We start from the raw sequence: 72,089 nt of genomic DNA, 5'->3' as shown, positions 1-72,089 counted from the left end.
CGGCGCGGCGAGATGCCATCGCTTCCTCACCATGTGCGCGGTCGCGGCGGCGAGGAACGCGGCGCGGTGGGATGCCATCGCTTCCTGACCAGTTACTGTGCGCCGCGGTGCCATGGTCGACGCCTGGAGAGAGCTCTGGGACGGAGGGGCCGGGCAGCCGTACAGTGCGGTGGTATTCAAGAGCTCAACCACAAACGACAACAGAAATTTGGCTTCCCTTACAATTTTGCTCGTTTATTATCGCACACGGTTCACCTCCGTCGCTTCCGGAAACAGTGTGCGCTGAGCCTATTGTGTGTTGCGTTATGATTGGTCGGAACCCCGGCCACGCGGATCCCGCATCTGCACTGTTGGATGTGCCGCGGTCGAACGGCAATCCACGTCCCTCACATCACACCCGTGCACCTGTAGCTGGATTGGATTTATATGCGCTAAATGCCTAGAAAATGCACATAATCCCCTAAATATGGTAAATGAGCCCAGAAAAATGCCAAATTTGAACACGGTGATTTGCAGGGTGTATGTTCGTCGTAGAAAAAAACTCCAGGTCAAAGAACGAAGAAAATTTGGATTCCCCTTCAATCTTGAGGATTTCCCTTTCGAAAGCATGGAACTTCCTCGGTGATGGTTTGATTTATGAAGGGCGTGCATGACAACATAAGCCAAACCTTCTCAATTTTTTACCAAGGCATGGTGAGGTCATACCATGGCACCATGCCAGGCGTCATGTTTTTTAAGCATTTATTTCATTTTTTATAGTTGAAAACCCAACAAACAGACATTTGTGGTTGACTATTGCCACACATTTCATCGAAATATCTGTCCATTCCTTGTAAAAGGCATGAAAATTTACTAAATGGCACGAGCATGGTTTTCTAGGCCTTTCTTGTGGACCCTTTCATGCATCGATTGTTTGAATTTGAATTATGCCCATTAATGCCTAGGAAATGTACATAATCCCCTAAATATGGCAAATGAACCCGGAAAAGTGCCAAATTTGAACACGGTGATTTTCAGGTTGTATGTTCATCGCAGAAAAAACTCGTGGACAAAGGACAAAGGAAATTTGGACCCCCTTCAATCTTGGTGATTTCCCCTTTCAAACCATGAAACTTCCTCGGTGATGGTTCGATTTATGAAAGGCGCGCATCACGACATAAGGAAAACATTCTCTAATTTTTACCAGGGCCTGGTGAGGCCATACCATGGCACTAAGCCAGGCATCATATTTTCCAACCATGTGTTTCATTTTTTGTATAGTTGTTAACCGAGTAAACGACGCGTTTATGGTTGACTATTACCACACATTTCCTTGAAATATATGCCCATTCCTTGTAAAAGGCATGAGAATGTGCTAAATAACACGAGCATGGTTTTCCAGACCGTTCTTGTGCACCTTTTCATGCACCGATTGTTTGAATTTGAATTATGTCCATTAATGCCTAGAAAATGCACATAATCCCCTAAATATTGTAAATGAGCCCGGGAAAATGTCAAATTTGAACACGTTGCATTTGAGGCGGTATGTTGATCGTTGGAAAAAAACTGAATGACAAACTAGGACGGAAATTAGGATTCCCCTTCAATCTTGGGGATTTTCCCTCTCGAAAGCATGGAACTTCCTCGGTGATGGTTCGATTTATGAAGGGCGTGCATGACGACATAAGCCAAACCTTCTCAAACTTTTACCAGGGCATGGTGAGGTCATACCATGGCACCATGCCAGGCGTCATGTATTTAAGCATTTATTTCATTTTTTCTATAGTTGAAAACCCAACAAACAAACATTTGTGGTTGACTATTGCCACACATTTCATCGAAATATCTGTCCATTCCTTGTAAAAGGCATGACAATTTACTAAATGGCACGAGCATGGTTTTCTAGGCCGTTCTTGTGGACCCTTTCATGCATAGATTGTTTGAATTTGAATTATGCGCATTAATGCCTAGGAAATGCACATAATCCCCTAAATATGGCAAATGAACTCGGAAAAGTGCCAAATTTGAACATGGTGATTTGCAGGTTGTATGCTCACCATAGAAAAAAAAACTCGTGGACAAAGGACAAAGGAAATTTGGATCCCCCTTCAATCTTGGTGATTTCCCCCTCGAAAACACGAAACTTCCTCGGTGATGGTTCGATTTATGAAAGGCGTGCATCACGACATAAGGAAAACATTCTCCAATTTTTACCAGGGCATAGTGAGGCCATACCATGGCACCAAGCCAGGCGTCATGTTTTCCAACCATGTGTTTCATTTTTTTGTATAGTTGTTAACCGAGTAAACGACGCGTTTATGGTTGACTATTGCCACACATTTCCTTGAAATATCTGCCCATTCCTTGTAAAAGGCATGAGAATGTGCTAAATAACATGAGCATGGTTTTCCAGACCGTTCTTGTGCACCTTTTCATGCACCGATTGTTCAAATTTGAATTATGTCCATTAATGCCTAGAAAATGCACATAATCCCCTAAATATTGTAAATGAGCTCGGGAAAATGTCAAATTTGAACACTTTGCATTTGAGGCGGTATGTTGATCGTTAGAAAAAAACTGAATGACAAACTAGGACGGAAATTAGGATTCCCCTTCAATCTTGGGGATTTTCCCTCTCGAAAGCATGGAACTTCCTCGGTGATGGTTCGATTTGTGAAGGGCGTGCATGACGACATAAGCCAAACCTTCTCAAATTTTTACCAGGGCATGGTGAGGTCATACCATGGCACCATGCCAGGCGTCATGTTTTTTAAGCATTTATTTCATTTTTTTCAATAGTTGAAAACCCAACAAAAAAACATTTGTGGTTGACTATTGCCACACATTTCATCGAAATATCTGTCCATTCCTTGTAAAAGGCATGACAATTTACTAAATGGCACGAGCATGGTTTTCTAGGCCGTTCTTGTGGACCTTTTCATGCATAGATTGTTTGAACTTGAATTATGCGCATTAATGCCTAGGAAATGCACATAATCCCCTAAATATGGCAAGTGAACCCCGAAAAGTGCCAAATTTGAACACGGTGATTTGCAGGTTGTATGCTCATCATAGAAAAAATCGTGGACAAAGGACAAAGGAAATTTGGATCCCCCTTCAATATTGGTGATTTCCCCCTCGATACCATGAAACTTCCTCGGATGATGGTTCATTTTATGAAAGGCGTGCATCACGACATAAGGAAAACATTCTCCAATTTTTACCAGGGGCATGGTGAGGCCATACCATGGCACCACATCAGGCGTCATGTTTTCCAACCATGTGTTTTATTTTTTGTATAGCACGAGCATGGTTTTCCAGACCGTTCTTGTGCACCTTTTCATGCACCGATTGTTCGAATTTGAATTATGTGCATAATTAATGCCTAGAAAATACACACAATCCCCTAAATATGGTAAATGAGTTCGGAAAAATGTCAAATTTGAACGCGTTTCATTTGAGGCGGTATGTTGAACGTTGGAAAAAACTGAAAGACAAACTAGGACGGAAATTTGGATTCCCCTTCAATCTTGGTGATTTCCCTCTCGAAAGCATTGAACTTCCTCGGTGATGGTTCGATTTATGAAGGGCGTGCATGACGACATAAATCAAACCTTCTCAGCTTTTAACCAGGGCACGGTGAGGCCATACCATGGCACCATGCCAGCCGTCATGTTTTTCAAGCACATATTTCATTGTTCTATAGTTGATAACCCAGTAAATGTCGCATTTGTGGTTGACTCCATTGAAATCTCTACCCATTCCTTGTAAAAGGCTGGAGAAATTACCAAATACCACGAGTATGGTTTTTCCAGACCGTTCTTGTGCACCCTTTCATGCACCAATTGTTTGAATTTGAATTACATGCATTAATGCCTACAAAATGCACATAATCCCCTAAATATTGTAAATGAACCCGGAAAAGTGTCAAATTTGAACATGGTGATTAGCAGGGTTTATGTTCATCGTAGAAAAAAAACTCATGGATGAAAGACAAAGGAAATTTGGATTCCCATTCAATCTCGGTGATTTACTATCGCACACGGTTCATCTCCGTCGCCTCTGCGAACCGTGTGTGTTCACTCACACATGCAAAAGGAAAAGAAAACCCTCGCCCACTTCATCCCCACTCACTCGCCACGGACTCCTCCGCAACTCTGCACCCTAAGCTCGACGGCTATTGGCGGCGGCCGTAGGTCGCGCTCCAAACGGCACCGGATTTCGCCTCCACCACTTTTCGTCGCCTATCTGCACCGACATTCTAGACTCTGGTCGACTGGGGTTTTCTGCGGGATTGGGCCGGGGATTTTTCTCATGGAGAAGGTAATCAACTTAATTAGCAAAATATTCACTCATCTCTTATCGCGGTCCGTCCGTCGCTGTTAATCAACCGGCGGAAATCACCGTGGAATCATTTTTGTTCTAGCTGATTCGTGGGTGTTCATTCATGTCTGCACAGTGCGAGCACAAATCGGGCAACTGTGGTCGTGGCCAGTCGGAAACGAAGTTCTATCTCACCATTCCGGATGACTTCAGGGAGCGCTCGGTATGTTCAATCTCAACCTACCACGGTCGGCATGGCCTAAATTTGTGAACATATACCGTCTGTTGCTACATTATCTATATATTTGCATCAAATCTTTGTTACATTATCTATTTTTAATTCTATATTTTTGTACTTTGCTTGCATCTATATATGGATATGTTCTATCAGTTACTCCCATATTTGCATCTTGCTCGGTTATTTCAATATATCTAATTTATGATCTTAATTTTCATTTCAAGCAGTACATCCCTTGCTTTGCAAGAATAGAGTAGAAGGAAATCTTGGGCTTTACTTTGCTGATGACTCCCAGGATGTCATATTGACAACGCAACATGGGTTTACAATGACGGTTAGTGTAATACTTGACAAAGATGGTCACTCCTATTTTAATGCGGACCTTTGGAGAAAAATGTCTAAGTGTTATGAACTGAAAGCTGGCAATAAAATTCTAGTGCGTGCACCACAGCCTGGTCTAATTAACATGGATGTTTAACGTCATCAGCCGATCAAAGTCTGATCGAGGTTAGTGTACTTTCAACTTTCTCCATGCTGTCATATTACTATTTAAGCAACCAATTGATCACTATTTAGGCAACCAATTGTGATATCATATTCTGACTCCGTTCCTAGGCAGTAACAAATTCTGTTTACCAATTTATGCGCATTATATATTCTTCTGCCATGTTCTGAATAAATAATATCTTTCCACCTTTTAAGCAGGATATGTTGGATGCATAGTGAACGATCTATATGTTACTAAGCGTACCAAATTTCACTGGAAGGACTTGAAGCATTAAACTTTGTTGATAATCTGACAAAGATAGCACAGCGTATGAACGCTGGATTTTGGATGGGATTAATTAGACCTATCGTGCACACACTGAACACGACCACTTGTGTGCACAAAGCGCTGGTAAAAGGTCTTATTTCAACGATATGTTACAATTGTTTTTTATTCTACATGTCAACAGAAATTGCCCCCTGTAGCCGTTCCTGGATCGATTTCCTGGCGTGGTCGAATTACACTTGTGCCTGCTAATAACGCCAAAGTGATTGCAAGGTACTGCATTTCCCGCAAAACTGGAACCATTCAAATTAACAAGTTCTCGCTTCTCGTGGCAATGCATCCATATTGGAAAATTGGAGACACTGTTCTACTCATACTCTACCAAGGCACAGGAGGGCTCTTCCTTTTCATTGACGAGATGCCGAGTCACCGTGATCAAGCTGCTTCGAGTGGATAGTTGTGGTTGTTGGCCCTCAGCCTCTTAAAATGTGCTAGCTGTTACTATATATGTTAAGTATGTAGATATGGACCATATGGTTGTTGGCCCTTAGCCTCTTAAAATGTGATAGTTGTTACTATGTCCTGCATCGCACACACATTGATATGGCTACCCGTTTCTGTTGTTCTACCTCATCGCAAACAGTTTGAATGGATTAACCATGTGTCCTGCATCGCACACACATTGTTATGGCTGCCCGTTTCTGTTGTTCTGCCTCATCGCAGATAGTTTGAATGGATTAACCGTATGCCCTTCATCGCACACGCAACTAAAACCTGAACCGTGTTTGATGCATACATCATCGCAAATGTTTTGCACCTTTTTTGACGGGTTTTTACACCACCGTTTGCGATTATTGCATCGCACACAGTTTTGGCAAAGGGTCTCTGATCGTAGTGTCGCGTTAGCAGTCTCCTGCAGTAGTGAAAAGACGAGAACGTGCATCAACCCCTATGCATAGATTACCCCAATGTCACCTTGGGAATCCGCAAGTTGAGTTCCAAAACACATATCAAGTGAATCAATATGATACCCATTGTCACCATGAGTATTCATATGCAAGACATATATCAAGTGTTCTCAAATCCATAAAAGTATTCAATCTGATAAAACGAAATCTCAAAGGGAAAACTCAATTCATCACAAGATAGAGAGGGGAAAACACCATATGATCTGACTATATTAACAAAGCCCGTGATACATCAAGATCGTGACATCTCAAGAACACGAGAGAGAGAGAGAGAGAGAGAGAGAGAGAGAGATTAAACACATAGCTACTGGTACAAACCCTCAGCCCCAAGGGTGGACTACTCCCTCCTCATCATGGTGGCCGCCGGGATGATGAAGATGGCCACCGAACATGCCCCCCCCCCCACCGGCAGGGTGCCAGAACGGGGTCTAGATTGGTTTTCGGTGGCTACAGAGGCCTGCGGTGGCGGAACTTCTGATCTAGGGTAACCCCGAGGGTTTTTGGAATATTTGGGAATTTATAGGGTAAAGAGGGGGTGCGGGGGGCCACCGAGGTGGGCACAGCCCACCTGGGCGCGCCTTGGTGGGTTGTGCCCCCCTCGGGGCACCCCCCCCCCTCAGGTGCTTCTCTGGCCCACTGGATGTCTTCTGGTCCATAAAAAATCCACAAAAAATTCGTGATGTTTGGACTCCGTTTGATATTGATTTCCTACGATGTAAAAAACAAGCAAAAAACAGCAACTGGCACTGGGCACTGGGTCAATAGGTTAGTCCCAAAAATGGTATAAAATGACTATAAAATGATTATAAAACATCCAAGAATGATAATAAAACAGCATGGAACAATCAAAAAGTATAGATACGTTGGAGACGTATCATGCCTCTTATGGTCTTATCATTCATCAAATGGATGTAAAGACAGCTTTCCTTAATGGAGAGTTGGAAGTGGAAATCTATATGGATGAGCCTGACGGGTTTGACGTAAAAGATGAAGAGAGAAAAGTGTACAAGTTGTTAAAATATTTGTATGGCCTGAAACAGGCACCTAAGCAATGGCATGAGAAGTTTGAAAGAACTCTCACTTCTGCGGGATTTGTCATTAACGAGGCTGATAGGTGTGTTTAATATCGCCATGGTGCGGGCTATAGTGTCATATTATGTCTATACATGGATGACATACTGATCTTTGGTACTAACATTAATGCGATCAACGAGGTAAAGTCTTTTCTATCAAAAAGTTTTGACATGAAAGATCTGGGAGAAGCTGATGTAATTCTAAACATCAAACTTATCAAGGATGATAGTGGGATTACTCTAACGCAATCTCACTACGTTGAGAAGGTCTTGAGCCTGTTCAGCTTTATGGATAGAAAGCCTTCTCCAACACCTTATGATCCCAGTGTGACACTCGGAAAGAACAAGAAAGAAACGAGAGATCAATTAAGATACTCTCAAATTATCGGTTCACTCATGTACTTAGCTAGCGCTACAAGGCCAGATATCTCTTTTACTGTGAGCAAACTAAGTAGGTTCATGTCCAACCTGGGTGATGATCATTGGCATGCACTAGAAAGGGCCTTGCACTATCTGAGAGGTATTATGAGTTATGGAATTCACTATTCTGGGCATCCTCCTGTGCGAGAAGGATATAGTGATTCGAATTGAATCTCCGATGTTGATGTACTCTACGCCACAAGTGGGTATGTATTTATTCATGGAGGTGGCGTGGTGTCATGTAGGTCTTGCAAACAAACCATATTGACGAGGTCAACTATGGAAGCAAAACTAACTGCTTTAGACACAGCCATTGTTGAGGCAGAATGGCTGCATGAGCTCTTGATAGACTTGCATGTGGTTGAAAAACCTGTACCGGCTATTCTTATGAATTGTGACAACCAAACGGTTATCGATAAAGTGAACAATTCTAAGGATAATGCAAAGTCATCAAGACACATGAAGAGACATTTAAAGTCTGTCAGGAAGTTGAGAAACTCCGGAGTAATAACTGTTACGTATGTTCAAACAAATAAAAATCTGGCAGATCCCTTTACAAAGGTGCTATCACGAAATGTGATAGATATTGCGTCAAGGGAGATGGGTTTGAGACCCATAGATGTTACACCATAGTAGTAACCCAACCTTTGTGATCGAAGATCCCGTGAATTAGGATCTGGGAAGAACAAGATGTTGGTTAACTAAGGAGAGTAATAAGTGACCGTCTCTAGGTGAAGATGCAAAACTCTCATAGTTGTAAGGCTCAAAGCTGTAAGGCAGGTTGCCAACATGCCTTAATGTGGTTCTATTGGCTATTATAGCAAAGATGTTCTCCTACATAGCAGACTTGAAAGAACGCACCTATATGAGCTTCGATTGTAAACTTCGGAGTCTGTGAAACTTGGTGATCTCTAGTAAGCTCACGGAGAGACCAGGGAGTATGACGTATAAGCTCCAAACCGTGGGGTAGCCTACTGGCAGCCAGGTACTGGTTAATACTTTGAGTGAAACCTGTTCACATAAAACTAGCAATTCAAGGCATAGTCCATTGTCAAGTTGTGAATCGATGTAGCTTAAAGTTCTAGGCGGAAGTTCAACTTAACAGTCTCTGATGAAACATTGGTATATTAAACAACTGGTGAGAAAAGATAAAACTCTAAATGGGTATTTAAGATCTGGTGGGGGATTGTTAGAATTAATGGGCCTGGCCCATTAACAAAATCGGAAATCTCAAATGAGCCCATTGTAAAATGGCAAGTGGTGCTGCTAAAGTTTAGTCCCACTACAGAAGTTGAAGAAGAGTTGAACCTCTTTATATAGTGGGTTCTCTCCACCACTCTAAGTGGTGTGTTGAGAAGAGAAATGGAAGACCACACGCGCTCGCTCGCCTCGCCTGGCCGTGGCGTGGCGAGGCGAGGCAAGGCGGCGCGTATGTGTGACATGCACGTGAATGGTCCACCGAAATCCGGCCCGTTGCCTTGTAGGGGCGCGACTTCCTTTTACTGTATTATTTTTATGTCTTGGCAGACAAGTTAATGATTTCTTGTCCGGTAAGTATACGACTTAGAAACCAAGTCGGTTTGGGATTGTGATTGTGACACAATATCGTCTCGGGTCCTAATATATATACTGCTACCGCCTCGGCCATATACACACCGAAAACATCTAGGGTTTTGCCTCGTCTCACAACTTGTGTCGCCATCATAGTCTACTCTATTCCAAACGCTGACGTGCATCGGCATACGAGAGAGCAGGTCTCTGGAACCGTTCGTCTTTGCGATTCTGCACCAGGAGAGGACGAATTAGGTTTTTGAGAAGCGCTCTGCGCGACTGCTCAAGTTCATCATCACAGGTCGTCTTCCGTCCAAGTCGGGCGGTGCTACTCATCGTTGTCTTCATCGTTGTCAACAACAGATCGTCGCCAACATCATCATCAACACCGTCGCTCCTGCTGCAACTACCGAACAGTACGTCAATCATGATGTGTTCATGTCTCTCCATGAAATTGCTATTTTGTGGGTGATGCTGATGTACATGATCTGCTGCTCTTCTAGTTTGCTCGATTGTTGCATGCTAGTTTCTATCTTAGTCATGAATGATTTACTGTAATTGATCATGAACTTGCCGAATATTCCAACAGAAGTGAGGGTGCACGTACCATTTCGATCTGAAGCGACCGCAGAGGCACCACTCGATCCCGATCGAGCGGTCATCGAAGACCCACTAGCTCGTTCCTCTCTGTTGCCAACCCTAGCAGTTGTCCATCCCGCCGTCGGCTGGCTGGCCGACGCGTCGCCGCCAGTCTTCGCCCGCCGGCCCCTCGCATCTCGGCCGAGCTATCCTCCCTCCCTCCCCCTCAGCTCAACATAAGTTCCCCCGGAGCCTACCTTTCTCCATTCAGATTTGTGGTGTGCTGCCGAACGCTCCTGGCTCCCGTGGGAAGCTGGCTAGCGCTGGCTCCCTCGGGAAACTGGCTGCGCAGGAAGCCATCGAACTTCCGAACGGGCCCTTGGTGGGAGAGAAGACTTACATGCATGGTTTAGTGGGGATACTGAGGTAGACGCTTGGCTGAGAGAATTGAGATAATTTTCTTAAGAATATTGGATGGCCGGGGTTGCCTTTGTTCAGTGGGGCCGGCTGAGGCCATTGCATTTCCAACCTTTGGAAGACAACATATGGCCACCAAGCTCGTCCTCTAGCACAGGGTACGCACATCACGGTGCAAACAGGCGACTTCGGTCAAGTTGGCGCTCCCATATCAAGCGATCTACCAACTCACCTCCCTACTGCTGCCGGTGGGAGTCATCATGGACAGCTTGAGCAGTTTTGGTCGCTCCTTTGGGTAGGGTGTGACTAGTGCCCTGTTCGGAATCGCGCCGCTCCACAACTCCGCTCCTGGAACGGGCGGAGCTGCAGTTTCCTTGCTCTGTGGATTCCGGGAGTGGGTGGGTTGCCGAACAGGGCCTAGATATTCTGCGGCATGTGCAAGATTAATTGGGAGCCAATATTTATAGGCCGAAGACCCTCCGTGGACTAGGCATCTTAGAGCATCTCCACTCGTTCTGCGCCTCAGGGATGAAAATAGTGCCTCCTGGGGGCAAGCCGGCGTTATTTTCGCTGTGGGGGCGGTCGGGTTCCCACTCGCCGCCCTAAGTTGGCCCCCAGACGCCCTCTTTTGAAAAAGTTCGGCTAAATTTAAAGAATTTGAACGAAATTCATTCATATTTGTACATAATTTAGAAAACCTAAACTACGCCGCCGCCTGCCGCCGTCCCGAGCCATCTACAAGCTGAAGAGCTTGTAGAAGGCCGTGTTGTCGCCCCCGTCGCCGCCGTCGTCGTCACCCTGCACGCCCCCGTCCTTGCTGCAGCCCTGCCCTGGGTCGCCTTGGCGGACGGGGTTGGTGGGCGGCGGTGCCTCATCGTCGTTGTCCTCGAGGACTATGACGCCGCCCTCGTCGCGGCCGCAGCGCCAAGCAGTGACCTCTTCGAGGGCGCGCGCTGGCGCTCCAGCTCTAGCTGGATGTAGTCGTCCCGCGCCCATTTGAGGGCGGCCTCCTCGTTGGCGGCCATGTCATTGTGTTCCATCTTGACGGCGACGAGCCCCTGCTCGGGCTTCACGACGACGAGCCCCGGTTCAGGGTTTGGCTTGACAAGGCGGGAGGAGGGAGGAGAGGGGCCGCCGTGGGTGCGCCGCCCGAGTGGGGTCTCCACGGGCTCGGCCTTGACCGGGGCGAGTGGGGCAAGTGCCGGCGACCCGGAGGAGCGGGAGGAGGAGGAGGAGCCGCCCGCCATGCGCCTCGGCAGCCAAGAACTGCCGCTCCGGCGGGGAACCGAGGCCGGGGCCGCCGGGTACTCGAACGGCGGCTCGTTGTCGCCCTCGAGGTGCTCGAGGACGGCGTGGAGGGTGCGCTCAGGGACGCCCCACCACAGGCGATGCCCGTCGGTGTTGTAACGGCCCCTCACCGGCGCGTTGTTGGTGGAGGCGAGCTGCTCCTCGTGGCGGCGCCGAAAGTATTCCGTCCACCAAGCGTGGTTGTCGGCGGCGTACTCCAGTAGGCCCCGCACCTACTCCGGAAGGGACGCCCGAACGCGCGCGATCTCGGCGACATGGCGATCGGCTCGGTCGGTGGCGGGGGGACGGGGACGCCTCCGGCGTTGAGCCTCCACGAGCCTGGCACGCGCATGTCAGGCGGCGCCGGGTAGTTCGCCTTGTGGAGGAGGTACACCTCCCACTCGTGAAGGTGGTGGCGGCCAAAGCGGTTGGTCGTCGCTCCGTTGCCGGGGAATCGGTGGGCCATCGGCGGTGGCTGCAGACGGGGAGAGAGATGGGGCGTCGGCGGCGAGAGAGATGGGGCGTCGGCAGCGAGAGAGGGGCTGCGGCGAGGGAGTGTGCGGCCAGCGGCGAGGAAGAGTGGTACTTATAGCGGTGTGTGGGAGGCGAGTGGGCGGCAACCTTGTGGACGCATGGCGGCGCGCCTTCACTGCACCCCCCGTGAGGAATTAATGAAAGGCTGGCCGGCGACAGCCTTGACATTGATTCCCCACGGGAAACCGAGGCGATGAGGACTACAAGCGCGCCTGCTCGATGACTTGGCGGGCCCGCCAGGCTTTCGCACCAAAACTGTTTTCCTCGGCACCCCCGGGCGACCCCAGCGCGCCGGGTTCGATCTGGGTCCACCAGCGCCAAATTCGGCCCTAACCAATGAAAACTGGGCTTCTGAGGACATGATTGGGCCTTTTTTAACGCCGGCGATTAAAAAGAGCCTTGGGGGGCCTATTGGAGACGTGGCTCGAGATGCTCTTACACCCCGGGAATGTTCTAGAGCCCTTTGGTTGTTGTTCGAGTGGGTGATCCTCAACAAGCTAATAGGTGGGCAATTCTCAAAAAAAAACTAATAGGTGGGCATGGGCACGCCCTGTGAGATAGCCGTGGTTAGTATTTGGGACAGTGCAAAGGGTGCACTTCTGATATGCCCCATGGATCAGTCGGCAAGGACAATTAGAACATGTGTCTCAATAAGCTGAATTCAAATTTAAACTATTTTATTTCATAAGTTTAAGTTTGAATGTACTCCCTCTATAAAGAAATATAAGTGTTTAGAACGCTCTTATATTTCTTTACGAAAGGAGTAATATTTTTATTTGAATTATTGTTGCACTGAAATATTTATCTTTGTGTTCTTGATGCACCATGGTACTTATCTTTGATTATTTCAAATATTCGGAGTGTAAACAGAAAGAACGGAGGGCAGACATGTCCGCTGACACGTTCAAACGTGCCCACGGACATTTGCGAGTGGAAGCTTGATGATCCGTGGTGATGCCCTAACAACCTCTAACTCATAAAGTCATAATGCGACCATTTGCATTAACAAATTCATGATGTCGTGGCCAGATTATGTCTTTAAGCAGGCACTTCTGTCTCTAAGAAACGACAAGGGTAAACAAGTTAATCCACCCAATACAATGAACATATATAAACTACAAGAGCTTAATCCTAAAACTTGGGCCACATATAAAAACACAGCCCATAAGTTAGTTCTACAAAAATGGACACATTCTGCAAAATCTATATAAAGTCAGATCAATTCACATATATTTTCGCGAGGTTAATTGCCAAGACGAGACTTCGATATCTTTTGTGTATATATTTGTGAGTGCAAAAAGCAGCAACACGAAGACTACTTGCGCACTCACAATTCCGAAATGACTAATGCTGTTGCCAATCTCCATCCAGCTCCCTGTGTTTTGGACCTGTGGTCGAAATGAACAAGAATATTCACCATATTATTTACTGCGGAAGTAGGAATTGCCATTTGAACAGAGATAATTATGTAGACAAAAACCTAGTCTCTATTTGAAACACAAAAAATATTCTAAATTATGTGGGAACTGAACCATGCATTATGTATTCCATGTGACTCTCCTGCATGGGAAATGTGCCTTGAACATAGTTATCAGCATAGGAAAATCAACATGTATTTAGCATTTCATCAACAAGTTTGAACAAAGAACATCTAGGTTCAGCGGCACTTCTGAAGAGAAGAATTTTGGACTCCGGTGCAGTTTAAAATAAAATTATCAAAGGGCATATAACCCTTGAGGCCATGAACTCTACCTACAACTTCAGTCTAAAAGCAACGGTTACAAGACCATTACTTGACACAAAACTATCCCTCTGTAAAGTAATATAAGACGTTTACCTGGCAGAGCTCTAACATGACAAACCAAACACCATTCAAATGTTAAGGGAATGAGAAATGACAAAAATTGTATATAAATTAACCATGGTCAATGAAAGAAAATAGCTAAAAGTGCTGAAAGTGCTGAAAGAAAATTTCAGGTACATAAGGGCAGAACACACATACCAGAAAAAAGAAATGAATTGTCATCACATCTGAAAACAGTATTACAAGAAAATAACAACCAATACGTGGAACCCGTACAATCTTGGTTATGGCACTAAATGTACATCTGCAGGAAGTCAGAACATACTGTATAAGCTTACTGACAAATAACATCCAGTTGAACTTGAATAAAAATGACTAAATCATCTAGGTGTCATATGGAAGGCCCAAAGCCCTGTCTTCTGCAGACTGAACATGTTCTGTTTTCTATTATATGCTAGACAGCAGACGCTAAATAGGCACTCCACAAAACGAAAGGTTCCATACGGAAGATGCCCCATATGTATGTTTTTCCCTTCAAATATGCTAGAGGCAGACTGAACATGTTGAACAGGAACCGAAATTATTCCCAAAACCACCCAAGTGTACTAAGTTGAACATTACACATTTAACCCGACTGCATATGTAAAATGAAGATGAAAACTCTATAGTCTATTATTTTGTCAGATACAAAAAGTAACTGGTGTTTCAGTAATTATCATTACCCATTAAGGACCAAGAGATATATACTCATTCATTCATGGTGTATCAATTATCTTGAAGCTCTACACTTAATTTTTCCAAAAATTGCCTCCCAGAGAAAAACAAGGGAAGGTAGATTAGGATACAGATTTTTGCTTCATCCTTGTATCACACAGCGAAACTTGTTTTGTAACAGGAACCTTCACTTAAATCATACTTTGTACAGAGCGTATACAACTACAAACTTATTAGACTGAAACTTTGTCCAGCACATCAACATTAACTTAAGGTTAAAGTCACCAGTGAAAATAATTGGACCGGGAGTAGCACTAGCCAGAGATTTCAGATCAGCCAACAAAAGCAAGCTTGTCTGTGATAGATTGAGGGCCATAGATGTTTACAATTGCCACTGTTTACCAGAACTTATTTGCAAACAGCTGATGGATACAAAATGAGCAGAGCAAAGACTCGCACAAACTGAAAGAATATCATCCTTCCAAGCAGTGATCACTCCTCCACTAGCACCAACAGATGGGGTGAAAGCGAAGTGATCAAAACCAGGACCACAAAATTATTGATAATTGGGGCATCAAGCATATTCATCTTGGACTCTTGCAAACAGACAACTGACACATTCTTCTGTTGCACAACACCTGTAATAGCAGCTCTACGGGTGGGTGAATTAAGCCCACCGGACATTCCAAACCAAAAAATTGCACTGAATCATGGAAACTAAGCTGGCAAAGACTAGGAGGCTGTAAGATGCAGATACATAGCACCACGACAGTCGCTCGAGCAGTCTTCTGCATCCTGCGGCCACCAACCGCGTGCAGCAGCGCCGTGGGCGCATCAATCTCCACCAGAGCCAGCCCGTCCTTGAAGTTCTGCCAATACTGCTGCTAACAGAGCAGCAGGGTCCTGCTCCTTCTCCTCAAATGGCAGCCCCATCTTCTTGCAGATCAGCTTCTGCGCCTGCGAGATGGCATCGCTGCCACACCTAGACTTGGCCAGACAGTGACACCTGAGCGCGCTGTCTCATGGGTGCGCCCATTGGCTTGAACAGTGTGATTGCGAGGATGCCCAGGATCACAGGCTCGGGGATGTAAGCGATGAACCGGTCGAGGGCGGCGGACGGGGGACGCCGTCACCGTTGGCCAGGGTGGCGGTGGGGGACGAAATCGGCGCCGGCAAATTGGTGGGCGGAAGACACGCTGCCAGATATCTCACTAGCAGCAGTCTGCTGAATCGCATCTTGGGAGGCCAGGGAAACCTGCATGGGCACAAGAGGGCTAAGAGAAGAGCCCAATGACGGCCGATCGACACATGTCGTAAGGAGCGGGCGGCTCGGTTGCACTCTCAACGTTTTCCTGGCCCAAAGGCTCTTGGAAGCAGCCCAACTACCGGCTCGGCAGAAGGCTGGGGCAGAAGGTCATGCAACTCCAGGCGGACAAGCTGCAAGCCCGCTTCCATCTAGTCAATGACAAGGGCAGCATGCACCGGAGCGGACCCAAGGATGGGCCCGACAGGGCAGGTGGTCTAGTCCCTCCTCCACCCTTGACCGTCTCGCAGTAGGCGTTGAAGAGGGAGGAGCCGGGGCTCGCATTTCCATCGCCCAAACATCAGCATCATAACGGCAATGCTCCAGCCGCGGTGCAGCCGAGAAGAGAAAGCGCTCACGGGAGGGAGCAGGGCAGAGCTCACGGATGCTGAGGGCTGCACCAGAGTGCACGCGAGCTTAGGAGCGACAGCAGTGGCCAGCGGCCCGCCCGTGCAACCAGCTGTGGTACAGCAGTCAGACAGCGTGGGAGGCTGTGAGCATGCGCCCAACTGCACCGTTAGCCCGCCGTTGCCATCGCCCGACAGCCCACCATGGACGGGAGGCAACAGAGAGGGGAGTGTGTCCTGCGTCGCTAGGTCATCCACTGGAAGAGACGGAACAGGCGCCTGCAGACCGAGCACTTGCGGAGGGAGAGGCGCAGGCGCCGGCAACAGACTGGACGGCGGCCCAGCATGGTGAGCACCCGGCTTGCGGCGCCGATTCGAGGAAGAGCTCCTGCCAAGACCGAGCGGGCAGGCTCGGGAGGGGGGGGGCATCGATAAGCCCTCGAGCACAAGGGTAGCAACAGATGGAGGTGTCCCAATAACCGTCACCAGCAGCATCACCAGACGCCGCTGGAATGCCCTCATGACACGGGAAGTAGGCGAGGGAGTCGAGATGGATCAGCACCGGGCACTGCAGTGCCACGGGGTGTGGTATGTCCAACAAATCCCATGGGTTGTCGTTGACGTTCTCGTAGAAGCCATCCGGCAGTGCGAGCAACTTGAGGGGTTGTTGCTCGGCAGCGATTTACCGACCCTAAACATCACCTTCTTCAGCAGCAAGTTGGGGTCGGCCATCCAAGCGTAGACAATGAAGTACGAGAGATCTTCACGCTCCAGCGAGGAGACAGCGATGGTGTGGAAGTGGCACATCGCCTGTTGCGCCGTCTCCACCAAGAAGGCCTCATTGGGCAGGCCCTCGATGAAAAGCCGGACGCGGTACCTAAGCAGGATCATCTCCGTGAAGAGGTTGGCCGCATAATCCTATAAGCAGATTGTGCCACATCCATCCATAAACAATCTCGCATATCTTGGTTTGCTGCTCCTTCACTACGGACGTTTGGAAGTTGCTGCTCCCAATGCCCAACCTGAAGCTGTCTCGAGCACCTTCTGCTACTAACATCGTAGGCTGGTGGTCTAACGCACTGCTGCTCTCTCGGCTAGAAAACAGCGTCGGTGGGGATCCCTAACCATCCTTGCGAGGTGGATGGTCTGTAAGGAAAGGAGCTGCAGGATCATCAATAACAAAGCTATCGCTGCTCATCTTGTTGCTAAGATCTCTAAACTGAATGTATGGTCTGGCACCGGGGTGCCAGGGTACAGTGTGACATCCTGAACATCTCTATTAATCTCTGTTGTAAAGGCTAGCATCTCAGGTTTTTCTTTTCTTTTGTGCTTCGCTTTTCGTGTTCTGTAACTTTATTTATTCCTCTTAATATAATTGAAAGCAGCGCTGCTGCATTTCGTCAAAAAAACTCACATATGATCAAAAAGGCAGAGAAAACTTACATGACAAGCATATATGGAATGAACAATTTGAAAATAAGGAGTGCCGTCATAAGAAATGGCTGCCACGAAAAAAAAGGAGGAATGATCAGTAACTGGAAATTAAAGACGACCTTAAAAAGAAAAATAGTACGTACATCACAAGCACTTACACTAAATATTGTGATGAATCTGTACACAGATGAGATCTCAAAGCTTGCAATACTTGCAAAATTACCAGTTCCAAAGAAAGCAACATTGAATAAGATCATCTGCAAGGCAAAATGCATTTGTAAAAGATACACAAGCACTAGTAGCAGAGGCCTTGGAACTTTGGAGCTAGTAAGGTAGGAAAGGTGGATGTGAGTGTTGAGTGGCCTGAAAATACTGCATCAATCAAGAAATGCCTTCACACAGCCAATGGGTGTCAAGCTTGTGGAGGCAAGTATGTGACAACTTACAAGCACCAGAACATATATAAGGCAAACAAGGAACCTGAAGGGACTTAACAAAAAATTAAGTGCACTGATTTCAGTTCAATGAAACCCAACAATCCCTTTAACTCACTTGATATCGCTCATCAGAACCCTAAAATTTTAAGCCTATGATACTATCAATTCCCTTGTCCTACTGCAATACCACCAAGACTTTCTTCCTACCTATTGGCATGTCTACTGATTTCACAGGCTCCATTGGCTATCCCTACTAAAGGATTCAGCTTTGACTGTAGTTAATACATCCTCATATTGGCGGATGACCCGTGTTCATAAGAATTAATTTTTTTCAAGCAACCGGCAGGAGTGCCGCCTTCTCATTAAGAGAGGAGAGAACAAAGTATGTTTATAAGGTATTATTACTCAGAAACCTTGTATAATGGTGAACATCTTCCTCAGTGCTGTTATGCACCTCAGCTATGGATTGAAATCATATTACTCAGAAAGCATACTGCAGTCCAGAACACAAAATGGAAAAAGATCATAGACTTACAAATAACAGAGGGATTCGTAAATCAGACAGTTGTAAGCATCTTTCGTCATAGCCATAAACTGGTCCATCCGCAAGGCTACTGTGGCATGAAGAATTGCTTCCTTCAGAGCAATACAAGTTGGCAGATTCAAGAAATATCCATCCCATGAGTACCAGCGCAAAAGCACTATAGAAAACCGCTTCATAGCTGCAGAGGTAAAATTTTCAAACAACGCATCATGTACATGTTATCCCATGGATACATCAACAAAATCTTTGATCTATGAATACTTCAGCATAAGTTAACTGCATACCCAATAGAAAGCAGCAGAAACGGAGGAGCAAAACCCAAGAAGATAGATGTAAGACGGGATAGAACACTACAAGGTGAAAAGAGCGGTAGCGCCATCGCAAAACCTGCCAAAACATGATATGTTAAAAATCCAACACCCAAGTCTTAGAAGTTCAGCAAGAGCAAACCAGGATAACAATAATCAAAAGATAGCCCATATGGTTTCAACAACAAAATGATGCATTATGCAGTTTAGCAAACTCGATTTCAGATAGAAGAAGCTTTGTTGAACCGTGTGGTAATGTAAAACTGAAGTTAGTTTCTTTACCCGGGATCAGCTATTTCTCAGTGTCTCGGATAATTTGTATTTCCTTCTTTTAGATGTACAGTTTCTGTCAACATATTCCAGTGCAGTCCTGTGATCTTTTCCCATAAAACTGAACACTGATATAAGAGAAACTCCAATGCGCCGACCCATTTCGTCCGCGCGTGTCCGTTTGGGTCGCCGCGGACAGAAAAGTCGGCCCAACGCGCCGACCCAAACGGACGTGCGTCCGCTTTTCGAGTGCCTGGCGACCCATTCCTGGCCCAAATTTGGGCCTCATTTGCGTCGGCGAGGACACGCGCCTACTCCCCCCTGGCCCGCAAGTCGGTGGCACATTGGCCATTCACTTCCACCCCCATCGACAGCAAGCCCTCACCCGCCCCACCCCGTCGCCGCCGCCGCCCAGTTCCGGTGCCCCTGCCGCCCACACACCTCCCCCGCACACCGCCACCTCCCACGTCACCGTCACCACCGCCTCGCCGCCGGGCCACCGCAGCTTTCCACCCCCCCCCCCCCCACCCCCACCCCGAATCGCCGCGAGCACGAAGTCGCCCCCCGCGCCCCCGGCCAGCTCCTTCGTCTAACGCGGCCAGGCCAGCTACCTGGTCCAGGGGAGGCGCGCGTCTCTTTGCCGACCAGCTTCTTCAACGACGCCCGCAGGCTGTTCGACAGTTTGCCCCCAAGGTACAAATGGACTCCGCCGACGAGTTCATTTTCCACAATTTCCTCCGCGACTCCAACGATTCCTCATCGACAATGAGGAGATGGTGGCTGTCGTGTTGGTCCATGACCACCTTAGTAGGCAGCGGCCGTTGTTCCGGGGCTCGATCCCGGGGCACACTCCGGCGTTGAATCGCAACCGAGAGAGCGGCCATTTCCTTCTTTGGAAGGACTACTTTGAGACACCCAACCCGCTCTTCAAACATCACCAATTCCGGTGCCGTTTCCGTATGGCTAGGCATGTTTTCAACCATATTCGGGAGGGGTGGTCAGATACGATAAGTATTTCGATTGCAAGGTGGATGCCCTTGGAAAGATTGGCTTCTCCTCTTATTAGAAATGCACTGGGAGTACCCGGTGATCTCATTGATGAGTACGTCCGTATGAGCGAGTCTACGTGCCTAGACTCCATGTACAAGTTCTGCAAGGCTGTGATTGCAATGTTTGGCCCTGAGTACTTGAGAGAGCCAACAGCCGAAGATATAGCCCGCTTGTTGGTGATGAATGCCAGAAGGGGCTTCCCAGGGATGCTTGGCAGCATAGACTGCATGCACTGGGAGTGGAAAAACTGCCTTTCTGCCTTCGCAAGGGCAGTATAGGGGCCATGTCAAGGCTTGCACTGTCATACTCGAGGCCGTGGCCTCACAAGATCTATGGATGTGGCACTCTTTCTTCGGCATGGCCGGATCGCACAATGATATCAACGTGCTTCAACGCTCGCCGGTGTTTGCAAGGCTTGCCGAAGGCAACTGCCGGCCGGTGAATGTTAACATCAACGGCCACAACTACAACAAAGGATATTACCTAGCTGACGGTACCTATCCTCAGTGGACCACTATTGTGAAGACAATCCCCAACCCTGTCGGAGAGAAGAGGAGTAGATTTGCCCAAGAGCAAGAGAGTGCTAGGAAGGATGTCGAGCGTGCATTTGGTGTTCTGCAATCTCGATGGGGCATCCTTCGGTATCCTGCTAGAACTTGGAGCACCAAGAAATTGTGGGAGGTGATGACTGCTTGTGTGATCATTCACAATATGATAGTAGAGGATGAGCGCCTGGAACATATCTACGATCAAGGGTTTCAGTTCTAGGGTGACGATGTTGTGCCTGAGCATGGAGGAGTGGCAACGTTTGCACAGTTCACCCAATTTCATAATCAAATGCGTGATTGGGTAACTCACATTCAGCTGCAAGATGATTTGGTTGAGCATATGTGGGCTCATGTTGGCAATCAAAAGATGTATCTTTTTTAAATGTATTTGAGACAATTTAATTTTTATTCGGCATGTAAACTACGATATATTTATTCGGGTTGTGGAACTATGCTATATTTGTTTGCTTGTGAAACTATGCAAAATGTGTGTATATTGGTTGAAACACGACGGCAAGCCGGCCGCACGGGCAAATATGGGTCAGCGCGTTGGGCACATTGCCGACCCAAACCAAAAACTGGGCGGACGCCTAGCAGGCGGCCGACCCAAACGGACAAAAAGCAGACAAAACGCACGTCTATTTGGGTTGGCGCGCTGGAGTTGCTCTTGGTGATTATAAATAAAGTTTATCTGAGAAACTTCACATTTCTGTGATATAATCATCCGAACTGATGGACTATCAATTATCCTGTATTCCTATTACAACAATGAAACAGAATTTTGTACGGGGTGATAGTCGTCAAGGCATCAACGCTCTGACCCAAAGCCGAGGTGAAAGGATTTGTACACAAAAGTGAATGACATCAAATTCCTATTACAGATGTAAACTGCGAGTGCAAGTGAAAAGCCACCAAGAATATAGATGAAGCAGCACAAGGTTGTGGAGGAGCAACTCCACCTTGCTGCTATGAAGTTTACAACACAAGTGTCGACGGAACCACTTTGACGGGATGTGCTAGATAGCTCTAGAGTCGAAAATAGGCCGATATGGCAGCAGGAGTTCAATGCAAAACTCCTAGAGCACAAGATCTATTCCAACATTTTAGATAAGAACACCAGGGTCTATTAAGGGTAACTCCAAACGGCCGACCCATTTTGTTTGGTTGGGTCTGTGAGGGCAAAAACCACGGCCCAACGTGCAGACGCAAACACATCTTCTGTCTGTCTCGTGTCTGTGCGTACGCAAATCCGCCCCAAATTGGGCCGAATTTGCATCCACGCGGACACGAGACAGACGCAGCGCGCGTCCGCTCGGTGTCCAGCTCGGGCCCGCGTGTCGGCCACCCAACCGACCCCCGTTGGACCTAGTTAATTCCATGTGTGCTGGCAGGCCTGCACGTCAGCCACCCAACTCCTCCCCACGCGTCCTTTTTAATGCCACGCGTGCAGGGGGCGCCCAGTTCTCTTCCTCTTGCCCAACATCGAACCCTAGTCGCCGCCCACCGTCCCACCGGCACAACTATGGATATGGATCCCCGGGAAGGCCGGGAAGCACAAACAAGAGGCCAGCTCCACCTCGGGGTAGAGCCGACGCCGCGCGGCAAGCTTCCCCCTGACGTCGTCTGCGGCCCCACGACAATGTGTGTACGTCGGCATCGAGCAGTGCGAGCGATACTGGCAAGAGGCCACCCCGGTGTCGTGGCTTGACGTCCACTTGCCAAACGGCTGGCACCTGAACCCGGAGAGGGTTCCGGTGCCTGCCATTCCGGCCTCCGGCCGCACACGCGTGGACCTCCATTGCGACTCGGCGTTCGCCGTTAACTCGCCATTCTTGGACACTTGGTCCCGCGACGAGCACAACGCTGGCGTTGTTCCTACTTCGCGACTCGTGCGAGTGCGCGTGCCCCCAGTCCCCCGCCACTGGCCGGCAAAGCCTCCTAGCTCAACGAGAACGATCAGGCCTACGAAAAGGCCATCGAGGACTCCCAGCTCACCAAGCACGCCGAATGGGAGGGCCTGGCAGAGCAACTAGCCTTATCGGCCGCAGGCGATGTCTCCGTGCGAGAGCGGCATTAGCAGCCGAAGGAGACAGAGAACGCGTTGGGGCCATTGGCGACCATGGTGCCCTACTCGCCGAGGTGGGTGCCGTGCACGCCCATGTGGTTGGGCGCGTCCGAGGAGGAGGCCGAGCAGCACACGTTGCAGGAGGCCAAGCAGCGGCAGGATGCAGCGCATCAGAATCAGGCGGAGCAGGCGGCGTTGTTAGCGTGGCAGCAGGTGTTTTCATGGGCGGTGCCGGTGTTCGTCAACCTGAACAAAGAGGAGGACGACGGCGACAACTAGAATAGTTTTATTTAATTTTTTTAGTTTTAATTAATGTAAGACTAGACTTCTGCTGGCTGTTTTAATTAATGTTGCATCCATATAACATTAATGTCCTTTTTCAAATCTCCAATCCACATTGGGTAGATCTATCGCATATATGCGATACTTCACAAGCAATACATTTATCAAATTCAAAGTGGATTCCCCTCTCGAACTGAGCTATTTCTGCTTTTTCTAACACAAAGTTCGAGTTGTTCGGTGGAAAAATATTTTTATAATCTTTTCCTACTTTTTCTTTTAAAGTGCATTGGTATGCCAAAAGATTGGCAACCATCCAAACAAAGACCAATTTTTGAGCCATGGCCAAAATTTTGCTGAGGTACACTTTGGCCACAATCCAAACATTCCCATAGCCATGAAAAACTGAAGTGAGAAAGAAATGTGAGATACTGGAGATATTTAACAGCAAGACTGCAAGATTATAGGGTCAGTGTTTATGGCTTACCAGCTACGCACCAGTTGATCAACTGGTGCAACGGGTGCAGTTCTTTGTGCTGGGACCGATGAGATGTAGTCAAACACACCATTATTGAAGACACTGAGATCAAAGTAACCTAGAGCACAGTGACAGCTGTCAACACTGTCTTTAACCTTCACAAAATAAATATCAATACAACAAATTGCCTGTTGTACCTGAACGAAAAATAGCTTGGAGGATTTAGGGGCTTGTTTGTTTGCTCGATTAAGATACAACCAGAAGGTAGTGGTATTGATGGTCGCCCATCTCGAAGCCATTGCGATCAGTATTATAAGTGCCCCACTAAAAATTCTGCACGAGTAAGATTCATCAAATATAATAAATGTAAGTAAACACAAAACAGAAAAATTAAAATGTGGTAACAGTTAGATATGTATGCCTTGACTCTCAAAGTCATAAATTTCAGAGAACAGCATTGATAGCATATTATGTATATGTAACTTTTGAACTCTCTTGTGTCAGCTAATATTAAAAAAACGAAAGAAACATTGTATTAATACTGTGAGCAAAGAAGCATACACTAAGTTGTTGTTCTCTGGAATTTCAGCTGGCATCAATGTGAATACAGACAGGAACCAGCATGCGAGCCATGTGTATATTGCAACAGCAGGGCTAGCTTCAATAGAAAAGGCCCCACAAACTGAAGCTAGTATCCCAAGGGCCAAAAAGCACCAGGTATAAAGCTTCCGATCAAAGAAGCTCATAACCTGCACAGAAGTATCAAATCCCATGTCAAATCTCAGTCTTATAAAACTTAAACATTTGAGGTGTCAATAACAGGTGGTGTACGCACCAGAAACTCCAATATGAGCAATGCAGCAACCGAACTGATCAGAAGATTCATAATGTACTTAAATGGCATATTAAACAATTCTCTCCATGCTGACTTCATGAATTCATAGTTTTGTACAATTCTTGTCCAAAGGAATATTGTCATAAATACATAAGCATGGTAAAGAGGTGGAGATTTCTCTAGAAGTAGTATAATGGATGATAAACCCATGAACAAGCATCCACCTATGTATACCTGAAACCAGGAGAGATAAGATGAAAATAGTGTAAAGGACCACATCAGCTGTCACCAAACAGAAAAGACATTCCAGTAAATTATAATTATATTCATCATTTCTCAAGTAACTTTGAACAGTTCACAAGAATGAATAAGTACCAGACCCATATATTTTGAACATAATTCTATCTGACGCTTATGTAAATTTTACAGCAATGCTGGATTCATTAGGGAAAATAAGGGTATCTGAGAGAAAAAGAATGAATAAGTACCAAACCCACATATTCTGAACATAATTCTATCTGACGCTTATGTAAATTTTACAGCAATGCTAAATTTCATTAGGGAAAATAAGAGTATCTGAGAGAAACAGAAACAAAACATATATGAAGTAGATAAAAAAATTTATTGATGACAATCCACCCTGAGCAAACTAGAGAAGGGAAACTCCATGGACTGACTCCATTGTCTCCACCCCATAGGAACTACAAGATCACCGCAAGGACACCTTCGGCATCCAGGAGTCAATATAGCAACAGAAGCATGTGTTCACACAATGTTATAGACATAAAATCGTACTTAGATAATCTTACTTTCATGGAGGTATTCATGGGATAAACTTGAGTCCTCTTTAGAAGACTAGCAGGAAATGTTGTATAAGACTGTAGCACATGTATAATGAGGTTTGCCATCCATCCAATGTATCCAAGGGTAATGGTTGTCATTAACATGAACCAGTCGTATGTTTGGAAATAATGGAGACCAGCAAGAGCCATACTACGGAGCTCTTCAGAATACTTCATGGCAGTTTTGTAGTCCCTTGCAGATATTAGATCTTCGATTCGATCGAGGACAGACGAATAGTTCACCAGTGGTTTAAAAGGCTTGAAATAGAGTGAACTGGATTGCTTCTGCTCTGAGATTGTCAAGGAAAGACATGTATGGAGTAAGAATATCATCCGATGTATTCAGCTTGGAGGCGGTAAATTTGCATAAAGTACAAAGGTGATTGACATGATGGGATAACAGTTTCCAACGGTCTGCTGTAAAACATTGACTTCAGCGGACAAATAATGAAATAGTCCCCATCAATCATTATCATTCCAAGTCTTATGTGCAATTGAGTGCAACAGTCTACTAGCTTAGAAGAGTGGAGTAAGCAAAAAAAAATACAAATATGTTTCAGATCTTGTTCTGAATGGGTACCTGACTTTCGGAGAAACTGGTTAAGAATTTGTTTTGTGTTGGCCAGAACTGCTTCAACTTCATCAGACTGTAAAATAAAAGAGAAATAATTGGGATATAGAATTCAACGAGAAGTTTGCAAGCCTAGGCTGCAAGCACAGAAGAATTTTTGGATAGTACTGTAGTGCTTATTGCCTAACCTTGCTTAACTTCAGATAATGAGAAGGTAAGTTCCCCACAGAATTCAAAGGGCATGGCAGACCAACAAGTGTCGCCTGCAAAATTTATGAACGACTGAGAAAATGCAATATTGTGTTTACAAATGTAGAACATGCTGAGGAAGAAAGGAAAATAAGGTATCCTATTGTAAACAACCATTAGAGGAGCTATATCAGCCTGGTTGACATCAACTCTTTCGAAGCCTTCAAGAGCCCAGTTCTGTGGTGTGGGCATATCGTGTCTGTGATCATCAACAAACCGAAAGCCATCATCAGGTTTGTCCGTATAGGCCAAGAATTTTGGGCTCCTGATTCCAGCCCCCCATGCTACAAGTGGAGTATCAGTATTTGAAGGGTGTCCGTCTCCATGGCTTCCTATCAGTAGAAATGCATAATTATATTAGTATCATAAAAACATTGGCATCATAAGATATGATGAGCCATGTACTACCAAAACCAACCCTATTCTCCAAACTATAAGTGAAAAATCAAAATTGGCATCATTAAAATGCATAATATGATGTACCAAGTACCAACCAACCCTACTCTACAGAATAAAAAGTGAAGCAAGAAGCAGAAGCCTCTGCTATTACTCAACAGGTCAGCAATACATGTGATTGTGATGCACAACACCCTGAGGCAATGCCATGCAAGGTTAGACCAAAATCAGTACACTGTGGAGTGTTAAGATGCCATGCCCTGAGCTGTCAAACCCTGTAGGTCCAGAACTTTATAGGGATCTCTAGCCCTAAAAGCATATGGAAAACCCGAAAAAGGGGAGGGAAGTTGATGGGTGAAAACATTGTGTGTAATACTTTATCGTACCTTTGTCGCTCATTCCATGATCTGCAGTAAAAACATAAGCTGTTCCGTTGTCATTGAAGTAGCTTTCCATGAGATTGTACATTCTCTCAGCTATTTCATCAACAACCTTGACATTGTTCAGATAGATGCTTGAATAGGGACGATGTGCATGACCATTAGAATCGCAACCCAGCAAGTGCAGAAATATAACCAACTTATCCTGTAGGAGTAACTGCCTCAATTTAACATCATCAAGAGACCTGTTGAGAAGACCTTCAAACTGGTCAAACGACCAATGATCCAAAAATGATGCATCTGCAATCAAGGTCTCTAACCAAGTAAATAAATGATTCCATAGACAAAATAAATCAGAGAAGTAGAGGATTGATGCCTTAGATTATGTGATATTTAGAGTTTCAATTGGATCAAAACATTTGATTATTCATACAAGAAACATAGCAATTGCAGTATTAACTTTTTTTAACTCATTCCACAAAAGGTTATAAGTTCAACAATGATAATTGCGAGTTCCCAGATTTCTGAAAATTATGACCTAAACTCAGAAAGCAGATCTAGAACCCTATTCACATCCAAATTATCAACTCAAAGACTGTAACATAACTTTTAGAGTACAGGAATATTCAGTACGATGTGCGCGCATTAAGTAAGCACAGCGTTACCAATATATGGTGACAAAGGCACAAGATGATTCTCTGATTGTCATATAAATTAAAAAACAGTAAAATACAGATGATCCCATTGCGAATTTGTTGCATGCAGTATCAATAAGTCTGACCTGTTGCAAAGTCTTCGTATTCATGTGGATAACTACCCCAGGTACTGTGAGGTAGGCTGCTACAGAATATAGGAACAATATCTGGACTCCCAAACGAGATAGTGTGTCGACTTTGATAGAATACAGAATCAAACTCAACTGGATTGGCCTTCCATCCTGCACTAACAATAAGTGAAATGTGTAAACATCGTGGAAGCAATTTCATGCAACAAGTCATCACTTCCTACACTTATCTCTGAAGTGCCTTCATACCCCAAATTTCCAATAACACGAAACAAACTATCGTACGACATCAGGGAATAGCACTATAATTGGTGTTTGTTAATTACAATCAAGTGCAGGCAGTAAATCCTACAATTACAATCAATCATACTTCGATGGACCATGGTCCCTGGGACATGGTCCAGTACATGCATAGTGGCAAGTATGTCAGTGGACTGTGTGAATAAGTACCACCCGCAGTATTCCAATAGTAAACAATCGCACCTGATTCATACATATCACTCCAAAGTCCTGATAACTGCCAAGGAAGCCCTTACCAGATTAAGCAATGAAGAAACTGAATCCAGTAGACTAGAATATTACAGCAAGCTGAATGACTTGTTGTAAAAACATGTCCATGTGAGTCTTGTCGAGTCCAGGGTATTTCCATGACTTAACCTGTCATTGTTCTTATCCACAAACACCCACCACTGAACACTAATGCCAACGTTGTAACTGAGACAGTGTGTTCTAATCAAATTGCTCGCATTACTCCTAAAAACTGAAATAACTAATGATGACGACGCGTTGTACACCCCAGCGCTGCTCCAGGCTACTCCTTTTCCCCAACCTCACCTCCATATCCCAAATTTCCAATAATACAAAACAAACTATGGGACGACAGCAGGGAATAGAACTATAATTGGTGTATGTTAATTATAATCAATGCAGGCTGTAAATCCTATACATTCAATGAATCATACTCCGATGGAACATGGTCACTGGTACGTGGTCCAGTACATGCATAGTGGCCAGTATGTCAGCGGACTGTGGGAACAAGTGTCACCCGCACTATTCCAGTAGTAACAAAAAAAACAATCGACCTGATGCACACATCACTCCAAAGTCCTGATAACTGCCAAGGAAGCCCTTATACCAGATTAAGCGATGCAGAAACTGAATCCAGTAGACTAGAATATTACAGCAAGCTGAATGACGTTGTAAAAACATGTCCATGTGAGTCTTGTCGAGTCCAATGTATTTTCATGACTTAACTTGTCATTGTTCTTATCCACAAACACCCACCACTGAACACTAACACCAAAGTTGTAACTGAGACAGTGTGTTCTAATCAAATTGCTCGCATAACTCCTAAAAACTAAAATAACTAATGACGACGACGCGTTGTACACCCCAGCACTGCTCCAGGCTACTCCTTTTCCCCAACCTCACCTCCATATCCCAAATTTCCAATAACACAAAACAAACTATCGCACGACAGCAGGGAATAGAACTATAATTGGTGCTTGTTGATTATAATCAATGCAGGCTGTAAATCCTATACTTTCAACGAATCATACTCCGATGGACCATGGTCACTGGTACGTGGTCCAGTACATGCATAGTGGCCAGTATGTCAGTGGACTGTGGGAACAAGTGCAACAACAACAACAACAAAGCCTTTAGTCCCAAACAAGTTGGGGAAGGCTAGAGGTGAAACCCATAAGATCTCGCAACCAACTCATGGCTCTGGCACATGGATAGCAAGCTTCCACGCACCCCTGTCCATAGCTAGCTCTTTGGTGATACTCCAATCCTTCAGGTCTCTCTTAACGGACTCCTCCCATGTCAAATTCAGTCTACCCCGCCCTCTCTTGACATTCTCCGCACGCTTTAGCCATCCGCTATGCACTGGAGCTTCTGGAGGCCTGCGCTGAATATGCCCAAACCATCTCAGACGATGTTGGACAAGCTTCTCTTCAATTGGTGCTACCCCAACTCTATCTCGTATATCATCATTCCGGACTCGATCCTTCCTCGTGTGGCCACACATCCATCTCAACATACGCATCTCCGCCACACCTAACTGTTGAACATGTCGCCTTTTAGTCGGCCAACACTCAGCGCCATACAACATTGCGGGTCGAACCGCCGTCCTGTAGAACTTGCCTTTTAGCTTTTGTGGCACTCTCTTGTCACAGAGAATACCAGAAGCTTGGCGCCACTTCATCCATCCGGCTTTGATTCGATGGTTAACATCTTCATCAATACCCACACCTAACTGTGGGAACAAGTGCCGCCCGCACCATTCCAGTAGTAACAAAAAAATTAAACAATCGTACCTGATGCACACATCACTCCTAAGTCCTCATAACTGCCAAGGAGGCCCTTACCAGATTAGGCAATACAGAAACTGAATCCAGTAGACAAGAATATTACAGCAAGTTGAATGACTTGTTGTAAAAACATGTCCATGTGAGTCTTGTCGAATCCAAAGGTATTGCCATGACTTAACCTGTCATTGTTCTTATCTGCAAATACCCACCACTGAACACTAATGCCAACGCTGTAACTGAGACAGTGAGTTCTAATGAAATTGCTCACGTAGCTCCTAATAAAAACTAAAATAACTAATAATGTAGACGTGTTGTACACCCCAGCGCTGCTCCAGGCTACTCCTTTTCTCCAACCTCACCTCCATTACCACCCACCCACCCCTCTCCTTCCCAAAGCCAGAGACAGAATTGTCCTCGCCTCGCATCCATTGCCCCCACACCCCTCTGTAAGCTGTGCCAGAACCGTCCAGATCTTTGAAGTGTGATTATTAACAGTAAGTAACAACTTTGGAGTATTAAAATGTATGAACCGAGTATGTTATGGGGTTGGCAGTAACCACAACTAACAGTATGAATTCAAGTTGGCAGTAAGCACCAACAACCAACATTGCACTAGCTCTTATGAACATGAAGAACACTACTGCCCAATAGAGATACACTGGAACTAGAGGTGAAACAGCGCACCTTTTGTTACAGCACTGGGATCCTCGTAGAAGCCGGCGATGATGGCGACGTGCCCTGGCCTGGACTCGGTGGGTGGCCGCGCGTGACTGACGCCCCACCGGCCCTTCTCCTCAATCACCCCACGCAGGAATGGTGCCCTATACCTTCCCCGCTCGTCCGGCTCGAAGAACTTGTCCGCCCTGAGCCCGTCCGCTGCAGCCACCAAAATTTTCAAAACCCTCACCGCATCACACCCACAAAAAACACGGACGAAAACCCCCAAATAGAGTGAAAGCCTGAGCAGCAGGATCAGAAGAGAGGGGGGGGGGGGGGGGGGGGGGGGGGGGGCGACGAACCAACAAGGAGGACGAGGCGCTTGGCTGGAGGCGCGGAGAGGCGGGGCGGCACCGGGGCCATGCCGTGGACGATGGGGGACTTGAAGTAGATATCGAATATGCTCAGCATGTAGACGGCGTGGAGCACGATGCCGAGGACGACAAGCCACCGCTCGCGCCGCCGCGTGGAGGCGGACGACGAGTGCGCCTGCGGGCGGGAGCGGCCGGCCATTGCACGGCGGGGACCGGCTGAGCCGTCGAGGGGAGATGGTCAGATGGATCTGGGACTGAGAAGGGACGAGAAGCGGGAAGGCGTTGGACTGACACGACTGGTGAGCACCAGAGTGTGCTGATGTCAACTTAACGCAATATTTGAAGCGAATTGCAAAAAACCACCTGTTCGGAGATTGCCATCGCATTTCTTGCTCGCACATTTTCCTTGCTAAAACTCTCAATAAACAATGATGGTCGATTGGAGCCAACGAACCTGGATTTCTGACATCTCGGGCCCGCTCAACGGCGCCACATCAGCAGAGGAAGACGGAGAGGGGGTTGACGGTCGTTACCTGACTGGCTATGTCAGTTCCCTCTCTCGCGTGCGCACTCCATTCCTCTTTCCCGCTCGTTCTCTTCTCTCTGTGTTGCTACGGCAGCGACGAGTCAGTTGGCGGCGGAGGGACCAACGGTGAGGGTAATGAGTTCATGGAGGTGGACAGCTGTCGGCGTGGAGTCGGCGATCTATGGGACAGGGCCGCCTCTTTGCTGGTTCGGCGAGGGGGTGCACGCGACGCAAAGAGCAAGACGATAAGGGACACGATTGTTTTACCCAGGTTCGGGCCGTTAAGAAGCGTAAAACCCTACTCACACTTTGGTTTATTGATGGGTGTGTGTGCAAGCACGTGGAGCGCTCTCTTCCGGCAAGTCACAAGGAGAGGGCAGCTGCACAAATACCTACGCGTGAGGTTGCCATGGGTTCGAACCCTTGTAAAGGTTGTCATGGTCCTCCTTTTACAGCTCAAGGGTTACCACAGTGGCAAAAGGGTCTTTACAAGGTGATTAGATAGAAACAGAAGTATCATACCCAACTCTGTCAGTTAGGACAAAATGCATTAAATGCATCGCTAGGTGTCATGATGAGGAGCCTCGGCAAGGTTGCCGCACCGCTTGCTCATCTGCCTCCTATTAGCTTGACAAGCCATTAGGACGAGTGTCGATAAAGGTAATTTTCCCTCCAGCGGGCCGCCACGTGCCCGACAAGCTTCACCTAACCGCCTGCAAGCTCGACACCTCACCGATGGGTGACTACCTGCTCGATGAGGTGGAGCGCTGGTGGGTTGGTGATGGCCTGCCGGGCTCGGTGCCTGTCGGGCCTTCATCTTGCTAGGCTCACCTTGCCGGCAAGAGCTAGCTTCAACTTGTTGTTTGTCCTGGTCTTCTCGATGCGCTCCTTGATCTCACGAAGAGCTTCTTTTTTATCTTGGGAAGACTTTGTTTGAAAATTTACTCTTGCCGGGAAAGCTGCTACTCGTATGTGCATAAGTCAGGGTATTACATCCCTTGTCTAATACACCGACAGGAGGCCCCTGGTCTCGGTCGCACGTGTTGTCGGGCATCGTTGGGTGAGGCCCAAACAATGCACAGACGACGCCAACCTTGTTGCAATGACGCTATTGTCTTGAGATCTTATTTGCTTCTTCATTAATCTGAGCTTCGGGCTAGCCCCAGGCCTTCGTCTGGCATAGTCTCTTTTTTTTAAATAGCCTCTGATATTTGTGCCAGAAACCGGGGGCGCACGTGTACGTGGGTTGTGGCCAGGCTCGACGTGGGCAAGCCCATGACCACGCATGGCTTGAAGTAACTGTCGCCTGCCATCACTCCCTCCTTTACTGCGGCCTTTTCTTCCCCACATGACACGGATTAGGCGCGGGGTGTGGGATTGGTGCAGAAGGGCGGTCATGGTGGCAGTGTCTTGATTAGAGGAGCCAGAACGCCAGATTTGCGAGGTTGGGCGGCGGGGCAGAATAATGCGTTCGCCAGGGGCGCAGGGCGCATGACTGACGAAGCGAGGCAGTTGCCCTAGAGTAGTGGAGAGCTAGCCCCCGCGCCCTCCCTATAAAAGGGGAGGGACATGGGAGGCAATGCTCATCCATCTCCCTCTCCTTCATTATCCTCCCAATTTCAGTCACCATGGTGAGAGGAAGAGGTCGCACTCGTGCTTCCACCGCGGCGGCGAGAGCTTCCCCTTGGGTTCACGCCTTTGCTTCGGCGACGGCCGTGGAGGCTGGCTCCAGCGCTCAGGGCAGAAGCGCAGGGCGAGGTCGTGGTCGAGGAGGGTGAACCGGGGCATCAGCAGTTCCACCTCTTGCGGCCCCGCCCCCGGCAGAAGGCCACACGGGGGGAACCGTGCTTGAGTTCATCATCGAGTTGAGCGACCCGCCAAGGAGCAGGCTGTGGCTCCCTCGCCCTTCTGCTAGGGTGATGGAGACGGACCAGCCGCTTGGGTTGTGGTTGCGCATGAACGGTTGCATCAATGGTGTCGTTTGGGTGGACGTGGAGTTCCCCGCTAACGACGTCATGTACCTCACCCAAGGGTGAAAGTCCGTCTCTCGCGCCCGCTACTTGGCGGAGGGGCACACCCTCCACTTCAAGTTGGTGGAGGCCGGCGCGCTCTCCATGAAGATCTTCGGGCCTTCAGGCGCTCGTCTAGGGTGCTGCATGGAAAGCTTGAGTGATGACGAAAGCTCCCCCTCGAGCGACTGCGAGGAGGAGGACACGGTCGGTGAAGACGGCGATGGCGAGTCCCCGGTCGTCAAGTCCGAAGACGACGACTCGGACTCCAGCTGAACGCCGGCAGCACCGTCATCACCAGCTAAGTGTCGGCAGCACCATCATTTGCACCTGGGCCCTGGCAGAGTGATTTGTCTGGGGTGCTTTGCCTAGATGCCACCGCCACCTCCAGCTGGACCCCGATAGGCTCGTCGCCTGCTCATGGACTCCGGCTTCGTCTTCCCTGCCGGGGCTCCCTGTAACGCCCCGGACACACCCGCCGGTGGTCGTTACTCCTGGCGGGATCTAGACTGGCCTCACAGATCAATACTAGTCTTTTCTGCGCACTTTGTCCTCACTCGTGCACACCCGGGAGCAACTTCCCGGTCGATCACCCATCCTGAAACTACTCCAAGCTGAGCACGCTTAACTTTGGAGTTCTTTCCGAATGGGCTCCCGGAAAAGAAGGAATTCCTTATTGATATGAGTAGTCTATCATCCCTAATAAGCCAGGATATCACACTCCCACCAAGCCGCGTCCCTCTGGTCCTGGCGGGGGTGACCAGGGCATCGCCCACGCGCTCCTTTTGCCGTCCTTGCACTCGATGCAAACCCTAGGAGGAGACGGACAAGAAAGGCATTACCGAGCACTTTCCGTTTTTTCTTCAAAAAATTGCATGATATCCGATGTGCTCACATAAATGAAAAGAAATCATCTTCCTTGCTTTGTCTCCGTCCTCGTATGTTTTTTCTATTATAGTACCCTACGTTGTTCAAAAACCTGCAAGGGAGCGACCACCGGCAAGGTAACTTGTCGGCCTCGAATGCAGCTTGTGTTGGGGAACGTAGTGATAATTCAAAAATTTCCTACGTGTCACCAAGATAAATCTAGGAGATGCTAGCAACGAGAGAGAGGGAGTGCATCTTCATACCCTTGAAGATCGCTAAGCGGAAGCGTTACAAGAACGCGGTTGATGGAGTCGTACTCGCGGCGATTCAAATCGCGGAAGATCCGATCTAGCGCCGAACGGACGGCGCCTCCGCGTTCAACACACGTACAGCCCGGGGACGTCTCCTCCTTCTTGATCCAGCAAGGGGAGAGGAGAAGTTGAGGGAGAACTCCAGCAGCACGACGGCGTGGTGGTGGAGGAGCTCGTGGTTCTCCGGCAGGGCTTCGCCAAGCACTACGGAAGAGGAGGAGGAATTGGAGAGGGGGAGGGCTGCGCCAGGGGAAGGGTGCGGCAGCCCTCCCACCTCCCCTCTATTTATAGGGGCAAGGGAGAGGGGGGACGGCCCCCACCAGATGGATCTAGAGGGGGGCGGTGGCCAAGGGGGGAAGGCTTGCCCCCCAAGCCAAGGGGGCGCCCCCTTTAGGGTTCCCCCCCAACCCTAGGCGCATGGGCCCTAGGGGGGTTTGGCGCCCAGCCCACCTAGGGGCTGGTTCCCCTCCGTATTCATCCCATAGGGCCCTCCGGGGCAGGTGGACCCCCAGAACCCTTTCGGTGGTCTCGGTACAATACCGATAAACCCCCGAACACTTCCGGCGACCGAATAAGGACTTCCCATATATAAATCTTTATCTCCGGACCATTTCGGAACTCCTCGTGACGTCCGGGATCTCATCCGGGACTCCGAACAACATTCGGTAACCGCATACTAATTCCCATAACAACTCTAGCGTCACCGAACCATAAGTGTGTAGACCCTACGGGTTCGGGAATCATGCAGACATGGCCGAGACATCTCTCCGGGCAATAACCAACAGCGGGATCTGTATACCCATGTTGGTTCCCACATGTTCCACGATGATCTCATCGGATGAACCAAGATGTCGGGGATTCAAACAATCCCGTGTACAATTCCCTTTGTCAATCGGTATGTTACTTGCCCGAGATTCGATCGTCGGTATCCCAATACCTCGTTCAATCTCGTTACCGGCAGGTCACTTTACTCGTTTCGTAATGCATGATCCCGTGACTAACTGCTTAGTCACATTGAGCTCATTATGATGATGCATTGCCGAGTGGGCCCAGAGATACCTCTCCGTCATACGGAGTGACAAATCCCAGCCTCGATTCGTGCCAACCCAACAGACACTTTCGGAGATACCTGTAGTGTACCTTTATAGCCACCCAGTTACGTTGTGAGGTTTGGTACACCCAAAGCATTCCTACGGTATCCGAGAGTTGCACAATCTCATGGTCTAAGGAAATGATACTTGACATTAGAAAAGCTTTAGCAGACGAACTACACGATCTTGTGCCATGCTTAGGATTGGGTCTTGTCCATCACATCATTCTCCTAATGATGTGATCCCGTTATCAACGACATCCAATGTCCATGGTCAGGAAACCGTAACCATCTATTGATCAACGAGCTAGTCAACTAGAGGCTCACTAGGGACATGTTGTGGTCTATGTATTCACACATGTATTGCGATTTCCGGATAACACAATTATAGCATGAACAATAGACAATTATCATGAACAAGGAAATATAATAATAACCATTTTATTATTGCCTCTAGGGCATATTTCCAACAGTCTCCCACTTGCACTAGAGTCAATAATCTAGTTCACATCGCTATGTGATTAACACTCATAGTTCACATCGCCATGTGACTAACACCCAAAGAGTTTACTAGAGTCAATAATCTAGTTCACATCACCATGTGATTAACACTCAATGAGTTCTAGGGTTTGATCATATTATGCTTGTGAGAGAGGTTTTAGTCAACGGGTCTGCAACATTCAGACCCGTGTGTACTTCGCAAATCTCTATGTCATATTGTAGATGTTGCTACCATGCTCCACTTGGAGCTATTCCAAATGGTTGCTCCACTATACGTATCCGGTTTGCTACTCAGAGTCATCCAGATAGGTGTTAAAGCTTGCATCGACGTAACCCTTTACGCCGAACTCTTTATCACCTCCATAACCGAGAAACATTTCCTTATTCCTAAGGAAAATTTCGACCGCTGTCCAATGATCCACTCCTGGATCACTCTTGTACCCCCTTGCCAGACACGTGGCAAGGCACATCGTGGTAGACAGCATGGCATATCGTATAGATCCTATGGCTAAGGCATAGGGGACGACTTTCGTCCTTTCTCTTTCTTTCTGCCGTGGTCGAGCTTCAAGTCTTAACTTCACACCTTACAACTCAGGCAAGAACTCCTTCTTTGACTGATCCATCTTGAACTCCTTCAAGATCATGTCAAGGTATGTGCTCTGTAAAAGTCTTATCAGGCGTCTTGATCTATCTCTATAGATCTTGATACCCAACATGTAAGAAGTTTTACACAGGTCTTCCTTTGAAAAACTCCATTCAAACAACCCTTTATGCTTTCCATAAATTCTACATCATTCCGATCAACAATATGTCATCCACATATACCTATCAGAAATGTTATAGTGCTCCCACTCACTTTCTTGTAAATACAAGTTTCTTGCAAACTTTGTATAAACCCAAAAAGCTTTGATCACCTCATCAAAGCGTATGATCCAACTCCGAGATGCTTGCGCCAGTCCATAGAAGGACCGCTAGAGTTTGCATACCTTTTAGCATCCTTAGGATTGACAAAACCTTCCGGTTGTATCACATACAACCTTACCTCATGGAAACCGTCAAGGAAACTTTGTTTTGACATTCATCTGCCAGATTTCGTAAATGAAAATGCAGCAACTGCTAACATAATTCTAACAGACTTTAGCATCGCTATGATTGAGAAAGTCTCATCACAGTCAACTCCTTGAACTTGTCGGAAACTTCTTTGAGACAAGTCGAGCTTCATAAATGGTGACATTACCATCAGCGTCTGTCTTCTTCCTAAAGATCCATTTATTCTCAATGGCTTGCCGATCATCGGGCAAGTCCACCAAAGTCCATACTTTGTTCTCATACATGGATCCTATCTCGGATTTCATGGCTTCCAGCCATTTGTTGGAATCTGGGCCCACCATCGTTTCTCCATAGCTCATAGGTTCATCGTTGTCCAACAACATGACCTTTAAGACAGGGTTACCACTCAGAAGTTGTACACACCCTTGTCGACCTATGAGGTTCGATAGTAACTTGATCTGAAGCTCCATGATCATCATCATTAGCTTTCTCTTCAACTGAGGTAGGTGCCACAGAAACATCTTTCTGTACTGCGCTACTCTCTGGTTGAAGTAAAGGTTCAACAACCTCATCAAGTTCTATCTTCCTCCCACTCAATTCTTTTGAGAGCAGCTATTTCTTGAGAAAGGACCTGTTCCTAGCGACAAACACTCTGCCCTCAGATCTGAGATAGAAGGCATACCCAATCGTCTTGTTTGGGTATTCTATGAAGACATAATTTTCTGCTTTGGGTTCAAGCTTTTCTGGCCGAAGACTATCGATATAAGCATCGTAGCCCCAAACCTTAAGAAACAACAACTTAGGTTTCTTGCCAAACCATAGTTCATACGGTGTCGTCTCCACGGACTTAGATGGTGCCCTATTTAAAGTGAATGTAATTGTCTCTAATGCATAACCCCAAAATGATAGCGGTAGATCGGTCAGAGACATCATAGATCGCACCATATCCAATAGGGTGCGACTACGACGCTCGGACACACCATTACGCTATGGTGTTCCAGGTGGCATCAACTGTGAAACGATTCCACCTTGTCTTTAGTGATTGCCAAACTCATAACTCAGATACTCTCCCCTTGATCAGATCGTAGGAACTTGATCTTCTTGTTATGATGATTCTCAACTTCACTCTGAAATTGCTTGAACTTTCCAAATGTTTCAGACTTATGCTACATTAAGTAAATATACCCATATCTACTCAATTCATCGGTGAAGGTGAGAAAATAACGATATCCACTGCGTGCGTCAACACTCATCGGACCGCACACATCAGCATGTGTGATTTCCAACAAGTCACTTGCCCGTTCCATTGTTCCAGAAAATGGGGTTTTAGTCATCGTGCCTATGAGGCATGGTTCGCATGTGTCAGGTGATTCAAAATCAAGTGACTCCAAAAGTCCATTAGCATGGAGGTTCTTCATGCGCTTTACACCAATATGACCTAAGTGGCAGTGCCACAAGAAAGTGGTACTATCATTATCAACTCTACACTTTTGGCATCAATGTTATGAACATGTGTATCACTACGACCGAGATTCAATAAACCATTCACATTGGGTGCATGACCATATAAGGTATTATTCATGTAAACAGAATAACCATTATTCTCTGACTTAAATGAATAACCGTATTGCAATAAACATGATCTAATCATGTTCATGCTCAACGCAGACACCAATGCAACTCTGGGTTCAACACTAATCCCGAAGGTAGAGGGAGCGTGCGATGGTGATCACATCAACCTTGGAAACACTTCCAACACTCATCGTCACCTCGCCCTTAGCTAGTCTCCGTTTCTTCCGTGGCTTTTGTTTCGAGTTACCAATCTTAGCAACTGAACCGGTATCTAATAACCAGGTGCTACTAGGAGTACTAGTAAAGTACACATCAATAACACATATATCAAATATACTTTTGTTGAAGTTGCCAGCCTTCTTATCTACCAAGTATTTGAGGCAGCTCCGCTACCAGTGACCGTTCCCCTAATAGAAGCACTTCGTCTCAGGTTTGGGTTCTTGGGTTTCTTCACTGGAGCGGCTACTGGCTTGCCATTCATGAAGTTTCCCTTATTGCCCTTGCCCTTCTTTGAAACCAGTGGTCTTGTTAACCATCAACACTTGATGCTCCTTCTTGACTTCTACCTTTACGACCTTAAGCACGACGAACAGCTCCGGGATCAACTTCCCTTGCATGTTATAGTTCATCACGAAGCTCTAGTTAGCTTGGCGATAGTGACTGGAGAACTCCGTCAATCACTTCTCTTATCTAGAAGTTCAACTCCCACTTGATTCAAGCGATTGAAGTACCCAGACATTCTGAGCACATGCTCACTGGCTGAGCTATTCTCCTCCATCTTGTAGGCAAAGATCTTGTCAGAGGTCTCAAACCTCTCAACACGGGCATGAGCCTAAAATACCAATTTCAGCTCTTGGAACATCTCATATGTTCCATGGCGTTCAAAACGCTTTTGGAGCCCCGACTCTAAGCCGCAAAGCATGGCGCACTAAACTATCAGGTAGTCATCAGAACGTGTCTGCCAGATGTTCACAACATCCACGGATAACGCCAAAGGGGTTGGCACACCGAGCGGTGCATCAAGGATAGAAGCCTTCTGTGTAGCAGTGAGGACAATCCTCAGACTACGACCCTAGTCCGCACAATTGCTTACAATATCTTTCAACTTAGTCTTTCTCTAGGAACGTATTAAAACAAGGAGCTAAAGCGCGAGCTTTTAATCTACAACATATTTGCAAAGACAATTTTAGACTATGTTCATGATAATTAAGTTCATCTAATCAAATTATTAATGAACTCCCACTTAGATAGACATCCATCTATTCATTTAAGTGATACATGATCCGAATCGACTAGGCCGTGTCCGATCATCACGTGAGACGGACTAGTCATCAACGGTGAACATCTCCATGTTGATTGCATCTACTATACGACTCATGTTCGACCTTTCGGTCTCTTGTGTTCCGAGGCTATGTCTGTACATGCTAGGCTCGTCAAGTCAACCTAAGTGTTTCGCATGTGTAAATCTGGCTTACACCCGTTGTATGTGAATGTTAGAATCTATCACACCCGATCATCACGTGGTGCTTCAAAACAACGACCCTTCACAACGGTGCACAGTTAGGGGGAACACTTCCTTAAAATTTTGTGAGGGATCATCTTATTTATGCTACCGTCGTTCTAAGCAAATAAGATGCAAACATGATAAACATCACATGCAATTCATAAAGTGACATGATATGGCCAATATCATCTTGCGCCTTTGATCTCCATCTTCGAGGCGCGACATGATCACCATCGTCACCGGCATGACACCATGATCTCCATCATCATGTCTTCATGAAGTTGTCTCGCCAACTATTACTTCTACTACTATGGCTAACGGTTAGCAATAAAGTAAAGTAATTACATGGTGTTTACATTGACTCGCAGGTCATAAAATAAATTAAGACAACTCCTATGGCTCCTGCCGGTTGTCATACTCATCGACATGCAAGTCGTGATTCCTATTACAAGAACATGATCAATCTCATACATCACATATATAATTCATCACATCCTTTTGGCCATATCACATCACATAGCATACCCTGCAAAAACAAGTTAGACGTCCTCTAATTGTTGTTGCATGTTTTACGTGGCTGCTATGGGTTTCTAGCAAGAACGTTTCTTACCTACGCAAAAGCCACAACGGTGATATGTCAATTGCTATTTACCCTTCATAAGGACCCTCTTCACCGAATCCGCTAGCCACCTTATGCAACTAGTGCATGTTAGTCGGTGGAACCTATCTCACGTAAGCGTATGTGTAAGGTCGGTCCAGGCCGCTTCATCCCACGATGCCGCCGAATCAAGATAAGACTAGTAACGGCAAGTAAATTGACAAAATCGACGCCCACAACAACTTGTGTTCTACTCGTGCATAGAAACTACACATAGACCTAGCTTTGATACCACTGTTGGGGAACATAGTGATAATTCAAAAATTTCCTACGTGTCACCAAGATCAATCTAGGAGATGCTAGCAATGAGAGAGAGGGAGTGCATCTTCATACCCTTGAAGATCGCTAAGCGGAAGCGTTACAAGAACGCGGTTGATGGAGTCGGACTCGCGGCGATTCAAATCGCGAAAGATCCGATCTAGCGCCGAACGGACGGTGCCTCCGCGTTCAACACACGTACATCCCGGGGACGTATCCTCCTTCTTGATCCAGCAAGGGGAGAGGAGAAGTTGAGGGAGAACTCCAGCAGCACGACGGCGTGGTGGTGGAGGAGCTCGTGGTTCTCCGGCAGGGCTTCGCCAAGCACTACGGAAGAGGAGGAGGAGTTGGAAAGGGGGAGGGCTGCGCCAGGGGAAGGGTGCGGCAGCCCTCCCACCTCCCCTCTATTTATAGGGGCAAGGGAGAGGGGGGTCGCCCCCCTCCAGATGGATCTAGAGGGGGGGCAGCGGCCAAGGGGGGAAGGCTTGCCCCCCAAGCCAAGGGGGCGCCTCCTTTAGGGTTTCCCTCCCCAACCCTAGGCGCATGGGCCCTAGGGGATTTGGTGCCCAGCCCACCTAGGGGCTGGTTCCCCTCCATATTCAGCACATAGGGCCCTCCGGGGCCGGTGGACCCCCGAAACCCTTTCGGTGGTCCCGGTACAATACCGATAAACCCCCGAACACTTCCGACGACCGAATAAGGACTTCCCATATATAAATCTTTATCTCCGGACCATTCCGGAACTCCTCGTGACGTCCGGGATCTCATCCGGTACTCCGAACAACATTCGGCAACCGCATACTAATTCCCATAACAACTCTAGCGTCATCGAACCTTAAGTGTGCAGACCCTACGGGTTCGGGAATCATGCAGACATGACCGAGACATCTCTCCGGCCAATAACCAACAGCGCGATCTGGATACCCATGTTGGTTCCCACATGTTCCACGATGATCTCATCGGATGAACCAAGATGTCGGGGATTCAAACAATCCCGTATACAGTTCCCTTTGTCAATCGGTATGTTACTTGCCCGAGATTCGATCGTCGGTATCCCAATACCTCGTTCAATCTCGTTACCGGCAAGTCACTTTACTCGTTCCGTAATGCATGATCCCGTGACTAACTGCTTAGTCACATTGAGCTCATTATGATGATGCATTGCCGAGTGGGCCCAGAGATACCTCTCCGTCATACGGAGTGACAAATCCCAGTCTCGATTCGTGCCAACCCAACAGACACTTTCGGAGATACCTGTAGTGTACCTTTATAGCCACCCAGTTACGTTGTGACGTTTGGTACACCCAAAGCATTACTACGGTATCCGGGAGTTGCATAATCTCATGGTCTAAGGAAATGATACTCGACATTAGAAAAGCTTTAGCAGACGAACTACACGATCTTGTGCTATGCTTAGGGTTGGGTCTTGTCCATCACATCATTCTCCTAATGATGTGATCCCGTTATCAACGACATCCAATGTCCATGGTCAGGAAACCGTAACCATCTATTGATCAACGAGCTAGTCAACTAGAGGCTCACTAGGGACATGTTGTGGTCTATGTATTCACACATGTATTACAATTTCCGGATAACACAATTATAGCATGAACAATAGACAATTATCATGAACAAGGAAATATAATAATAACCATTTTATTATTGCCTCTAGGGCATATTTCCAACAGCTTGCACAGATCTCGTCGAGCGAACTCGAGGCAAACTCGGAGCACGAAAACTAGACGCAGCAAGATTCCTTAGCATGCATGTTTTTCGTACGAGTACAGAGATGTGCAAGGGAAATTTCTAACTTATCTTTCTTTGATGCACTTCTTATCATATGAAATGGAATGAACCGCCAATCCACATTCCACCTTTGTCCCTCCCTGGGAAACTTGTACGCGAGGAATCCTTCTGCACTTGAGGAAAACAGGAAGGAGAAGCATAGTAACATGGATACCTTGGCGGTATGTTAGTCATTCTATTCAAGCAAAGCGCTATCGCACTACACATACATCAATACATAAGAAAACATGCATGATGGCTCGTGGAGCACTTTGGCATTATTCAGATATGCACAGGGTCTGTGCCTGGCTTTGTACAAAGGGTCACAAGTCGCTGGGACTATGCTTGTACAAAAGAGGTTGCTGGGACAAGGCCCGACAACGGCGCCTTACGGGTAGAACTTGCGAAGATACTCAATATTCCACGAGTTTTGCACACGAATGCCATATTCGGTCTCCAGACAGACTGCACCAGGTCTGGTGACTTGTACTAACCAGTAAGGGCCCTCCCACTTTGGCGTCAACTTGTTTGTTCCCTTGGCGGACGAACGTGCCTAAGGACAAGGTCGCCTTCCTCAAGGCTCCGGGCATGAACCTTGTGGCTATGATAGCGGCACAAGGCTTGTTGGTAGCATGCAACACGCACAGCAGCCCGAAGATGATCTTCCTCGAGGAGCACGGCATCGTCATGCCAGAGCTACCGTTGCGCTACTTCATCGTAGGCAAGTACTCGAGGTGACCCGTATATGAGTTCCGCGGGGAGCACTCCTTCTGCACCATAGACTAGGGAGAAGGGCGTCTGGCCAGTAGATCGATTTGGTGTCGTTCTAAGTGACCAAAGAACCACCGACAACTCATCAATCCATCGCCTCCCGCACTTGTGCAGCTTGTTGATAGTTCTTGTCTTGAGCCCGCGTAGCACTTCAACATTGTAACGCCCACAATGCGGCTATATCTCCCACATGTCGAGGCACGACTTAGAAGCATAACTGCATTGTGGTTTTGTCGCAAGAAGGGTCATCTTCACACAATCCCATGTAATGAACAAGAATGGGATAAAGAGTTGGCTTACAATCGCCACTTCACACAATACATAAATATAATTCATACATCATCCAAAATACAAACATATAGACCGACTACGGTCAAAATCCAGATGAAAATAAGATAACCCCAAATGCTAGATCCCCGATCGTCCCAACTGGGCTCCACTACTGATCATCAGGAAAAGACACATAGTAACGACCACGTTCCTCATCGAACTCCCACTTGAGATCGATCCCATCATCTGCACTGGCATCGTCGGCACCTGCAACTGTTTTTGGTAGAATCTGTGAGTCACGAGGACTCAGCAATCTCACACCCGCGAGATCAAGACTATTTAAGCTTATAGGAAGGGATGGTGTAATGAGGTGGAGCAGCAGCAGGCAATAAGCATATATGGTGGCTAACAAACACAAATGAGAGCGAGGAGAGAAGCAACGGAACGGCCGTCATCTAGTAATGACCAAGAAGTGATCCTGAACTCCTACTTACGTCATACATAACTCGAACCGTGTTCACTTCCCGGACTCCGCCGAGAAGAGACCATCACGGCTACACACGCAGTTGATGTATTTTAATTGGGTCAAGTGACAAGTTCTCTACAACCGGACATTAACAAATTCCCATCTGCCTCATAACCGCGGGCACGGCTTTCGAAAGATAATACCCTGCAGGGGTGTCCCAACTTAGCCCATCATAAGCTCTCACGGTCAACGAAGGATAAACCTTCTCCCGGAAAGACCCGATCAGTCTCGGAATCCCGGTTTACAAGACATTTTGACAATGGTAAAACAAGACCAGCAAAGCCGCCCGAATGTGCCGACAAATCCCGATAGGAGCTGCACATATCTCGTTCTCAGGGCACACCGGATTGTCCAAGCTTCCGATAGGCGAGCCCAGAGTTGCCCCTGGTGGCCACCGGCGACTGACAGGTTGGACCAATACTCAGAGGAGCACTGGCCCGGGGGTTTCAATAAAGATGACCCTCGGGCTCGCGAAAACCCGGGGGAAAAGGCTTAGGTGGCAAATGGTAAAACCAAAGTTGGGCCTTGCTGGAGGAGTTTTATTCAAGGCGAACTGTCAAGGGGGTCCCATAAATCACCCAACCGCGTAAGGAACGCAAACTCAAGGAACATAATACCGGTATGACAGAAAATAGGGCGGCAAGAGTGGAACAAAACACCAGGCATAAGGCCGAGCCTTCCACCCTTTACCAAATATGTAGATGCATTAATTAAATAAGAGATATTGTGATATCCCAACATATCCATGTTCCAACATGGAACAAACTTCAACTTCACCTGCAACTAGCAACGCTATAAGAAGGGCTGAGCAAAAGCGGTAACTTAGCCAAACAACGGTTTGCTAGGAAAAGATGGTTAGAGGCTGACATGGCAATACGGGAGGCATGATATAGCAAGTGGTAGGTAGCGCAGGATGGCAATAGAGCGAACAACTAGCAAAGCAAAGATAGAAGTGATTTTGAGGGGTGGTCATCTTGCCTGCAAGGTTCTCAGAGTTGTCGAGAGCTTGATCCTCGTAAGCGTACTCAACAGGTTCCTCGTTCACGAACTCGTCTCCCGGCTCTACCCACAACAAGAACACAAGCAACGGAACCACAATCAATCACGGGGAATGCACAAGTCATCAACTGCTTGATTTTTCAGTCGGGGTATATGTTGGAAATATGCCCTAGAGGCAATAATAAAATGGTTATTATTGTATTTCCTTGTTCATGATAATTTTCTATTGTTCATGCTATAATTGTATTAACTGGAAACCGTAATACATGTGTGAATACATAGACCACAACATGTCCCTAGTAAGCCTCTAGTTGACTAGCTCGTTGATCAATAGATGGTTATGGTTTCCTGACCATGGACATTGGATGTCATTGATAACGGGATCTCATCATTAGGAGAATGATGTGATGGACAAGACCCAATCCTAAGCATAGCACAAGATCGTGTAGTTCGTTTGCTAAGAGATTTTCTAATGTCAAGTATCGTTTCCTTAGACCATGAGATTATGCAACTCCCGGATACCGTAGGAATGCTTTGGGTGTACCAAACGTCACAACGTAACTGGGTGGCTATAAAGGTGCACTACAGGTATCTCCGAAAGTGTCTGTTGGGTTGGCACGAATCGAGACTGGGATTTGTCACTCCGTATGACGGAGAGGTATCTCTGGGCCCACTCGGTAATGCATCATCATAATGAGCTCAATGTGACTAATGAGTTAGCCACGGGATCATGCGTTACGGAACGAGTAAAGAGACTTGCCGGTAACGAGATTGAACGAGGTATTGGGATACCGCCGATCGAATCTCGGGCAAGTAACATACCGATAGACAAAGGGAGTTGTATACGGGATTGATTGAATCCCCGACATCGTGGTTCATCCGATGAGATCATCGTGGAACATGTGGGAGCCAATATGGGTATCCAGATCCCGCTATTGGTTATTGGCTGGAGAGGTGTCTCGGTCATGTCTGCATGGTTCCCGAACCCGTAGGGTCTACACACTTAAGGTTCGGTGACGCTAGAGTTGTTATGGGAAATAGTATGTGGTTACCGAAGGTTGTTCGGAGTCCCGGATGAGATCTCGGAAATGACGAGGAGCTCCGGAATGGTCCGGAGGTGAAGATCGGTATATTGGACGAAGGGTATTGGAGTCCAGAATTGATCGGGGGTACCAGGCTATGGCCAGCATGTCCGAAAGGGGTTTCGGAGGCTCCGACAAGCGTTGGGGGGCCTTATGGGCCAAGGGGAAGGGGCAAACCAGCCCACTAAGGGGCTGTGCGCCCCTCCCAACCCCTCTCACGTAACCAGGAGAGGTGGGGGCGCCACCCCTAGGGCAGCCGCCCCTCCCGGCTTGGGGGGCAAGTTTCCTAGGGGGTGGGGGCGCCCAAACCCATCTAGGGTTTCCCCTGGCCGCCGCCTCCTCCTCTAGATCCATCTAGAGGGGCCAGCCCCTCTCCCCTTCCCCCTATATATGGTGAGGGGGTGGGAGGGCAGCCACACCCTTCCCTTGGCGCAGCCCCTTCCTCCTCATACATCTCCTCCTCCTCCGTAGTGCTTGGCGAAGCCCTGCCGGAGAACCATGAGCTCCATTGCCACCACGCCGTCGTGTTGCTGGAGTTCTCCCTCAACTTCTCCTCTCCCCTTGCTGGATCAAGAAGGAGGAGACGTCCCCAGGCTGTACGTGTGTTGAACGCGGAGGCGCCGTCCGTTCGGCGCTAGATCGGATCTTCTGCGATTTGAATCGCCACGAGTATGACTCCATCAACCGCGTTCTTGTAACGCTTCCGCTTAGCGATCTTCAAGGGTATGAAGATGCACTCCCTCTCTCTCGTTGCTAGCATCTCCTAGATTGATCTTGGTGACACGTAGGAAAATTTTGAATTATTGCTACGTTCCCCAACAGTGGCATCATGAGCTAGGTCTATGCGTAGATTCTATGCACGAGTAGAACACAAAGTAGTTGTAGGCGATGATTTGTTCAATTTGCTTGCTGTTACTAGTCTTATCTTGATTCAGCGACATTGTGGGATGAAGTGGCCCGGACCGACCTTACACGTACTCTTACGTGAGACAGGTTCCACCGACTGACATGCACTTGATGCATAAGGTGGCTAGCGGGTGTCTGTCTCTCCCACTTTAGTCGGATTGGATTCGATGAAGAGGGTCCTTATGAAGGGTAAATAGCAATTGGCATATCACCGTTGTGGCTTTTGCATAGGTAAGAAACGTTCTTGCTAGAAACCCATAGCAGCCACGTAAAACATGCAACAACAATTAGAGGACGTCTAACTTGTTTTTGCAGGGTATGCTATGTGATGTGGTATGGCCAAAAGGATGTGATGAATTATATATATGTGATGTATGAGATTGATCATGTTCTTGTAATAGGAATCACGACTTGCATGTCGATGAGTATGACAACCGGCAGGAGCCATAGGAGTTGTCTTAATTTATTGTATGACCTGCGTGTCAATGAAAAACGCCATGTAATTACTTTACTTTATTGCTAACCGTTAGCCATAGTAGTAGAAGTAATAGTTGGCGACACAACTTCATGAAGACACGATGATGGAGATCATGATGATGGAGATCATGGTGTCATGCCGGTGACGAAGGTGATCATGCCGCGCCTCGAAGATGGAGATCAAAAGGCGCAAGATGATATTGGCCATATCATGTCACTTTATGATTTGCATGTGATGCTTGTCATGTTCACATCTTATTTGCTTAGAACGACGGTAGCATAAATAAGATGATCCCTCACTAAAATTTCAAGAGATGTGTTCCCCCTAACCGTGCACCATTGCGAAGGTTCGTTGTTTCGAAGCACCACGTGATGATCGGGTGTGATAGATTCTAATGTTCACATACAACGGGTGTAACCCAGATTTACACATGCGAAACACTTAGGTTGACTTGACGAGCCTAGCATGTACAGACATGGCCTCGGAACACAAGAGACCGAAAGGTCGAACATGAGTCGTATAGTAGATACGATCAACATGAAGATGTTCACCGATGATAACTAGTCCGTCTCACGTGATGATCGGACACGACCTAGTTGACTCGGATCATGTATCACTTAGATGACTAGAGGGATGTCTATCTAAGTGGGAATTCATTAAATAATCAGATGAACTTAATTATCATGAACATAGTCAAAAGGTCTTTGCAAATTATGTCATAGTTTACGCTTTAGTTCTACTGTTTAAGATATGTTCCTAGAGAAAATTTAGTTGAAAGTTGATAGTAGAAATTATGCGGACTGGGTCCGTAAACTTTGGATTATCCTCATTGCTGCGCAGAAGGCTTATGTCCTTAATGCACCGCTCGGTGTGCTGAACCTCGAGCGTCGTCTGTGGATGTTATGAACATCTGACATACACGTTTTGATGACTACGTGATAGTTCAGTGCGTAATGCTAACGGTTTAGAATTGAGGTGCCAAAGACGTTTTGAAACGTCACAGAACATATGAGATGTTCCAGAGACTGAAATTGGGATTTCAGACTAGTGCCCACGTCAAGAGGTATGAGACCTCTGACAAGTTTCTTAAGCCTGCAAACTAAGGGAGAAAAGCTCAATCGTTGAGCATGTGCTCAGATTGTCTGAGTACTACAATCGCTTGAATCGAGTGGGAGTTAATCTTCCAGATGAGATAGTGATGGTTCTCCATAGTCACTGCCACCAAGCTATTAGAGCTTCGTGATGAACTATAACATATCAGGGATAGACATGATGATCCTTGAGCAACTCGCGATGTTTGACACCGCGAAAGTAGAAATCAAGTAGGAGCATCAATTGTTGATGGTTAGTAAAACCACTAGTTTCAAGAAGGGCAAGGGAAAGAAGGGATACTTCATGAAACGGCAAATCAGTTGCTGCTCTAGTGAAGAAACCCAAGGTTGAACCCAAACCCGAGACTAAGTGCTTCTGTAATGAGGGGAACGGTCACTAAAGCAGAACTACCCTAGATACTTGGTATATGAGAAGGCAGGCAAGGTCGACAGAAGTATATTGGATATACATTATATTAATGTGTACTTTACTAGTACTCCTAGTAGCACTAGGGTATTAGATACCGGTTCGGTTGCTAAGTGTTGGTAACTCGAAATAAAAGGCTACGGAATAAACGGAGACTAGCTAAAGGTGAGATGATGATATGTGTTGGAAGTGTTTCCAAGGTTGATGTGATCAAGCATTGCATGCTCCATCTACCATCGAGATTGGTGTTAAACCTAAATAATTGTTATTTGGTGTTTGCGTTGAGCATAGACATGATTGGATTATGTTTATCGCAATACGATTATTCATTTAAGGAGAATAATGGTTACTCTGTTTATTTGAATAATACCTTCAATGGTCTTGCACCTAAAATGAATGGTTTATTGAATCTCGATCGTAGTGATACACATGTTCATGCCAAAAGATATAAGATAGTAATGATAGTACCACATACTTGTGGCACTGCCACTTGAGTCATATTGGTATAAAACGCATGAAGAAGCTCCATGTTGATGGATCTTTGGACTCACTCGCTTTTGAAAAGATTGAGACATGCGAACCATGTCTATTGGTAGATATGCATGAAGAAAGACCATATAGATGGATCGTTTGGACTCACTTGATTTTGAATCACTTGAGACATGCAAATCATACCACATGGGCAAGATGACTGAAAGGCCTCGTTTTCAGTAAGATGGAACAAGAAAGCAACTTGTTGGATGCAATACATTTTGATGTGTGCAGCCCAATGAGTGCTGAGGCACGCTGTGGATATCGTTATGTTCTTACTTCACAGATGATTTGAGTAGATGCTAAGAATATTTACTTGATGAAACACAAGTCTGAATTATTGAAAGGTTCAAGTAATTTCAGAGTGAAGTTGAAGATCGTCGTGACAAGGGGATAAAATGTCTATGATGTGATCATAGAGATGAATATCTGAGTTACGCGTTTGGCACACAATTAAGACATTGTGGAAATTGTTTCACAACTAATACTGCCTGGAACACCATAGTGTGATGGTGTGTCCGAACATCATAACTGCACCCTGTTGGATATGGTGCATACCATGATGTCTCTTATCGAATTACCACTATCGTTTATGGTTTAGGCATTAGAGACAACCGCATTCACTTTAAATAGGGCACCACGCAATTCCGTTGAGACGACACCGTATGAACTATGGTTTAGAGAAACCTAAGCTGTCGTTTCTTAGAAGTTTGGGGCTGCGACGCTTATGTGGAAAAGTTTCAGGCTGATAAGCTCGAACCCAAAGCGGATAAATGCATCTTCATAGAATACCCAAAACAGTTGGGTATACCTCCTATTTCAGATCTGGAAGCAAAAGTGATTGTTTCTAGAAACGGGTCCTTTCTCGAGGAAAAGTTTCTCTGGAAAGAATTGAGTGGGAGGATGGTGGAGACTTGATGAGGTTATTGAACCATGAGTTCAACTAGTGTGTAGCAGGGCACAGGAAGTTGTTCCTGTGGCACCTACACCAATTGAAGTGGAAGCTTATGATACTGATCATGAAACTTCGGAGCAAGTCACTACCAAACCTCGTAGGTCGACAAGGATGCGTACTACTTCAGAGTGGTACATAATCCTGTCTTTGAAGTCATGTTGCTAGACAACAATGAACCTACGAGCTATAGAGAAGCGATGGTGGGCCCGGATTCCGACGAATGGCTCGAGGCCATAAAATCCGAGAGAGGATCCATGTATAAAAAAAGTATAGACTTTGGAAGAACTACTTGATGGTCGTAAGGCTGTTGGGTGCAGATGGATTTTAAAAGGAAGATGGACAATGATGGTAAGTGTCACCGTTAAGAAAGCTTGACTTGTCGTTAAGATGTTTTCTGACAAGTTCAAGGAGTTGACTACGATGAGACTTTCTCACTCGTAGCGATGCTAAGAGTCTGTTGGAATTATATTAGCAGTTACTTCATTATTTATGAAATCTTGCAGATGGGATGTCAAAACATTGTTTCCTCGACAATTTTCTTGAGGAAAGGTTGTATGTGATACAACCAGAAGGTTTTGTCAATCCTGAAATATGCCAACAAGTATGCAAAGCTCCAGCAATCCTTCTAAGGACTGGAGTAAACATCTCGGAGTTGGAATGTACGCTTTGATGAGATGATCAAAGATTTTGGGTTTATACAAAGTTTATGAGAAACTTGTATTTCCAAATAAGTGAGTGGGAGCACTATAGAATTTTTGATGAGTATATGTTGTTAACATATTGTTGATCAGAAATGATGTAGAATTTCTGGAAAGCATACAGGGTTTTTTGAAAAGTATTTTTCAATGGAAAACCTGGATTACGCTACTTGAACATTGAGCATCAAGATCTATAAGGATAGATAAAAAACGCTTAATAGTACTTTCAAATGAATACATACCGTGACAAGATTTTGAAGGAGTTCAAAATAGATCAGCAAAGAAGGAGTTCTTGGCTGTGTTACAAGGTGTGAGTATTGAGTAAGACTCAAGACCTGACCACGGCAGAAGAGAGAGAAAGGACAAAGGTCGTCCCCTATGCTTTAGAGGTAGGCTCTACAGTATGCTATGCTATGTCACTACAAGGAAAAGGCCTACTAGTGGCGCACCAGTTTTGCCTACTAATGGCGCACTACTGGTGCGCCACTAGTACCACGCCACTAGTATTTTTTACTAATGGCGCACCACTGGTGCGCCATTAGTATTTGGTATACTAATGGCGCACCAGGCAGTGCGCCATTAGTATAGGCCATGGTGCGCCATTAGTATGCCTCCCAGGGGGCCATATTTACCCATGTGCCTAGCCATACTAATGGCGCACCGCGGGGTGATGCGCCATTAGTATCCTTTGGCATACTAATGGCGCACTGCGGGGTGATGTGCCATTAGTATCCTTTGGCATACTAATGGCGCACTGCGGTGTGATGCGCCATTAGTATCCTTTGGCATACTAATGGCGCACGTTGGGGTGATGCGCCATTAGTATGTATATTAGGGATTTTTTTCTTCTGATTTTTGCACAGATTACAAAATATATTATTGGACAGAATATAAGCAGCACCACACAGCAACAGCAGATTCATCGAATACAATAGAAGATTAGTCTCCGAATACAATTCATCATATTAGTCTCCGAATTCAAAAGACCGAACAAAGATAGAACATTACAAGTCTCGAGACCGCGAGTAGCGAGTTTGTCTTCACATTACAAGTCGATATCGATCATCTAAACTACCATCACATAGAAGAGAGCTGCGGTCATCACGATGAGCATCATCGCGATGAAACTGGTCTTCATCCGGTTCCTCCAACGCTCCCTCCTCTCTCCCGCTAGATAGCGCGCGTATCTAGATTCCGCCTCCGCCCTAGTGGTGTACCCTTTGTAACTGTTACCGCTGAAACGGTGAACCTGTCTCCGACACCCCTCCCAGTCGTCATAGACTCCGGGAACCTTACCCTTGTACACGACATACGACGGCATCTCTATGCACTAGCCAAACAACAGACAATACATAAGCAATATATAAGTATGCAACAAAAGGATCGGAAGAGAAAAGCAAGACATTAATAGCACGATTCATGGTCCTACTAATAAATAGCATCGATTACATCTAAGTTGAACGACTGTCCAAACCAAAGAGACATACAAGTTCATTAAAGTTTAATTACAACATGAGCTAATCAATGTTTCAGAACTACACATAGCATCACTACTTTCGACTCGACTCATGGGACCGGAGCGTGGATGAAGCCGCCGTCTGTCGTGATGGTCATGAAGTCACAGGCGTTGTCAGCCTGCATTTGTAGCGTTGTGTCTATCTCACTATTGGACGGTTGAAATTTGAGGTAGAACTGCCCCGAGGTACGAAGGACATCTTGATGGATGATTTCTGCAAACTCCGACTGGATGCGAAAGAATTCTTGTCGGATGTCCGCGTCCTGGATTGCCGCCAAGCTTGCGGCCCAATCTTTGAGATTATTTGGTAGCAGAAGGTGATTATGGTCCTGTACGATCGCCCGCATGTGATGGAGGGCGTAGTAGGCATCCTTCTGACCGCCAGGCGGCTGCTTGACGCAGGGGAACGTCGTATTGTGGGTGAACACATGCCTGCCGTACCTACGAGATGGCCTTTTAAAGGTGCCTCCAGATGCGGCGTAGCCGGGGAGAGCATCATCAAGAACTTTCTTGATATTTTTGTAGTCTATCTTGGAGTCACGGTCCGGGTCGAAATACGTGGCCATGGAATATTTCGGGCTTAAGAGGATGAGTGTGCAATGTGTGTCACTGCACAGAACACAGAATGTTAGAAAAAAAAGAATGATCGAAATCTAAGAAATCATATGTTACGGGGCGGCTAGGAGATGACTTACTCGGGAAAGTAAGGCACGAGGAAGTTATCCTTATCTGGGTTTGCCAGAATGACGCCTTCGAGGTGTGAACTCACGACTTGCCGGTCCCCAGCGCTGCCCAAGATCTTGGCACGCATGTAGAAGGGGTCGACTATCACAATGTCCGGGGTCTTGTCTCTAATGATCCGCATCTCCATACTCAGCGAAAACAGCCGAATGAAGGTGTAGTGCAGCGGATGAAGGTTAAGCATAGCAAAGATGTCATCAAACCGCAGGACGATCATACCCCCGACGGTGCTATCCACAAAGCCCTTGCCCTCTGGCACCTTGGCCACGAAAACCGGGTATGCCACATCATTCTCTCTGAGACGCTGCTTCTCCAAAGAAAGAACACTGTCATGGAGACTCCGCATAGCACCGGTTGCACCATTGAGCATATTTGTCGGTAGCATCGGCCTACCCGCAACATGCACCCTCCTTGAGATATCCTTAGGTGAAGGTGGCCCGTCCTGAGCACGGATCGTACTCGGTGCCGGCTGGCTCGCACTGGCGCCCTTGTTAGTCTTTCATTTCCGTCCCTTCTTCCTGATCTGCTGTAATGGGATCGAGTTCTGCTCACAGACCGCCTTCTTGAGCGTGTTGGGGCTGATAATATTTGGCACCTCAGCTATCTGAGGCTCGGTGAAGGCGGCAGCTGGAGGCGTCTCCTGAGAACTGAACGCCAGACGACGCCTGTTGCAATTGGGTTTCTCCGCCGTACCAGCTACATCGCGGTCGTCTTTTTTAGGGTTGGGTTCTTGAGAAGGAGGCCCGCAGAACTCGTTATCGTACCCATGTTCGGCAAAGTACTTATCGACGTTGGAAAATGTACCGCCGTCGTTGTCGTCGTCGTCCGGATCCTGTGCCATATGCATGTCCGGATCCTGTGCCATAGGGATGTCCGGCATGTCCGGTAGTGTTGCGGCGTTCTTGCCATGGCTTGGCACTGGCACGACTGGCGGTCTTGTCTGTGGGGTGGTGTCCCCCGCCCCCAAACGAATCTGGCTCTTCGGCCAAAGCAGGGGCCAGCTTACACAGGCGCTGAGGGTCATCACATCATCTTCGTCGGCCCCAGCGGGTCGAATCAGAGGTAACAACTGGTCGCAGCCTGGCAGCACCCGAACCAGTTCAACCCTATACAAGGTGGGTGGCATCGGATTACCGTGGAACACGCGGTTGCCCGGTTGAACGATTCTGCCCGTGGCGACATCGACCAACTCGCCGCCCATGAAGTGCAGGAGAGTGCAAGGAACATCGGTGGCGCCTTGCGAAAACATGTAGGGCGTCAGGGATGCCTAGTCAAAGGCAAGGAGATGAAGTAATCGGCCGAGAGGCTTAGTTACCGTGATGCCGTCGAGCTCGACTAATGTCGAGGCACCGCCAACGGCGGGCGTGCGCGTGCAACTGACGGAGGGGCCGCTTGCTGGCGAGGTGCCGGCCGGCGTACACCCGGGTGCATTAAGCTCCAATGCCCGTGTCGGTGCCGGAGACACGAATACCGCCTCCGCCGGAGAATGGCGCCACCTGCGCGTTGTGCGAGTTGCTGGCCGTGAAGCTGGGAACCGGGGGAGGCCCCTGTTGGCCGCCCGCAATCCACGTCGTCAGTCCCTGAATCAAGGTAGGCACAATGGCGGTGAGCGTCGTTCCCAGTTGTTGTTGCACTTGCTCTTGGACAATCTTCGGAATCCGCGCCACTTGTGCCTTGAGTTCTTGAACCTCGCGCGACTGGCTTTCCGAGCTGGTCTTTTTCTCCTTTCGCCCACCAGCGGTATAGTATGACGACCATTTTGTGGACAAGCCTTTGCCGGCCACACGACCAGCTGACGACGGCTTACTGAGCTTATCCTTGTTTTTCATTATGTTCAACGCCCTATTTAAAGGGGTGTCAAAAGGGGAGCTCTGAGACGACCCCGCGCTACTGCTTTCAGCCTCCTGTGGAAGGAATGTGAACCATTTAGAAATTTGGCTTCATTAATTAGAATGCAACCATATGGAGCTAATTACGCGGGGGTGTATTCCTTACCAGAACAAGCTCAAGCGCCCTGGTCTTCGGATCCGTGGTAAGCTCCTTTGTTACTGGGTCCTCCTTGTACCGGGCCCTGACAAAGTTCCTGGTCTGCTTGTCACGTAATTTCTCGAAGCGGGGCGGTAGGCCTTGCTCGGCATGCTCCGCGTCCTCCTTGTCCCATATAGGCTCCGCCACTCTGTAACCGCCGGGACCGAGTTGGTGGACCCCTAAGTTCAACTCCCGCATTTCTTTCCCCCACTGACTTGATTCGGAGGTTGCGCTGCTCTCGCACTTGATCTTGAACTCCTTGTAGTCATCTTCGCTCATCAAAGGATATTTCGCCTTGATCTTCTCATAACTATCACCTTTTTCAATCATTGCCTTCACCGTGCTTCTCCATGTAGACAGGGCCGTGCTCATCCTCGTGAGGGCGGCACTGTTCACTTTATTCCCTGAGAGGCGTGTGTTTGCAAACTCAGCGGGGAACTTGTATCGTTCGTGCAGCTTCGTGAAGAGGAGGCTGCGCAAATTCCCTCGGTCCTTATGCCTTAGGTTCTCGGTGTTGATCGAGACGGTGCTCCGGAGAATGCACCCGAGCTGAACCGAGTACCCCTTGACTACATGTTTGGGCGCCGTTGGATGCCCGTCGGAGTTCACTTCAGTAAATTCCTCCTTGACGGTGCCGAGCACGTTCGGGCGCCGGTCCTTCCGTTGCCTCTTCGGTTGGCTGCCATCTGTGCGTGCGCCGCCATCATCAGTGGTGGCATCCTCGGCGGCACCATCAGTGGTGTCATCCCCGACGCCACTAGGGGTTGTGTAGTCAGGATCGGTGTCTTCCGCGGCGGCGTCCTCATAGCGGTGAGGTTCTTCCTCCATCTCCTGGGACAGCTCCCAGAATTGCTTGCCGCCTGAACCGCCGGCCTCATCGTTGTGGGCCATGTTTCGCTCTAAATAGGAAAAAAGTTTGGTCAAAAAGTTGGTTATTGTCAAGGAACAAGATCATGGTCTCATCATTTAGGGTTTGTCGACACCGAGGCATCCTAAAAGCTAAGCTTTTATCATTTAGGGTTTGTTGACACCGAGGCACCCTAAAAGCCTAAGCGTACATCATTTAGGTTCTCATCGACACCAAGGCACCCTAAAAGCCAAGGTTTTATCATTTAGGGTTTGTCGACGCCGAGGCACCCTAAATGCTAAGTTAAGTTTTCATCATTTAGGGTTTATCGATGCCGAGGCACCCTAGGTTGACTGATATATATGGGTATCTTCTAATAATATACCCTACTTAATTAAGGACAAACACCAAGAGACAGTAAACATATCACACTTCTATATGTATAACACAAGAGGCAGTTGATCCTACTTAATTAAGTACTAAGATACCCCGGCCCATGCATTAGTCGCAAGTACCCCATATGTCCTATTTTTAGCAAAGTCATGCTAAAATTCACGGAAAATTTCAGCATGACCTTTGCTGAAAATAGGACATATGGAGTACCAGAATTTGCCGGAATGGAAGTTAATCGACATTCCGGCAAACTCAAGGGCCTCTCGGGGTACCTGCAAAATCATTATCCCCGCGTAATGAAGTCGCCAATGGGTCATTTCAGAAGATCACAAGTAGCATCATCACAAGTACAACATCATCTATAGCTTTATATTAACAAAGCATCAGCACATATACAAAAGTCCACTTATGCCAACAGTATGGTTTATATCAGATTCAGAGTTAGAAACAGGAAAAACTGGTTCTTCAAAGCCTACTGGACACAATTTACATCTATCAGTACAGGATGTCCTGACTAATTTCAAGTGTTCACAGGTGAACTTGTACCATGGATGAGCCTAGTACTTCATTAGTCACCCTGTGCATGAAATGTATCGTGTATCAAACCATCAATGAACTGCTGAAAAACAAAAACCTTCAGGACAGAGTGAAAATAGTTACCGAACTCAATGACTAAAGATATGTAAAATGTATGACACAGAAAATAAAGAAATCATGTTGATGAATAGTATTGTGTCAAGTTCAGTTTGAAAATTCAGTTACTGCTTGAGTGATTTGACACCAAAAATTACTCCCAAAAATTACAATGACTGTATATTGACTGCATATGCTTGTTTTGATTGTAACTTGGTGAAGTAGTCACTACTGTACTACTAGTGTGCAGCGATTGGGGAGAAGAGCTCATCGATTAGATTGTAACTTGGTGCACTTGCATTCAGTCACCACCACCAAATCCTAGTGCAGCTGTGGTTCTAAAATCCTAGTGCACTTGCACTTGGTGCACTTGGAGAACATGATTGGGCATTCTGAAACATAATTGCTCTAGTGCAGCTGTGGTTCCAATTGAGGTGTGCCCTATGGTCTTATACATAAGCCAAACAAACTAATTAGGGTTCAGCAGCAAGCAGCTGCACAACTGCATCACTCCCTGTCTCCCTCCCTTCAGATACAGCGGCTCAAAAGTCAAGTAAACTGAAGATTAATCTAACAAGCCTGACAGTAGCTAACTGTACCTAACTGTACCTAACTGATGCTAACTGTACCTAACTAAATTTTTTGACAGTAGCTAACTGTATTTAGTAATTTTTCTGTAACAGTCTTGCCCCTATTTGAAGGACAAGCAAATAGATACATAAAATCCACTAGTATTGCCTCTAAAAAAGCCTAACTGGATTTTTCTGTAACTGTACCTAACTGAATTTTTCTATACCTAACTGAACTGTAAGGAGTTAACGGAAATTCACTAGTATTGCCTCTAAAAAAGCCTAAAGTCCACTATTATCTACTTTAGGCACAATCATACACAATTCTGACTGTACTGTAACAATTGTACTCTATCAAAATGTTGAAATTTTGACATTCGGAGGTCACCTGCGTGGTGGTGCCCTGCACAGCGGTCGTTGAGCTCGCGTGGTGTGGTGAGCTCGCCGGAGATGGACGGGCCCTGCACAGCGGTCGAGACTCAGAGCAGAGGTTGAGGGCAAGAGGAAGAAGAAGAAGAAGGAAGTGGAGGGGAGGGGCTCACTTGCAGTCGAGGGCGTACACGGCGCCGGCCGGCTGCAGTGGTGGGGGGCGCGGGGGCGCGGGGGCGGCGGGGGTGGAGTCCGGCGGGGGAGAATCACGCCGGCGACGGGGTCGTTGCGGTCGCCACTCCTTGTCGCCGCCGAGCTCACGCCGGGGGGGAGGGGTGAAGAAGAGGAAGATGGCGGCGGTCGTCCTGGGCAGGCCGCGCGGTGTTGGACGGCGAGCACGAGGTTGACGCAGGTGGGGCCGCGGGGGGAGGGGGGACGGCGAGGGCGCGGGCGGAGGGGGCGGTTGGGCGGGAGGACGTCGAGGGCGCGGGCGCGGGCGGAGGGGGAACGGCGAGGGAGGCGGCGCTCGGCTCGGGGAGGGGGCGTTGGGGGCGGTGGTGGTCGGGTGCGGCGGGGGCAGCGAGCACGGCCGGGGACGGCGAGCACGGGGGCGGTGGTGGTCGATGGTGGTCGGGCGTGGGTGAGATGAGGCAGGGGAGGGATTAGAGAGAAATGTGAGAGATTGGGGATTTTAGTGTGGGGGGAAGCTTACTAATGGCGCACCACGAAGCGGTGCGCCATTAGAATGTTTTTTTTATATAGCAATGGCGCACCCACGATCGGTGCGCCATTAGTAAACTTTTTTTATATAGCAATGGTGCACCAGCCAGAGGTGCGCCATTAGTAATATTTTTATTATTATTATTTTTTGTTGCATCTAATAATTTTTTAGAAAATGAATATGAATATGAAACAGTAATATTTTTTTATAAAAACAGTAATAATATCTCCTCGATCCTTCCGTAGTATCTGTCCTTGTCGTTACCGGTGTAGGATTCCATCATTACCCCGGAGTTCTGATAACCATCGCTCTTCATGTCCTTGTCCTCGGTGTAGAATGTGTAGCCGTTGATATCGTACGCCTCATACGTCATCAGGTTGTGCTCGGCGCCCTGTGACAAGGCGAATATGAGTTGTTCTTCCGCGGAAGAATCCTCATGTAAAGGGTACGACAGAAGCTTCTGCTTGAACCAACGCGTGAAACATGAGTTGTGCTCTTTGATTATATCTCCGTCCGTCCTCTGTTGGCCTCGGTCATTGTACGTGTTCTCAATAAACGTTTTGTGCTCTACCACCCAAGGATCGACCACGTCTATGTGTTGTAGCGCGACTAGGTTTGCTCTTTCAAAGTTGGCGAGTCGACCATCGAAGTCGACATGCATTTCACGGCGACCCTCACGGTGACCCCATCTAGCGAGCCTGCCGAGGTGCCCGTTGACGGGCAGACCAACGGGGTTCTCGATGCCTAGATAATTCGTGCAGTAGGAGATGCACTCTTCGGTCAGAAAGCCCCTGGCTATGCTTCCCTCTGGACGTGACATGTTGCGAACGTATCCTTTGATGACACCATGCATCCTTTCGAACGGCATCATGCTGTGCAGGAACGTCGGCCCGAGTTGGATGATATCCTCCACGATATGGACCAACAGATGCACCATAACGTCGAAGAATGCGGGCGGGAAGTACATCTCAAGCTCGCATAGTATCACCACGATCTCTTCCTGTAGCCTTCTGAGTTGCCTCACGCCAACCGACTTCCGAGAGATGATGTCGAAAAAGTTGCATAGGCCAAATAGCGTTTCACGGACGTGCGCGTCCATGATCCCACGGATTGCAACTGGAAGTATCTGCGTCATCAGCACGTGACAGTCGTGAGACTTCATCCCGCTGAACTTCTGCTTCGCTGAGTCTAGGTATCTGCTTATCTTCCCCGCGTAACCGTAAGGAAGTTTTACTCCTACGAGGCAGGTGAAAAACTGATCGATCTCCTCCTGACTTAGAGTGAAGCACGCGGGAGGGAAGTCATTTCCGGTCTTCTTGGCCTTTTTGCCTTTGCGACGACTTTCCGTGTCCTGCTTCGCCTCATCATCATCATTAGCGTGAAGCTCCTCCCTGATGCCCATTGATTTCAAGTCTGCCCTTGCTTTCGGCCCATCTTTGGTCCTCTCTGGCATGTTGAGCAGGGTACCAAGCAGACTCTCGCACACGTTCTTCGTGATATGCATGACATCAAGGCTGTGAGGCACACGGTGGATCTTCCAGTACGGCAAGTCCCAGAAAACAGACCTCGTTTTCCATACCTTCAGCAGTGGCTCTGGCGCCTTTCGCTTCTTTCCCGGCTCTGGCGCCTTTTGCTTCTTACCCGGCAGTGGGCAATCTTTCCAATTTTTCAACAGCTCGTCTATTTCCTCGCCGCTCCTCGTACGCGGGCGTCTTCGGGGTTCGGTTTCACCATCGAACAGATCCTTGCGTTTCCTCCACGGGTCATCATCGCGAAGCCACCTTCGATGTCCCATGAACACGGTTTTCGAAGACCCGGGATCTCTATCTAGCTGGCGATACGTTGTGTCATCCATGCACCTAACGCATCCAGAAAATCCGTGGACCACCTGCCCCGCGAGATATCCGTAACCGAGATAGTCGTGCACCGTCGTGAGCAGTGCGGCTCTCATGGGGAAATATTCTTTCTCTGCGGCGTCCCACGTATTGGCTGGCGTTTTCCACAGCGTGTCTAGCTCCTCTTTCAGCAGCCCCAGATACAGATTGATGTCGTTCCCTGGTTGTTTCGGCCCTTCAATTAGCATACTCATGTGAATGTACTTCCTCTTCATGCACAACCAGGGGGGAAGGTTGTACATCCACACAAACACAGGCCAGGTGCTATGTGTGCTTCTCTGGCTGCCAAACGGATTGACTCCATCGGTGCTCGCGCCCAGCACGATGTTCCTTGGATCGTTCCCAAATTCTGGGTGTTCGAAGTTCAACGCTTGCCACTGGCTCCCATCCTTAGGGTGACTCAGCATCTTGTCTTTTTTATTTATCTCCGGATCATTTGCGTCATCTTCTCGCTTCTTCTCCTCCCTGTCCGCGTGCCAACGCAGGAGCTTTGCTACCTTAGGGTCCGTGAAATACCGCTGCAGACGAGGAGTGATCGGAAAGTACCACACCACTTTTCGAGGAGCTTTCTTCCTCTTCTTGTATCGAGTGACGCCGCACACCGGACATATGGTTGACTCCGCGTGCTCGTCCCGATAAATGATGCAATTGTTCATGCACACATGGTATTTCACATGCGGTAAATCTAGAGGACACACGATTTTCTTCGCCTCCTCGAAACTGGTCGGGCACTTGTTCCCCTTGGGAAGACGTTCATGCCAGAATGACATGTTCTCGTCGAAGCATGCGTCGGTCATTTTGTGTTTTACCTTCATCTCCAGAGCCATGAGCGTTACTTTTAGGCGGGTATCCTCGGGCCTGCAAGTTGGGGAACGTAGTAATTTCAAAAAATTTCCTACGCACACGCAAGATCATGGTGATGCATAGCAACGAGAGGGGAGAGTGTTGTCCACGTACCCTCGTAGACCGACAGCGGAAGCGTTATCACAACGCGGTTGATGTAGTCGTACGTCTTCATGATCCGACCGATCAAGTACCGAACGTACGGCACCTCCGAGTTCTACACACGTTCAGCTCGATGACGTCCCTCGAACTCCGATCCAGCCGAGTGTTGAGGGAGAGTTTCGTCAGCACGACGGCGTGGTGACGATGATGATATTCCACCAACGCAGGGCTTCACCTAAGCTCCGCAACGGTATTATCGAGGTGTAATATGGTGGAGGGGGGCACCGCACACGGCTAAGAGATCTCAAGGATCAATTGTTGTGTCTCTGGGGTGCCCCCCTGCCCCCGTATATAAAGGAGCAAGGGGGAGTCAGCCGGCCAAGGGGAGAGGCGCGCCATAGGGGGGAGTCCTACTCCCACCGGGAGTAGGACTCCTCCTTTCCTTGTGGGAGTAGGAGAAGGGAAGGGGGAAGGAGAAAGAAGGAAGGGTGCGCCCCCTTCCCTAGTCCAATTCGGACCAGATCATGGGGAGGGGTGCGGCCACCTTTTAAGGCCTTTCTCTCCTTTCCCGTATGGCCCATTAAGGCCCAATACGAATTCCCGTAACTCTCCGGTACTCCGAAAAATACCCGAATCACTCGGAACCTTTCCGAAGTCCGAATATAGTCGTCCAATATATCGATCTTTACGTCTCGACCATTTCGAGACTCCTCGTCATATCCCCGATCTCATCCGGGACTCCAAACTCCTTCGGTACATCAAAACTTAATAAAACTGTCATCGTAACGTTAAGCGTGCGGACCCTACGGATTCGAGAACTATGTAGACATGACCGAGACACGTCTCCGGTCAATAACCAATAGCGGGACCTGGATGCCCATATTGGCTCCCACATATTCTACGAAGATCTTTATCGGTCAGACCGCATAACAACATACGTTGTTCCCTTTGTCACCGGTATGTTACTTGCCCGAGATTTGATCGTCGGTATCTCGATACCTAGTTCAATCTCGTTACCGGCAAGTCTCTTTACTCATTCCGTAACACATCATCCCGCAACTAACTCATTAGTCACAATGCTTGCAAGACTTATAGTGATGTGCATTACCGAGTGGGCCCAGAGATACCTCTTCGACAATTGGAGTGACAAATCCTAATCTCGAAATACGCCAACCCAACAAGTACCTTTGGAGACACCTGTAGAGCACCTTTATAATCACCCATTTACGTTGTGACGTTTGGTAGCACACAAAGTGTTCCTCCGGTAAACGGGAGTTGCATAATCTCATAGTCATAGGAACATGTATAAGTCATGAAGAAAGCAATAGCAACATACTAAACGATCGGGTGCTAAGCTAACGTAATGGGTCATGTCAATCACGTCATTCTCCTAATGAGGTGATCCCGTTAATCAAATGACAACTCATGTCTATGGCTAGGAAACATAACCATCTTTGATTAACGAGCTAGTCAAGTAGAGGCATACTAGTGACACTCTGTTTGTCTATGTATTCACACATGTATTATGTTTCCGGTTAATACAATTCTAGCATGAATAATAAACATTTATCATGATACAAGGAAATAAAGAATACTTTATTATTGCCTCTAGGGCATATTTCCTTCACTGCATCCTTCATACAATGGAGTAACCGCGTCTATCTCCAGTTGATCCAGCTTGGCTTTCTCTCGGGCGGCAGCTCTTGCGTTATCCGCCTGCTTGAGAAGCAGCTCTTGAATGTGAGGGTCCTGCACCCAACCCATCGATGGTCCATCGTCATCTGCTCCGCCGGCATCTTCATCTTCATGATCATGTCCTTCGTCTGCTCCCGCATCTTCCTCATCATCATGTCCGGCATCTTCTACATGATGACTGTGTATAGCATCACCGTCGTGATCATGTCCTGGAGATTCTTCGTCTTCTCGCCCGCCCGAGCCGCGGTGGTTGTCTTGCTACCCATCCTCATTTCTTGCCCGACCCCCATGGACGACTTCATAGTCATCTTCATCACCTTGCCACAGATAGCCATCCATGAAACCATGCAAGAGCAGGTGGTCCCGCACCTGCCCGGAATCCGGATCCGCAATAAGGCTCTTCAGCTTGGATCTTCGACACGGACATCTTATCTCTGTCTCGTTCTTTTCAAGCATCTCGGCCTTCGCGGAGCTCAAAAAACTATTCACGATGCCTTCGGTCATCGTGCAGACCATGGTCTCCTGCGGGGTAGAGCAAAACGATATTTTAGAACCAAGAAAAAATTTGGCATGACTTTCCCTAAAAATAGGACCAAAAAGAATGCATAGTGCCAAAATTCTCGCCGAAACGGAAATGAATCAACATTCCGGCAAAATATTGGCAACTATCGCATTTCAAATACCGGTACCTGCAAACACAAACATATATGCAACACCACAAACATATGCAACACCACTAACATACATAGATCTAGCTAGGCCATAAAAAGTGCATGTGCACGTTGTTCGAGAGGGAGAACAACATAAAGATAGTTTCCCCCTTACTTACCTATCAAAAAAAGGTAATTTAACCACTCAATTTGGATGAATTTATGGTGCAAATGAGGTGAGGAGGAGGAGGCAGCCGAGACAAGCTTGGAGGAGGAGGTGGAGAGAATGAAGTGGGGAAAGTGAGTGGGTAGGTGTGGCTGTCCAAAATATCTAGCTCGTCCCAGGTTACTAATGGCGCACCACCACCTAATGCGCCATTAGTAACCCTGGTTACTAATGGCGCACCTGCTGGTGGTGCGCCATTAGTAGTTTTGCAAAAAAAAAGACACTAATGGCGCACCAGGGAACAGTGCGCCATTACTAGTTTAAACTAGTAATGGCGCACTGTTCTCTGGTGCGCCATTAGTAGTTTTGCAAAAAAATAAAAAATAAAAAAATATAGTAGTGGCGCACTATGTGGCTGGTGCGCCATTACTAGTTAGAACTAGTAATGGCGCACTATGCCCTGGTGCCCATTAGTATGTTTGGAAAAAAAAATTGTTACTAATGGCGCACCGTGTGTCTGGTGCGCCATTAGTGTCTTTCACACTAATGGCGCACCAGCACATGGTGCGCCACTGCTATATAGCAATGGCGCACCACATGTCTGGTGCGCCATTAGTGGCCATTCCATCTATAGCACTTTTCCTAGTAGTGTGTACCGCACCTGAAGTGTGCCTTGCCATGAGTTAGTCAAGGGGTACAATAGTGATCCAGGAATGGATCACATGACAGCGGTCGAACTTATCCTTAGTATCTAGTGGACTAAGGAATTTTCTCGATTATGGAGGTGGAAAAGGAGTTCGTCGTAAAGGGTTACGTCAATGCAAACTTTGACACTAATCCGGATGATTCTGAGTAGTAAAACCGGATTCATATAGTAGAGCAGTTATTTGGAATAGCTCCAAGTAGCGCGTGGTAGCTGCATCTACAAGATGACATAGAGATTTGTAAAGCACACACGGATCTGAATGTTGCAGACCCGTTGACTAAAACCTCTCTCGTAAGCATAACATGATCAAACCCTAGAACTCATTGAGTGTTAATCACATGGTGATGTGAACTAGATTATTGACTCTAGTAAACTCTTGGGTATTAGTCACATGGCGATGTGAACTTTGAGTGTTAATCACATGGTGATGTGAACTGGATTATTGACTCTAGTGCAAGTGGGAGACTGTTGGAAATATGCCCTAGAGGCAATAATAAAATGGTTATTATTGTATTTCCTTGTTCATGATAATTGTCTATTGTTCATGCTATAATAGTATTAACTGGAAACCGTAATACATGTGTGGATACATAGACCACAACATGTCCCTAGTAAGCCTCTAGTTGACTAGCTCGTTGATCAATAGATGGTTATGGTTTCCTGACCATGGACATTGGATGTCGTTGATAACGGGATCACATCATTAGGAGAATGATGTGATGGACAAGACCCAATCCTAAGCATAGCACAAGATCGTGTAGTTTGTTTGCTAAGAGCTTTTCTAATGTCAAGTATCGTTTCCTTAGACCATGAGATTGTGCAACTCCCGGATACCGTAGGAATGCTTTGGGTGTACCAAACGTCACAACGTAACTGGGTGGCTATAAAGGTGCACTACAGGTATCTCCGAAAGTGTCTGTTGGGTTGGCACGAATCGAGACTGGGATTTGTCACTCCGTATGACGGAGAGGTATCTCTGGGCCCACTCGGTAATGCATCATCATAATGAGCTCAATGTGACTAATGAGTTAGCCACGGGATAATGCGTTACGGAACGAGTAAAGAGACTTGCCGGTAACGAGATTGAACGAGGTATTGGGATACCGACGATCGAATCTCGGGCAAGTAACATACCGATAGACAAAGGGAATTGTATACGAGATTGATTGAATCCCCGACATCGTGGTTCATCCAATGAGATCATCATGGAACATGTGGGAGCCAATATGGGTATCCAGATCCCGCTATTGGTTATTGGCCGGGGAGGTGTCTCGGTCATGTCTGCATGGTTCCCGAACCCGTAGGGTCTACACACTTAAGGTTCAGTGACGCTAGAGTTGTTATGGGAAATAGTATGTGGTTACCGAAGGTTGTTCGGAGTCCCGGATGAGATCCCGGACATGACGAGGAGCTCCGGAATGGTCCGGAGGTGAAGATCGATATATTGGACGAAGGGTATTGGAGTCCGGAGTTGTTCCGGGGGTACCAGGCTATGGCCAGCATGTCCAAAAGGGGTTTCGGAGGCCCCGGCAAGCGTTGGGGGGCCTTATGGGCCAAGGGGAAGGGGCAAACCAGCCCACTAAGGGGCTGTGCGCCCTTCCCAACCCCTCTCACGTAACCAGGAGAGGTGGGGGCGCCACCCCTAGGGCAGCCGCCCCTCCCGGCTTGGGGGGCAAGTTTCCTAGGGGGTGGGGGCGCCCAAACCCATCTAGGGTTTCCCCTGGCCGCCGCCTCCTCCTCTAGATCCATCTAGAGGGGCCGGCCCCCTCTCCCCTTCCCCCTATATATAGTGAGGGGGTGGGAGGGCAGCCACACCCTTCCCTTGGCGCAGCCCCTTCCTCCTCATACATCTCCTCCTCCTCCGTAGTGCTTGGCGAAGCCCTGCCGGAGAACCACGAGCTCCATTGCCACCACGCCGTCGTGCTGCTGGAGTTCTGTAACGCCCACGATGCGGCTATATCTCCCACGTGTCGAGGCACGACTTAGAGGCATAACCGCATAGTGGTTTTGTCGCAAGAAGGGTCATCTTCACACAATCCCATGTAATGAACAAGAATGGGATAAAGAGTTGGCTTACAATCGCCACTTCACACAATACATAAATATAATTCATACATCATCCAAAATACAAACATATAGACGGACTACGGTCAAGATCCAGATGAAAATAAGACAACCCCAAATGCTAGATCCCCGATCGTCCCAACTGGGCTCCACTACTGATCATCAGGAAAAGACACATAGTAACGACCACGTTCCTCATCGAACTCCCACTTGAGATCGACCCCATCATCTGCACTGGCATCGTCGGCACCTGCAACTGTTTTGGTAGAATCTGTGAGTCACGAGGACTCAGCAATCTCACACCCGCGAGATCAAAACTATTTAAGCTTATAGGAATGGATGGGGTAATGAGGTGGAGCTGCAGCGGCAATAAGCATATATGGTGGCCAACATACGCAAGAGAGAGCGAGAAGAGAAGCAACGGAACGACCGTCATCTAGCAATGACCAAGAAGTGATCCAGAACTCCTACTTACGTCAAACATAACTCAGACCGTGTTCACTTCCCAGACTCCGCCGAGAAGAGACCATCACGGCTACACACGCAGTTGATGTATTTTAATTGGGTCAAGTGACAAGTTCTCTACAACCGGACATTAACAAATTCCCATCTGCCTCATAACCGCGGGCACGGCTTTCAAAAGATAGTACCCTGCAGGGGTGTCCCAACTTAGCCCATCATAAGCTCTCACGGTCAACGAAGGATAAACCTTCTCCCGGAAAGACCCGATCAGTCTCGGAATCCCGGTTTACAAGACATTTCGACAATGGTAAAACAAGACCAGCAAAGCCGCCCGATGCGCCGACAAATCCCGATAGGAGCTGCACATATCTCGTTCTCAGGGCACACCAGATGAGACATCCTACGAGTAAAACCAGACGTCGAGTTTCCAGGAGGGGGCCCCGCAGTCTACTCAGTTCGGACCAACACTCGAAGGAGCACTGGCCCGGGGGGGTTAAAATAAGATGACCCTCGGGCTCGCGAAAACCCAGGGGAAAAGGCTTAGGTGGCAAATGGTAAAACCAAGGTTGGGCCTTGCTCGAGGAGTTTTATTCAAGGCGAACTGTCAAGGGGGTCCCATAAATCACCCGACCGTGTAAGGAACGCAAACTCAAGGAACATAATCCCGGTATATCAGAAACTAGGGCGGCAAGAGTGGAACAAAACACCAGGCATAAGACTGAGCCTTCCACCCTTTACCAAGTATATAGATGCATTAATTAAATAAGAGATATTGTGATATCCCAACATGTCCATGTTCCAACATGGAACAAACTTCAACTTCACCTGCAACTAGCAACGCTATAAGAGGGGCTGAGCAAAAGCGGTAACTTAGCCAAACAACGGTTTGCTAGGAAAGGATGGTTAGAGGCTGACATGGAAAAATGGGAGACATGATATAGTAAGTGATAGGTAGCGTAGCATGGCAATAGAGCGAACAACTAGCAAAGCAAAGATAGAAGTGATTTCGAGGGTGGTCATCTTGCCTGCAAGGTTCTCAGAGTTGTCGAAAGCTTGATCCTCGTAAGCGTACTCAATAGGTTCCTCGTTCACGAACTCGTCTTCCGGCTCTACCCAAGACAAGAACACAAACAAACGGAACCACAATCAACCACGATAAATGCACAAGCAACATGATGCAAAACATGTATGATATGCGAGATATGATATGCGATGCATATGCGTGCTCCGGAAGGAAAATGATGAACAAGGCAGTAACTTGGAAAACCAAGCATGCCAATGGAAAGATGAGATGATTTCGGTCGAAATCGATATAAAGATCACCGGAAACGGATGCACGGTTTGCAAATGGCAAGCAAAACAAGAATGACACGAATCTGCGATTAACAGCATGATAGTACTCAAAATGCAACAAGTAACAAAGCTACAGCACTCCAACATAGCAAAAAAGCATATGACAGTAATCTACAGGAGATGCTTGACAAAAGATGAATACTGAGCTACGGCTAGATCACAACATATCAAGCTCAAACAAGCATGGCAAAAGTGCAAAAGATAACAGGATCACAGACAGTGAAAAACCGGACATGGCAGAAAACAGCATCAGGTAGCAATGTTCAGAGCACGAAATCAACATGCTAAAGGAACGTAACATAGCAAAACAAGGCATGGCAGTGTTCTACTAAATGCATATGACAAAAGTCCCTTACTGACGATAAGCCAAAAAGGATCAGAAGATATGATGGCAAGCATGTAAACATAGCAACTTCCGTTATCAGGTTTCAGACTTGGCAGAAAACAGAGCATGGCAGAAACGATAATATGTAGGCATGTTGGTGAGCTTGATGCACACACCACAAAGCAATGCATGACAAAACAAGCATACCTAAAGCAAGATGGCATGTTTATGAAGCTATCCATGGCAAGAACAAAAGCATAGCATGAATGGATCATCTACAATAAGCTTGGCAAAATTGCATATCATGTTAAGAATCTGCCAGAAATATTTTATAGCAAAAGTAGAGTAAGATTGAGTAATGCTATCGTACTCCATAATTGCAAACAAGGGCAGGAATGGATCAATTACAACAATATCTACAAAACATCCTTACTTAACATCTCCAAAATATGCATGGATCTCTCTGTAGCATCAAGTTTACATGGCAACAAAATAACAGCAGACAAAGACAGAGAAATCACTAGGTCCCTGAAATCAGAAACATTACGGAGCCTACTTTGCATGCTTGTGATAGTCACCACAGAGATCACAAAAATACATGGCATACATCACTGGAAAGATAGCATGTCATGCAACAAAACACATGTAGAGCTCATGCCCATAAGATGCACAGATTAAATGATACAAAAAAAACAAATCTCCAAGTTCTGATAAGAACCAGAGGATAACAGCAACTAGCCCTCTTGCAACAGAAATTTGGGCATCAAGATGACCTCTAATGAACATGGTGCAATTGAACAAAATATAGAGCATCACGAGACGAACAATTTGACATATTACACGCGCGAAATGGAGCTATGCACAGTGAGTTATGATGCAGAGAACAGGGGCATGTATTGTGAAAAATTACAGACTTAGAAGATTTCGGGGTTCGAGAGAGTCAACCTCGGTCAACGGATCTGGATCGGGGAGAGCTCGGGCTCGGGCTGCCGAGCGGCGGCTCGCCGGAGCGGCAGCGGGGACGGCGAGGGAAGGAGGCGGCCGGAGGGCGACGGAGGGAGGCCGGAGGACGGCGGGACCGGTGCCGGAGGAGGAGGCCGGAAGGGGAGGCGGCGCCGGCGCGGGTGGTGGCGCGCGGCGGCGGCGGTTGGAGCCGCGACGGCGGCGGCGGGCGGCCACGCCGGCGAGCAGGCGGCGGACGGGGCGGCGGCGGCGCGGTGCGGGCGCGGAGGCCGGGCGGCGGTGGCGCGGCGCGGGCGAGCGCGGGCTCGGCCGGGCCTCCCGTGGGCCGAACGGGCCGGCGACGGAGGGAGGTGGCCGGGTGCCATGTGGTGGCGCCCGATTCGCTGGACGCGGCGGCAGAGATGTCCGGCGGACGCCGGACACGTCCGGTGGCGGCGGGGAAAGCGGCTTAGGGTTTGTCTGCGTTCCGTTTTCGGGAGGGGATGCTCTTTTATAGCTAGAGGGAGCTAGCAGGCTCCAAATGAGGTGCGGTTTTCGCCCACACGATCGTGGTCGAACGACCTAGAGCATGGAAGAGAGTTTGGTCGGTTTTGAGCTGGTTTTTGAGGGTTTTTTTGCTGCACACACAAATGGACTTTGCGGATGCCCGGTTAACCGTTGGAGTACCAAACGACCTCCAAATGGAACGAAACTTGACCGGTGGTCTCCGGGTGGTATAATAAGGCCACTTGACAAGCCTCGGTCCATTCCGAGAAAGTTTGACACCCGCTCACGAAAGAAAACAAGAGGGGTGCACCGGAGGAGATAGGAGCGCCGGATTGCAAAACGGACAACGGGAAAAATGCTCGGGTGCATGAGACGAACGCGTATGCAAATGCAATGCACATGATGACATGATATGAAAAAGCATGACATGACAAAATGCAAAACGAAAGACAAAACCCGACCACGGAGGAAATATCATAACACATAGCCGAAAATGGCAAGAGTCGGAGTTACAAATATGGAAAGTTACATCCGGGGTGTTACAAGTTCTCCCTCAACTTCTCCTCTCCCCT

The 72,089-nt window shown here is 47.5% G+C and overlaps 1 protein-coding gene across 1 annotated transcript; it reads right to left on the bottom strand.

Moving 5' to 3' along the window:
- Positions 1-13,111: 13,111 nt before the first annotated feature.
- On the bottom strand, positions 13,112-31,437 carry LOC109761434 (uncharacterized). The gene is made up of 18 exons (XM_045229882.2): positions 31,114-31,437; positions 30,779-30,970; positions 27,777-27,932; positions 27,002-27,295; positions 26,334-26,551; positions 26,159-26,233; positions 25,980-26,046; positions 25,367-25,689; positions 24,558-24,791; positions 24,284-24,471; positions 23,920-24,055; positions 23,732-23,840; positions 19,009-19,111; positions 18,716-18,902; positions 17,902-18,000; positions 17,753-17,811; positions 14,144-14,249; positions 13,112-13,529 (listed from the first exon to the last, which is right to left on the bottom strand). Exons 1-18 carry the CDS (start codon positions 31,322-31,324, stop codon positions 13,365-13,367), a joined length of 2,922 nt encoding a protein of 973 aa, XP_045085817.1. The 5' UTR covers positions 31,325-31,437; the 3' UTR covers positions 13,112-13,364.
- Positions 31,438-72,089: the final 40,652 nt, after the last annotated feature.

The sequence above is a fragment of the Aegilops tauschii genome, chromosome 6, assembly GCF_002575655.3.
Source record: "Aegilops tauschii subsp. strangulata cultivar AL8/78 chromosome 6, Aet v6.0, whole genome shotgun sequence".
NCBI lineage: Eukaryota > Viridiplantae > Streptophyta > Magnoliopsida > Poales > Poaceae > Aegilops > Aegilops tauschii.
The sequence above is the reverse complement of the archived record's forward strand: the minus strand, read 5'-3'. Positions and strand labels throughout refer to the sequence as shown.

Coding starts and splice junctions, on each gene's coding strand:
- LOC109761434 (XM_045229882.2), bottom strand. CDS start 31,324: ATGGCCGGCCGCTCCCGCCCGCAGGCGCACTCGTCGTCCGCCTCCACG. Junction 24,472..24,557: donor TGCTCATATTGGAGTTTCTG/GTGCGTACACCA, acceptor ACTTCTGTGCAG/GTTATGAGCTTCTTTGATCG. Junction 18,903..19,008: donor TTTCTGCTGCTTTCTATTGG/GTATGCAGTTAA, acceptor TTACCTCTGCAG/CTATGAAGCGGTTTTCTATA.